A 55,021-nucleotide genomic window follows, 5' to 3' on the forward strand; every position below is an offset into this window, starting at 1 on the left:
ATAGCAAAAGTCATGGAGCAGACGTGTGATCACATGTTTTCAAAGTAAGTTTGTAACTATGCAAATATTCTCTTTTTTGTATTTGTCAGAATGTCATTATAAGTGTAAATGTTTATTGAGGAAACATTGCTGCCTTTTGGATCAGAGTGAAGAAGCCGATCCATCTGAGTTTTGACATTGATGCACTGGACCCGTCAGTGTCACCGGCGACTGGCACACCTGTAGCAGGAGGACTGACCTATAGAGAGGGCATCTACATCACTGAGCACGTCTGCCAAACAGGTCAGAACAGGAGCATGTGTGAGTAGAGAAACAACCAGCATGGGAAGTTTAAATAGCGATACACTTATTGCTAATTTAAGATTGTGAACCAGGTGGAAGAAGCACACACACACACACACACATGTACAATTGAAGTCACTATTATTAGCCCATTAGAAGTCGCAACCCCAGTACTGGGAAACATCTATACACACTCATTCACACACATACACTACGGCCAATTTAGTTTCTTCAGTTCACCTGTACCGCATGTCCAGCGGTGTACTGCAAAAGAGCAGGGGTGGGGGTGGAGGCGATCGCGAACTGAGGAGAGGGGTGGGAGGGGTGGATTGCGATCCCCAAATAAAAACACGGGATCCCCTCATCATGCAGGGACCCCGCCGCGATCCGCTACGCCACTGCGCATGTATTTGGACTGTCGGGGAAACCGGAGCACATGAAGGAAATCCATGCCAACATGGGGAGAACATGCAAACTCCACACAGAAATGCTAACTGGCAAAGACATAAGACATGTCCTCATAAACCTCCTTAACATTGTCATACCAACGTCATTATACAATTTTGTGTAATCATACGTAGGTTAGTGTATGCTCCATCAGGTCATTCAGCCGTTTTTGCTTCTGTCAGCTTTGCCTTTGTTTAAAGGATTGATAAACTATTGCAGGGTGACACAGTGACTCAGTGGTTAGCACTGTCACAGCAAGAAGGTCGGTGGTTCGAGTCCCAGCTGAGCCAGTTGGCGTTTTTGTGTGGAGTTTGCATGTTCTCCCCGTGTTTGCGTGGGTTTCCTCCAGGTGTTCCGGTTTCCCCCACAGTCCAAAGACATGCGATATAGGTGAATTGAATAAGCTACATTGGCTGTATGTGTATGAGAGTTTATGGGTGTATACCAGTACTGGGTTGCAGATAGAAGGGCATCTGTTGTGTAAAACATATTACACATCATCACTAATCTCCCACAGGACATCGCTAGTCTCTAACAGGACATCCCTAGTCTTTAACAGGACATCACTGGTCTGTAACAGGACATAGTCTCTAACAGGACATCACTAGTCTCTATCAGAATTATCAATATTGTCTTACAGGACATTAATATTGTCTCACAGGGCATCACTATTCTCTAACCGGACATAACTTGTCTCTCACAGGACACCACCATCACTAGTCTCTCACAGAACTATACTAGACTCTAACAGGACAGAGTCTCTAACAGGACATCACTAGTCTCTATCAGAATATCAATATTGTCTCACAGGACATCACTAGTCTCCCACAGGACATTAATATTGTCTCACAGGACATCACTAGTCTCTAACAGGACATTAATATTGTCTCACAGGACATCACTAGTCTCCCACAGGACATTAATATCGTCTCACAGGACATCACTAGTCTCCCACAGGACATTAATATTGTCTCACAGGACATCACTAGTCTCTAACAGGACATCAATATTGTCTCACAGGACATCACTAGTCTCCCACAGGACATTAATATTGTCTCACAGGACATCACTAGTCTCCCACAGGACATCACTAGTCTCTAACAGGACATTAATATTGTCTCACAGGACATCACTAGTCTCCCACAGGACATCACTAGTCTCTAACAGGACATTAATATTGTCTCACAGGGCATCACTAGTCTCCCACAAGACATCACTAGTCTCTAACAGGACATTAATATTGTCTCACAGGACATCACTAGTCTCCCACATGACATCACTAGTCTCTAATAGGACATTAATATTGTCGCACAGGACATCACTAAACTCTAACGGGACATTAATATTGTCTCACAGGACATCACTAGTCTCCCAGAGGACATCACTAGTCTCTAACAGGACATTAATATTGTCTCACAGGACATCACTAGTCTCCCAGAGGACATCACTAGTCTCTAATAGGACATTAATATTGTCGCACAGGACATCACTAAACTCTAACGGGACATTAATATTGTCTCACAGGACATCACTAGTCTCTAACAGGACATTATTATTGTCGCACAGGACATCCCTAATCTCTAACAGGACATTAATATTGTCTCACAGGGCATCACTAGTCTCCCACAGGACATCACTAGTCTCCCACAGGACATTAATATTGTCTCACAGGACATCACTAGTCTCTAACAGGACATTAAAATTGTCTCACAGGACATCACTAATCTCCCACAGGACATCACTAGTCTCCCACAGGACATCACTAGTCTCTAATAGGACATTAATATTGTCGCACAGGACATCACTAGTCTCTGACAGGACATTAATATTGTCTCACAGGACATCACTAGTCTCTGACAGGACATTAATATTGTCTCACAGGACATCACTAGTCTCTGACAGGACATTCATATTGTCTCACAGGACATCACTAGTCTCCCACAGGACATCACTAGTCTCCAACAGGACATCACTAGTCTCCAACAGGACATCACTAGTCTCCCACAGGACATCACTAGTCTCCCACAGGACATTAATATTGTCTCACATGACATCACTAGTCTCTCACAGGACATTAATATTGTCTCACAGGACATCACTAGTCTCCCACAAGACATCACTAGTCTCCCACAGGACATTAATATTGTCTCACAGGACATCACTAGTCTCTAACAGGACATTAATATTGTCGCACAGGACATCACTAGTCTCTAACAGGACATTAAAATTGTCTCACAGGACATCACTAATCTCCCACAGGACATCACTAGTCTCCCACAGGACCTCACTAGTCTCTAATAGGACATTAATATTGTCTCACAGGACATCACTAATCTCTGACAGGACATTAATATTGTCTCACTGGACATCACTAGTCTCTGACAGGACATCACTAGTCTCCCACAGGACATCACTAGTCTCTGACAGGACATTAATATTGTCTCACAGGACATCACTAGTCTCCCACAGGACATCACTAGTCTCCCGCAGGACATCACTAGTCTCTGACAGGACATTAATATTGTCGCACAGGACATCACTAGTCTCCCACAGGATATCACTAGTCTCTAACAGGACATCACTAGTCTCCCACAGGACATTAATATTGTCTCACAGGACATCACTAGTCTCCCACAGGACATTAATATTGTCTCACAGGGCATCACTAGTCTCTAACAGGATATTAATATTGTCTCACAGGACATCACTAGTCTCTGACAGGACATTAATATTGTCTCACAGGACATCACTAGTCTCCCACAGGACATTAATATTGTCTCACAGGACATCACTAGTCTCTAACAGGACATTAAAATTGTTTCACAGGACAACACTAGTCTCTAACAGGACGTTAATATTGTCTCACAGGGCATCACTAGTCTCTCACAGGATATTAATATTGTCGCACAGGACATCACTAGTCTCCCACAGGACATCACTAGTCTCTAACAGGACATTACTATTGTCTCACTGGACATCACTAGTCTCTAACAGGATATTAATATTGTCTCACAGGGTCTCACTAGTCTCTAACAGGACATTAATATAGTCGCACAGGACATCACTAGTCTCCCGCAGGACAATAATATTGTCTCACAGGGCATCACTAGTCTCTAACAGGACATCACTAGTCTCCCACAGGACATTAATATTGTCTCACAGGACATCACTAGTCTCCCACAGGACATTAATATTGTCTCACAGGGCATCACTAGTCTCTAACAGGACATCACTAGTCTCCCACAGGACATTAATATTGTCTCACAGGACAACACTAGTCTCTAACAGGACATTAATATTGTCTCACAGGGCATCACTATTCTCTAACAGGACATCACTAGTCTCCCGCAGGACAATAATATTGTCTCACAGGACATCACTAGTCTCTAACAGGACATTAATATTGTCTCACAGGACATCACTAGTCTCTAACAGGACATTAATATTGTCTCACAGGGCATCACTAGTCTCTAACAGGACATCACTAGTCTCCCACAGGACATTAATATTGTCTCACAGGGCATCACTAGTCTCTAACAGGACATCAGTAGTCTCTAACAGGATATTAATATTGTCTCACAGGACATCACTAGTCTCTTACAGGACATTAATATTGTCGCACAGGACATCACTAGTCTCTTACAGGATATTAATATTGTCTCACAGGGCATCACTAGTCTCTAACAGGACATCACTAGTCTCCCACAGGACATTAATATTGTCTCACAGGGCATCACTAGTCTCTAACAGGACATCAGTAGTCTCTAACAGGACATTAATATTGTCGCACAGGACATCACTAGTCTCTTACAGGATATTAATATTGTCTCACAGGACATCACTAGTCTCTTTCAGGATATTAATATTGTCTCACAGGACATCACTAGTCTCTTACAGGACATTAATATTGTCTCACAGGACATCACTAGTCTCTAACAGGACATTAATATTGTCTCACAGGACATCACTAGTCTCTAACAGGACGTTAATATTGTCTCACAGGACATCACTAGTCTCCCACAGGACATTAATATTGTCTCACAGGACATCACTAGTCTCTAACAGGACATTAATATTGTCTCACAGGACATCACTAGTCTCTAACAGGACGTTAATATTGTCTCACAGGACATCACTAGTCTCTAACAGAACATTACTAGACTCTAACTGGACATCACTATTCTCTAACAGGACATCACTAATCTCTATCAGGACACCAATATTGTTGATCATTAATTATTTTTCCCAAATAATTGATACAATTTATACACAAGCTGTCTAAAATGCTCTTATACTCATGTCAGTATAACTTCGGATGTTGGAAACAAATTTACAATCAACAATTTTATATGACCGTTCACCTATAGACTTTGTTGTGTGTTCTTGGCTTCACTGCAGGGCTTCTCTCTGCTGTAGACATGGTGGAAGTGAACCCAAAACTGGGCAAAACAGCTGACGAAATCAAATCAACAGTAAACGCTGCTGTGGATCTGCTGCTGGGCTGCTTTGGACGGGTTCGCGAAGGCTCTCATGACCCAGATTACAAAATGCCAAATCCATAAATCTTTATATTTTAGGCTTTATTGCTCTATTTCTGTCACAATCTTTATTTCTGTTTTTTTAGATAATTTTTGCTATTATATTGACTTTATGTCAGTGTCTAATTCTGAATAATAGAGATGCCATAGAATGAAAATCTGGATAAACCTAGATATAGAATAATAAGAGTTCAGTACATGGAAATGACATACCATGAGCCTCAAACACCATCATTTCCTTGATCTCATTTAAATCAAGTAAGTGTAAAAGTAAGTGTTTGATTGACCTGTTTCACCTTGATTTTACATTAGTATTATTATATTTGCTGTTTATGTGGGACTCTTATTTTGAAATAGAGACAAGCTTGTCTTTTTACAGCCTGTCAGAATGTAAAATATTAGAAAGATATATTATAAGTATGTTTAGCACCACAACGAAGAGGAATAACGTCTGTTTAACTGCATATTTTGTTAATTTAATGTGTATATCATGAAATTTGCCAAGTACTTTATAATGAGGCAAGAGACATTTGTATTTTTGTGATGAGGCAAAATACACTCACCGGCCACTTTATTAGGTACACCTCTCCAACTGCCCGTTAATGCAGATTTCTAATCAGCCAATCACATGGCTGCAACTCAATGCATTTAGGCATGTAGACTTGGTCGAGACGATCTGTTGCAGTTCAAACCGAGCATCAGAATGGGACTAAGTGACTTTGAACATGGCATGGTTGTTGGTGCCAGATGTGCTGGTCTGAGTATTTCAGAAACTGCTGATCTACTGGAATTTTCACGCACAACTATCTCTAGGGTTTGCAGAGAATGGTCTGAAAAAAGAAAATATCCAGTGAGCGGCAGTTCTGCAGTTGCAAATGCTGTTTGTAGATGCCAGAGGTCAGAGGAGAATGGCCAGACTGGTTTGTGCTGATAGAAAGGCAACAGTAACTCAAATATCCGGTTACAACCAAGGTATGCAGAAGAGCATCTCTGAATGCACAACACATCCAACCTTGAGACAGGTGGGCTGCAGCAGCAGAAGACCACGCCGGGTGCCACTCCTGTCAGCTAAGAACAGGAAACTGAGGCTACAATTCAGACGGGCTCACCAAAATTGGACAATAGAAGATTAGAAAAACGTTGCCTGGCCTGATGAGTCTCTTACTGTTGCGACATTCAGATGGTAGGGTCAGAATTTGGTGTCAACAACATGAAAGCATGGATCCATCCTGAATTGTTTCAACAGTTCAGGCTGGTGGTGGTGGTGTAATGATGTGGGGGATATTTTCATGGCACACTTTGGGCCCATTAGTACCAATTGAGCATCATGTCAACATCACAGCGTCCCTGAGTATTGTTGCTGGCCATGTCCATCCCTTTATGACCACAGTGTACCCATCCTCTGATGGCTACTTCCAGCAGGATAACGCACCATGTCATAAAGCGTGAATCATCTCAGACTGGTTTCTTGAACATGACAATGAGTTCACTGTACTCAAATGGCCTCCACAGTCACCATAACTCAATCCAATAGAGCACCTTTGGGATGTGGTGGAACGGGAGATTCACATCATGGTTGTGCAGCCGACAAATCTTCAGCAACTGCGTGATGCTATCATGTCAATATGGACCAAAATCTCTGAGGAATAATTCCAGTACCTTGTTGAATCGATGCCATAAAGGATTAAGGCAGTTCTGAGGGCAAAAGGAGGTCTAACCAGGTACTCGTAGGTGTACCTAATAAAGTGGCCGGTGAGTGTACAAATGTCAGTTCCTGAATAATAGCATTTAATGCACACTTTTGCACCGTGTCATATCACTCAGCTCTTACTGTGATATTTCAACAAGCAATAACCTCATAAAACTGTCATTTGACAAGGCATACATATATGTCATATATGACAACTTGAGTATTATTTTGCACATATGTATTTTAGAGTGTTGTGTGACTAACAGAGAAATGAAAATAATATTCATGACTCCTCCAAATCTTTTCAAAAAGATGAAAATGTTGCACTTTAATTCTAGGGTCAATTTCTATGGTTATAAATGGGACTACCTAATCAGCGTACCTTTCCCAGTGATGGGTTGCAGCTAGAAGGGCATCTGGTGCGTAAAACATATGCTGGATAAGTTGACGGTTCATTCCGCTGTGGCGACCCCAGATTAATAAAGGGACAAAGCCGAAAAGAAAATGAATGAATAATCAATGTACCTTCTAGGTTGAAATGAGAGAACATATTAAACATAATGTATCTAAGCATTCTATGGCACCTTTAAAGCAATAAATGCATATTCACATTGCTTTAAATAAAAAAGAGAATTACAAAGACATTACAAATTATACCACATTAAATTAACGTGGAATGCACAAATCTTTAATGTCTTCAAATGTATTAACATAATCAAAACGTTGCAGAAAAACTCACTTTATCACTAAACTATTACTCTATCCCTGTAGTCTGATTGATACGTTTGTTTATTGTTTTTTATTCTAAAAACATCCACAGGTTATGATGCACATGTATTTTTTAATCTGAAATCTTTACTGACTTTTATAAAGCAGAATAACAAATTGGATGCTAGATGAACATATAGCCTTCTAGACTAAAGCACTTTCAGTTTTGGAAAAATCACATTTATTTAAGTGTGAGTGTCAAATACATCAGGCTTTTAAGGAGCTGTTGTATGTAGTGGCGGTTCTAGTTTAAATGGCACCCTGGGCGAACCACCTCATGTCCAACTATGCCCCCACCCTGAAAAAAAAAACTACAACCATATAGAAACTATGTGGTTGACTTTTTATTACTCCCATTGGATGTAACTGACATTTTATACTAACGTCTGTTATACCTTGACTGTCAGTGACATTCATAGACTTCATGCAACCCAAGCTCATTCTGATTATGTACTGCTATATACATTTCTGAAGAGAAATTTGCAGTTTTGTTTTCGCGAATCCACCAGAGGCCGCTGTGTATGCTTTTTCAGATCACAAATTTCTCTCGTGAGTGCCATTCGCGCCTGCTGTTCTCGCATAAATCCACCAGAGGCTGCTGTCGACTGACTGATTTACTGACTGACCAACTGACCAGTCAGTAAATCAGTCCCACCCTCCCCCTTCCCTAAACCCAATCAATAGTGTTTTAAAAAGCACTAAATGACCCAACCACCCCCTTCCCTAAACCCAATCGCAATGTTTTAATAAGCAATCCAGAAAAAAAAGCCCCCTGATTTTGACCACGTTTTCTGATTTTACCACATTCTCACCCTGTTATTTACTTGTTTATACATTTTTTCACTACACTTGTCAATTCAATTCAATTCAATTCACCTTTATTTGTATAGCGCTTATACAATGTAGATTGTGTCAAAGCAGCTTCACATAAAAGGTCACAGTAAATAGGAACAGTGTAGTTCAGTTTGTAGTGTTTAAGTTCAGTTCAGTTTAGCTCAGTTCAGTGTGGTTTAATAATCACTACTGAGAGTCCAAACACTGAAGAGCAAATCCAACGATGCGCAGCTCTACAGATCCCGAACCATGCAAGCCAGTGGCGACAGCAGAGAGGGAAAAAAAAACTTCACTAAAGGCGGAAGTGAAGAAAAAAAAACCTTGAGAGAAACCAGGCTCAGTTGGGCACGACCATTTTAATTTCTCCGCTGGCCAAACGTTTGTGCAGAGCTGTAGTCTCAGTGGCGGTGTAGTCTCACTTGTGTGTAGAGCAAGTAGTTTGACCCTTTTCTGCCATTTATTAATCCTAATCGTTTCTCCCATAGGCAGCTGAATCAGAAGTTCTAAAACAGTCCCAAAAAAATAAAATACAGAGCTACGTTTTCAGAATGACCCTTTGCTGAATACATGCTTGTCTGCCGTGTGGCTGTTTTTGACTGTTTGGCGCCATCTTGTGACTGAATAACATGTAGGTTTGTGTATGCTCCATTGGGTCCATTCAGTTTTTGTTTTTGTCAGCTTTAACTTTAATTAAAGAATTAATAAACTATTGCAGCTCAGAAAAACGTTTTGGGTATAGTTTTTCCCGTTTTGAGGCCAGTATCTATTTAATAAGTGGGATAAAGTACATCCAGACGGTTGTTTTTGCATAATAAAGCCCTTCCTTCTTATATACTGTAACACCCCTCCGCTGTGCGTCAGACTTTATTCTACAATAACAATCATCTGGGTGTACTTTATCCCTTATTTTACACTGCATTACAGTTTTATAATAATGAATAATGCTATATTCACTATAAAAGCCTGATGTAAGAGATGTGAAACTCAACAACAACACAAATGCAACCTTGTTTTTTTTAAAGATTTTTTTCTGAAGATTTAATAAACTCTCATTTGAAAAACATTTTTTTTCCAGACCATTATTTCTTAGTATGTGAGTCTTTAATAAAAATAAAACATCATTTCACTCTAAATTCACATAAAAAGAAAAGTATATTTAAAATAATAATACATATTTTTAATTCTAATATCTACTAATGATACTGTCTTTGACACCACCTAACGTGATAGTTCAATTTCCTCATTATTTCCTCGCACTTTTATGAATTTCTTTCTTCTGTCGAACACAAAATAATAATAAAGAATGTTGGAATGTCGGCTCCAGTGGTGTAGTGGTTAGTGTGTTGACGCATGCACTCTTTTGCTCACGGTGACCCAAGTTTGATTCCCACCTCTCGGTCCTATGCCGATCCTTCCTCTCTCTGCTCCCCATGCTTTCCTGTCAATACTCTCTACAGTCCTATACAATAAAGGTCAAAACCCCTAAAAAATTATAATAATAAAAATTAATGTTGGAATAAAAGCAGCTGTTGACATTTATAGTAGGAACAAAAATTTTTAAAAATACCATGGAAAAAAAACACCTAACCTTTTTAGTCCTGTCTCTGTAATTCTGTTGCACTGTAGAAGCTCTGTCACGAAAACAAATTCCTCGTATGTGTGAACATACCTGGCAATAAAGCTCTTTCTGATTCTGATTCTGGAAGTCAATGTGTTTTTCCAACATTCTTCAGAAAACCTTGTTTTGTGTTCAAGAAACTGAAACTGGTTTGGAACAAGTGGAGGATGAGTAAACGATGGCCAATATTCAATTTTGGGTGAACTATCAATTTAACAGAAGAGTTTTGATGGTAATTGTAATAAAATCATCACACTTTTTCCATCAAACTAATAGAAAACGGACGTTAAATTGTCCATAGTGTATGTGTATGAATACGTATTGATGTTTCCCAGTGATGGGTTGCAGCTGGAAGGGCATCCGCTGCGTAAAACATATGCTGGATAAGTTGGTGGTTCATTCCGCTGTGGCGACCCCAGATTAATAGAGGGACTAAGCCGAAAATAAAATGAATGAATGAATAACAGAAAGCATTAAAATGTCTACAAGCACTCATGATTGGATTTAAATATGTAACAACATAATAATAACACTTTATTGTCACATTTTAGTATTTATAAAACTTTCTGTGGGCATATTTACGAAAACAAAATCAAGGCAAACATATTTCCAGATGTCATATAAAGAGAGTAGATGCATCACAAGTGAAACGCAGAGAATTATTTAAGAATTTTTTTTTTTTATTCAACTATTTCTGATCATTCTGAGATGTTCTGAGCATTTTCTGTCATTTGTCACTTCGCTTTATCTGTCAGTCAGAATGAGTGTTGGAGATCTGCCGTCACTGCAGTGTTCAATAGCTGAAGGCCTGCTGTAAAGGAGTGTTGTCAGGAAGCCCTGGTGTGCAAACAAAGACAAAAGGCACTAACAGCGGTAATGGCTCGCTCTCTCTCACACATACACACTTGTATATATGGTTTACGAGGACTCTCCATTGGAGTTATGTACTTTATACTGTAAAACTGCTTATTATTTGGTGCCTAAACCCAACCCTCACCAGAAACCTGTCAAAATACAGTTGAATATGATTTTAAGTATTTTGGATTACGAGGACAGAAAGCATGTCTTTGTAAACCATACCCATAGTCATGATATAATTTCATGGTCCCCGTAAATGGGGTGTGAATTACACATTAATGGTCAGGGGAGGAGTTAACATATTTGGTAATGTTAGTTTGTTTAATACATCCTTTTGTGAATCAATATAATATATTTATTTAAATTTCATCTAATTTATTAATAAAACTATTGAAGTTTGCAGTGTTTTGAGGGATATTTAGTATATATTCATACACACATATACATATATATACATATATACATGCATATTTACATACACATACAGTTGAAGTCAGAATTATTAGCCCCCTTTGAATTTTTTTTTTTTTTTTCAATTATTTCCCAAATGATGTTTAACAGAGCAAGGAAACTTTCATAGTACGTCTGATATTTTTTCTTCTGGAGAAAGTCTTGCTTGTTTCATTTCGGCAAGAATAAAAGCAGTTTTAAATTTTAAACCATTTTAGGACAAAATTATTAGCCCCTTTAAGCAATTTTTTTCTCAAACCATCGTTATACAATAACTTGCCTAATTACCCTAACCAGTCTAGTTAACCTAATTAACCTAGTTAATTAGTAAAAAATTAGTAAAAAAGCGATATGGAAGTGTTTTGAAAATGATATAGTAAAATATTATTTACTGTCATCATGGCAAGGATAAAATAAATCAGTTATTAGAAATGAGTTATTCTAATTATTATGTTTATTATTATGTTTAAAAATGTGTTGAAGAAATCTCTCCGTTAAACAGGAATTGGGGACTAATGGGGGGCTAATAATTCTGACTTCAACTGTACATACATATATACATACATATACATATACATATATATATATATATATATATATATATATATATATATATATATATATATATATATATACATATATATATACATATATATATATACATATATATATACATATATATATATATATATACATATATATATATATATATATATATATATACATATATATATATATATATATATATATATATATATACATATATATATATATATATATATATATATATATATATATATATACATATATATATACATATATATATATATATATATATATATATACATATATACATATATATATATATATATATATATATACATATATATATATATATATATATATATATATACATATATATATACATATATATATATACATATATATATATACATATATATATATACATATATATATATACATATATATATATACATATATATATATATATATATATATATATATATACATATATATATATATATATATATTATTTTATACATAATTTTCTCTGATAATTTTCTCACAGTTCTGATAGCCATGCCATATTCTGCAATAACATCACTCGTACAGCCTTTTCACCCTTGTGTATTACTCCGCCCACATAGAGTGACAGCAGATTAATAGACTCACTACAGTTTGACAAATATTGCAGCTGTTGGACAGGCGAGAATGTAGTTGTTTAGATTGCATCTGTGCAGTTTATTTATAAGGACAGTGCCTATTTTAAATATTTATAATTTTGGAAATTCAGCATGTCGGCGGCCATCAGCCTGTCATACTGAGCAAAGCAAAGACGGTTGATGTTCCGCCACAAGATGGCGACAGGGACCGCATAGTTGATCAAATCCTTATTAAACAATTAAGTCAAATTCTAAGTCTATCTCTCTCTAATAATACTGTATTTATACCATAGTAATCTGCTAGTGTTTGCTTTTCCGGCGTTAATTATTGTGATCTCCTGATTGCAACATAGAAATACTAGCTCTAAAGTGACGTTTGTGAATGAGCAACGATTTCTGCTGTTCTGACGTCAGCTGCAGATGTAAATGAATGGCGTAAGAAAGTAGTTCCTCATACAAAAGGGTTTTTAGACTCTCCGTGTTTGATTTTTTTTTTTTTATATACACAATTATGCCATCAAACTATAATAATATTATATTAATATTACAATATGACATGCCTCCCACAGGCCGATATACAGCCATATTACACTGCTACTCATGTAATATTGCTCATATATATAAATTATTTTAATTACTAATATTATTTAAGATACCGATCAGAGAACATTGTCCCACTATTAAAGGACTGAACCCCATACATCTTGTTTTAATGTCCTACATGTGTTAATCGGAGGGGTTAACTCCTCCCAAACCCCCTTGTAATTCCCACCCTGCTCGTAAACCATATATACAAGTACACACAAACATGCTTGCTTTTGTGAACTGTGGGGACATTTCATAGGTTTCCACTGTTTCTATACTTTTCAAACTGTGTCTATCACCCTACCCCTAAACCAAACTCTCTCTCACAGGAAACTGTGTGCACGCTTACTTCCCGAAAAAACATTCCGGTTCATTCTGTATGATTTATGAGCCTTTTGAAAAACAGGGACATGGCCTCATAAGTCACTTTCTCTTTATAATACCGGCGTCATACCCATGTCATTATACATGTGTCCTGATATCACAAAAACACACACATACACACTCCTCACTGAAAATAAGTGTTGCTGCTATGGACAGTGGACATGTAGAGCGGGACTGTCTTCAGAGTCTTAAGTGAATGAGAAAAATGGTGGATGGCGTGGGTCAGTCGGTCTCTTTCAGGCCACAGGGTCTCCTGAATTCCTGACCTCGCTCATGGATCCATTTATTTGACACTAAAGGAAAGAAAAAAAAATAGATAGCATTGGCTAGATTACTAAAACAAGCTACAGTTAGAGCTTAAAGGAGGTCTGCTGAAAGTCTGAGACCCTCACCCCACTTGTTTCCCACTAGTACTGGACAGGCTGCGTGTCTCGTGCTGTAATCTCCTTCTCCACTGGGAAACAGATTATACCAGAACACTGCGGTGCCCTGAACACAGACACAAACAAGACAATTACATCACATTCACCCCTATTTAAAGGGTTGGTGGATAGGATTGGTGTTTTAAAGTCTGAGACTGTAATATTTTAAGTGAACTTAATTTGGCCACTAGAACTTATACATTTTACAAAGATTAATTGTGTTTAATTTATGCAATGAAGACAATAGTGTTATTTTAGATTTCATATTTTTATTTCTGTACCACAATCAGTGATGTAAATTAACAAATTACAAATTTGTTTAATTGAGTTGTTTTCTCAGAAAATGTAATTTACTAGGTAGTTTTAAATATGTGTACTTTTACTTTCCCTTGAGTACGGTTTTAGAGCAGTATTGGTACTTTTACTCCACTACTTTCCTTCAACCTGCAGTCACTACTTTATTATTTCTTGTCTATGGGGATTAGAGAAATCAGTCCTGTGATTCCTGTCCAATCAAATCACACATAGAAGGTAAATCGCTCATAATGAACAGCCTCAAGACATGGGCGATGTTCCAAACTGTTTGGTAGCATTAAAAGTGTCCAAGAAGATGTCCAAAATCTTTACATACATTGACCCAGAGACTGTTTAGATGCATGACACTGATGACAGATGTTTACTGTATGATGACTGAAATGGCCTTAAACACCCAGCAGTCACAAGACGTCAACATGACATCAAATTGATGTTGTACCCCAACGTTGTGGAGATGTTGCATTTTGTTTGGAAATGAAAATCGGGTTGACATCAAAACTTAATGTCAGGCCGACGTCAATGTCCAACATCCAACCTAAAACCAACCAAATATCCACATCTAATGATGTTACAGCTTGACGCTGTGTGGACGTTACCACTATGACGTCTATCAGATGTTGGATTTTGGTTGCCATCCCTGACAAATAAATGTCAGTATTTAATGTCAATATAATGTTGGTTTAAGATGTTGGTTCAACTTTGGATTTTGGTCACTTTCTATGGAATAATTTTTGTGCCAATAAGAATGAACGTAACTTTATAAAACTGAACGTAACTTTCCAAGAAACGATCAAAAATATGCCACTGCAAAAGAAGAAAAACACAATGAAAACAAAAAAATGAACTCAGTCGCACGAATTTAACATGCTCTTTAAATATGCTTCATTCTTTGTTAATGATTTTCAAAGAATTGTTTTCGCGAATCATGGATTTTGAATGCGTTGCCACAGTTTTCACTTACGCTTCGTAAATTTTCGTTTGCTGTTTTGGCACAAACTTCTCGTGGGGGCGGGCATAACAGCGATCTACACTGATTGGCTAATGAGCTTTTGATGGACAGTTGCTCTCTGACCTGGAAGCACAGACGGTGACGTCAGTGGCGCGCATATCGGAAAGTTGTTGCGGTGTGCAATACGTCATGCTTTATGTTAAGTATTAATGTTAGTATTTTACCTACGGTCGTCTATTAGTTTCTAAAGATGACTTTCCGGGAGAGACACGGAGCGGTGCCATCATCTTCCACCTCAGCTTGTCCCTCAGGGCAGCTTGAAGTAAGTTCGTGTTTTATCAATAACAACAATAAAAGTTTTATTCATGTACAGTGTGCAACAGTTATTTTGCGGGTTATTGTTGTTATTCACAAGTTTGCAGTGCACTGCTGTTATGTCATGTAGTTTAATTGTTTTAATTTTAGTTAGATTGCTGTTTTATACAGTTATACTTATTATATGTAAGGACGTGTCATTGTAGTGCAGGTATCAAACTGGTCTTTATATTCTACAGCAAGGCATTAATCTTGGTGCAGATGCTGCATCTGCAGCTGTACATAACATCCTTGAAATTCTTAACCAGTCGCTCGGGAAAATCAGCACAAGGCAGGGTCAGCACTCGAGTCAAACAGTGGACCAAGAGATGGCCAGGTTTCAGTTTTGCAGTCATGACAATAACAAATAGCAACACTTTCTATTTATAATACATTTTAACACTATACATAGAACAGTGGTATTAGTTAGGGGCTATTTTTGAGGTTTTGTTGTGTTCCCAATAAACATATCCATGTTTTTACACAATAAAACAAAAATGTATAACGTTTCTAAACACAACATTTAAACAATAAAAGTGTTAAAAAAAGCCAGAACTGTTGCACACTGTACATGAATAAAACTTTTATTGTTGTTATTGATAAACGTTACTTTAGCAACACGAACTTACTTCAAGCTGCCCTGAGGGACAAGCTGAGGTGGAAGATGATGGCACCGCTCCGTGTCTCTCCCGGGAGGTCATCTTTAGAAACTAAGAGACGACCGTAGGTAAAATACTAACATTAATACTTAACATAAAGCATGACGTATTGCACACCGCAACAACTTTCCGATATGCGCGCCACTGACGTCACCGTCTGTGTTTCCAGGTCAGAGAGCAACTGTCCATCAAAAGCTCATTAGCCAATCAGTGTAGATCGCTGTTAAGCCCGCCCCCACGAGAAGTTTGTGCCAAAACAGCAAACGAAAATTTGCGAAGCGTAAGTGAAAACTGTGGCAACGCATTCAAAATCCATGATTCGCGAAAACAATTCTTTGAAAATCATTAACAAAGAATGAAGCATATTTGAAGAGCATGTTAAATTCGTGCGACTGAGTTCATTTTTTTGTTTTCATTGTATTTTTCTTTTTTTGCAGTGGCATATTTTTGATTGTTTCTTGGAAAGTTACGTTCAGTTTTATAAAATTACGTTCATTCTTTTTGGCACAAAAATTATTCCATAACTTTCTAACACAACCTAAAATCAACCAAATATCAATATCAATTGACATAATTATTGGACATCAAAATAACGTCGTTCTTAAACACTGGCTAGACATTGAATTTTGGTCACTTAACGTCACGACCTGAATGTAACCTAATATTAATGTCTTATGACATCGTGTGCCTGCTGGGCAATAAATAAATGCACTATAGAATGTTACGTTTACACTCACATCCACAAATTACATGTAAATGCATCATCCTTTACAGCGTAATACTCACTACTCTTGAGTACTTTTGAAAGGGCTACTTTTTACACATACTTTGAGTAATATTTACAACAGATACTTTTACTGTACTTGCACTACATTTTTAGGCAAGTAATGGTACTTTTACTTAAGTATGACTTTTCAGTACCACTCTTTCTACCACTGACCGCAATACTGTTAGACTCCACCGAAAACCATTAAGCTCAGTTTATTCAATTTTTATTTTTCTTCTGTTGTTTTCATCTGTGTTTTAATTTCTTTATTTTATTTGGAATTTTTTTTGTATGTTTTATGCAGATGCGCTCTTATTCAAAATCATCCCAACTGATGTAAAAGGATGAAATCTATCCAAAATGGAGTCATCTTGTGAAATTAAATTCATATCACAATAAATATAGCAGAAATACTAAATAATCGCAGTTAAATTTTTATCCAATATTGTACAGCCCTACTGTGAACTGCAGTTCTTGGTTAATTGTAATCCCATCTTGACATTGCAGATCCTGCGATGTGACTAATTCGGATTCGCACATTGCCATATCGATGCTGAAATTATATATGGTGCAGTCCTAAGTTGAACCATATATCAAAGACATCAGAGATTATAAGAAAACAAAACTCTTTAGTGAATTAAATGCAAGTATAAAACATCTTCTGTCAATGAAAATTCAAACAAAGAGCACCTTCAGTGGCTTTACTGCGGCTCCCACTTCTGGAAAGACAGTGGCTCCCCCCGCTGCTACATCACTCATCTGCAACACACCGGATATTTTACATAGAAATCAAACACAAGTGATGACAGCAGCAGATCCTAATATTGACAGGACAGTGATGGAGTTGTACTCACGTAGAAGAGCCAGGTTGCTATGCGATTCCCTGTGCCCAGCTCTTTAAAGGCATCTGGTTCATCTTTCTGGTGGAAAACACTTGTTAAAATGATACATACAACTTGGTGTATTACATCACATATTGTAATGATTGAAGAACTTTATATTTACCCGTCCAAAGTCAAAATGGGGTTCATATTGTCCTCCAACACCATAATTTGCCACCTTAGAAGAGAAAATGTAGAAATGGTATTAAAATTGCAATGCGACATAATTGTCAGTCTCATGTATTAACCCTTGTGTGCTGTTGGGGATGTTCACAACCACTCTTTGGTGACTTTAAGACTTCATTTGGCCACAGCTTTCTCTGTGTTTCAGCAAATGGAATGATTTTTACCAATAAATCTTATTTTGACACATATTTTGAAAAAATCCTATGAAATTTAAAAAAACTCAACTATAGACTCTGGACAAATTCATTACCCTTTCATTATGTTGGTGGCAGTTTTTGCCCCATTGACCTCTATTACAATGACATTTATTAATTGCAAAGCCATGACACCATATTATCATGTATTCTTGATTGTTGGTGATTTTCCCCATTGGGAAGAGGTCAAATTTGTAAATGTTGCTACTGATCATCAGTTGCAGTGCAAAAAACCTTAGTTTCTGGCTTTAATATGGAGTTATATTGAGTATTGTGTGTGTATGCGTGTGTGTGTGTGTGTGTGTGTGCGTGTGTGTGTGTGTGAGAGAAAGAGACCTTTGCACACTTATCTAGATATGTCTGAGAAAATAAAAATAAGCTCCTCAGCTCTTAGAAGACAGTAACTATAGTAAGTGTATTTATGCATGCTCACTATAATTTGAAAAACCAGAAACTGTTTTTTTCCTAGGCCGATGTAAAGGGTTAATGGCACTAACTGATAATCAACAGAAAAAATTACAAATTTGACCTTTTCCCAACAGGGAAAACCACCAACAATCAAAAATGTATGAGTTTTTGGTGTCAATGCTTTACAATTTAAAAATCTGGTTATAATGGAAGTCACGTGGGGGCCAAAAACAGCGACGAACATAACAAAAGGGTAGTCCATTTGAACAATACAGAGGGGTTAATGTGTGAAGCTTACGCTAGTGCGTTTTCATTTTGAAATGGTCTTATAGAATGACGCTCCTTGTCTCGACCGGCGTTTTTATTGTTTTCAGAAATACAATCTCCATTTACACTAATAGCCTAAAACACAAGGTATGTGGTCATTCATGCACACTGGCCATGCAAATATTTTGCTGGCATCTGTACCTACATTTTACCGGTTGTGTAATTGTCATATAAGAGGGGTTTGACGAATCAGGAAATGATAAATAATAGTCCAAAATATATAAGATAAAATGATAAATAATAGTCCAAAATAAATATGATAAAATGATAAATAATAGTCCAAAATAAAAGACCAATCAGAGATTGATTGTGGAAAGACATGCCTCTGTTCTCAAAAGTCTGCATTTCAGTCTGTCAAAAGTAAAAATGTATATATATATATATATATATATATATATATATATATATATATATATATATATATATATATGTGTGTGTGTGTGTGTGTGTGTGTATATATCATAGACTGCAATATATATATATATGTTATATATATATGTGTGTGTGTATATAGAGAATTGATCGACTATTATGCCAATGTTTTGTGTCTAATTTGTAGGTATTGTGGCAAGCAGCCATGTAATAAGCATGATTAAGTACATCCAGGATGGTTATCGATAGCCTGTCTGGCTTTACTCAGCGATAACAACCTCCTGAATTCACTTTTTCCATAACTTAACATCCAGCTGTAGCTGTATCCCTTTTAGCAACAACAATTGGTGACAGTCAGGAAATTTTGCATACAAAAATGCATAGATTCACTACAGGACACCTTTATTCATCCCTTGGAGCCATGTGATGAACGTGTTTATTGTGGATGGATGCACTTTATTAGACTTCTTTGCGACTGTTGAAAAAATACAGCTGCCATCAAAGTTTTTTTTTTTAATTTCGACTAATTCAACTGAAAGTCATATAAACCTCAAATGCCTTTTAAATTTTCCATTTTTGGGTGAATTAACCCTTTAAAGACCTGAGGAAAGTTACCTGTAACTCTTCTGCTGTTTTGACATTGAGGCCTGTGATGTCTTCAATGCGCTGATTGATGCGATCCACAATCGGATGCTCATAGGCCGCCAACCATGCACTGAGAGAAGACAATTAATAACATAACATAAAAACAACAGAAGCATATGTCCAGTGTAAAGCTGCAGCATTAAAGCAGTGTTTAGTATTTGACTGAAGCTTTAGTACTGTTAATATGCAGGCACTCAAGACTTTAGGATTCAACAAGTGGTGTCTGCTTGTGCAAAACCCACCACCGCCAACCATGGCCATCCTTCAAATTAGATTTCTTAGATGATGTAAATCCATAAACTAGTGTGAATCTGTGATTTATTAACAGAAATGAGTCTTTGACTACGTTTACATGGACACGAGTAATCAAATTATTTGGCTCAATCTGACAAAGTATCTTAATAGTTTTAAGTAATTTTGGTTGTTTTATTTGCCATTTTTTTACTTTAATGCAGTTTCACGTTAAATCAGGAACATTTCATTCATGCCCCCATGACAAACTGAGGAATTGAATGAGAGTATAAAAGGACTGGTATTTTACTGGAGTTTGATACCGCACGCAAAATGGAACAAAAAACCCCCTCTGCATTCCGCAATGTGTGTGTGTCTGTGGTCCTTTGCTGACTCGGAAGGTGCAGAGAATAGTGTCAGACAGCCGTGTCTGTATGGAATATCCTGTGGCAAAACACGACTAAAAGTAATAGTGTGATTGAGGTGTTTACATGTCTGTACTGCACTTCAATTATGCGACTAAAATCGGCATGCTTCACATGTCTTAATTCTATTTCTGTTTAGTTCGATTATGACTTTAGTCAGATTAAGGTCATCAAAAACCACTGTTTACATGCTAGACTCTTAATCAGAGTATCGTCTTAAAGGTATTAAAATCGGATTATTGTTGTCCATGTAAACGTACTCATTGTTTGGTTGATCTCATATGAAAGGTAGTTAGGGTTACTTAAACGCTTTCAATAATAACCTGTTGAGTGGAATTCTCTATAATAAGTGGCACCGATGTAGTCCATAGTATCATTTCAGCAGTTAAAGAATGGTCACGTGTTTTCTCAAGTTATAGAAAACCATGTAAAATCTCATTTGTACTTTTTTATGCAGCCACGCTATTTCACAAACCAACAGATGTGTCTGTTTTGCAACTAATAATGCCAGAAAACAAGCAAAATGGAAATTTTTCCTGATTATTAAGCTTAAACGTCATAAAATGATCACAATTTGACATATCAATATAAACCTATTACTACATATAGCATAAGTATAATAATAATAATTAAAAATAATTCCTTATATTTATGTAGCGCTTTTCTGGACACTCAAAGCGCTTTACACATTTTTTGGGGGAATCTCCTCATCCACCACCAGTGTGCAGCATCCAGCTGAATGATGCAGCGGCAGTCATATTGCACCAGACCGCACACCACACACCAGCTGATTGGTTTAGAGGAGACAGAGTGATGAAGCTAATTATGAGATGCACATGGGGATCGTTAGGAGGCCATGATGGTCAGTGGCCAGTGGGCAAATTTGGCCAGGATGCCTGGGTTAAACCCTTACTCTTTTTTGAAAGGCGTCCTGGGATTTTTAACGACCACAGAGAGTCAGGACCTCTGTTTAACGTCTCATCTGAAATACTGTGCTCACTGAGCAGTATAGAGACCCCCTCAATATACTCTGGTGTTAGGACCTGCACAGACTGCAGGTTGAGCGCCCCCTCCTGGTCTAACTAACACCACTTCCGGCTGCAACCTAGCTTTCCCTTGTGGTCTCCCATCTAGGTACTGACGAGGCGCAAGTATAATATACTCATTTAAGAGTTCACACTTAGCTAATGCTTAAATAAGTAACAGCGTATTTAGCATGCTGTCCTGGGAGAGAGCCCTGAGCTCTGAGGATCCATGAGCCTGGGGCTCCCTCCATTTAGACAGGACAGATAGAGGGGAGTCTGAGCTCAGGTAGGTCTCGAGAACTCCCCTGCTATTGGATTTTAGGAAGAAGTTGAGGTGGAAAGGGGGGGGGGGGGTTGTCGAAAAAACGAGGATGACAAAGGTAAGGAAGGTGGACAATTTATATGCATTTTTATATCAGTCTGATTGGTTGGTTAGTGATTGATGATGTGAGACCAGCTGTGGTCAATCATAGCATGTGAACTTCACTTTGTTTCGCCTGTTTGCTCGCTTTAATGTATGCAATTGTTTTTGTATGTGAATTATGTACATTAATCATTATTGCAAGTTTGTAACAGTTTGAGGGCAAGTAAATTCTGTAAGGAATAACAGTTGAATTAGGCGGTGATGCAGTCACAATGTGAAGTGTGGATTATTTTCTAATAAGTCAATGGACAGGAGTCAATTATTTAACTTATACCATTGTTAAAGACATGGTTACACCTAAAGACACTGTTCACATGTTGTATTTCAAGACATTTGTCAGGTTTTTGTCAAACTGGTTTCTTAAAGGGGGTTGTACACCAGATGCACCACTCACAGTTTTCTATGAGGGTGTGCACACCGGTGGCACCATTTGGTGAGTGTTTGCGTTTCTTAGTAATGTATAGACAACCATGTAAAGAGAGGACAGGATGTGGTGTATTTCATCCAAAGCCATTTATTTTTGCTTTGATTTGGTTTTTTAAAAGTTGTAGTCTGTGAAATAATCAAACTCATTTGGTGTAGTGATATGAAACTGGAATTTGTTCAAGACCTGACTGAAACTACTTTAGCCATGCGTTTATTTGAAAATAATTGCACGTCTTAGGCCTCATTCACACTTGAACATGTCTTTGCTTCTAAAAATGCAAATTGCAATGCTTTGGAATAGTTTGAAAAAAGTGCAGCATAAGGCATGGGTGTATCGGTGTCTGATCGCCTGTAAACAGAAACTTGCAACGATTGTCCCACTTCAGAATTCTTCTGAATTCTTCTTCTGATTGGTCTACTGCTTTGGAACTTACAGTGATAACGCAATGATAAATGTAAAAGTTGCAGTGTCTAAAACATTCAGCCCTCAGCTGCGTGACACCTCAAGTAACAATCAAACAAGTCCATCATGTGCTTGCTTACATTAACAATAGAAACAATAGAATAGTAGAGAATTGGAAAGGAAAAACGCTGCATGGACGGCCCCTTGGAATGTTCATCGGCCAATCAGAGTTAAGCTTTGAATAGTTTTGTAAAATTAGACAGAATATAATTTTTTCATTGTTGTTTTTATAAAACTATGACTGTGTTTGGACTGTTTACATCGTAAACATGACATTATGATGAAACTGATTTATCCAGATAAACTACACATTGTTTAACAGATGAAATGATAACTGAGGTGCACAAAGAAGATACTGGGCAAAAATGGAGAAGGGGGAACAGATATGGCCTCTGCCCTTGATCTCTGACCCCTTACCTCTTGGAGACTCTGTACTGGGCGGTGGTGAGTTTGCCAGTTTGAGGGTCATGAACGGTGGCGCGCCTGAGCTATAGAGCCAGCACAAAGGAAAACAAACAAACAAACAGAGGAAATAGAAAAGAGATGTGAAAGTGATGTCACTATAAGCGCTGGACTTGATACCAACTTCAACTGAACTCCACCAACTGTGCACTTGGACGGCATGTGTGGTTTTTATTTCTACATGGCCTGGGTAGAACTGTGTTTATGTACCTCTTGTGTGTAAAGAAACACCGGAAAAGCAGCATTCCCAAGAATGGCATGACAAACAGGGATATCTATTTGTCTGTTAACTGAATATTTATCATGCATTGTTAAAAAATTTGCTAAATTGTTGGCCAGTACAATGGCATGATGCTAGAGAAATTATTTTTGTTCTCACTGAGGCTGCATTTATTTGAATAGAACTACAGTAAAAAGTAGTATTATGAAATACTGTTTTGATCTGAGGGTTTCCTATTTTGATATATTTCAAAGATAATTTAATCTTGTGCTAGCAAAATTGAATTTTCCACATGATCCCTCATAAATCATAGTAATATGCTTGTTTGGTTCTCAAGAAGCATTTTTGAAAATAATTATTATCCATGCTTAAAACTGTTTTGCCTCTTAATATTTGATACACTACTGTTCAAAACTTTTTACTGTTCAAAACGAATGAGAAATTTTATTCATCAAGAACTCAAAAGTGACTGACTGAGATGTTCGTTCGTTTGAGCTTCCTATTAAAAGAATCTCAAATAAACGTATCCTGGTTTCAAATATTATACAGCAAAAACCAAAAAAATCAGTATATTAGAATCATTTCTAAAGGATTATGTGGCACTGACAACTAAAATAATGTTTCAGCTTTGCATCACACATATGACATTTTTTTAATGTACACTGCCTGACAAAAGTCTTGTCTTTGATCCTAGTTGTAAGAGCAACAAATAATAACTTGACTTCTAGGAAAAATGTCAGAAGGTAGAATTTTCAGAAGAATCATCTGTTGAACTGCATCCCAATGATCACAAATACTGCCGAAGACCTATTGGAACCCACATGGACCCAAGATTCCCAAAGAAATCAGTCAAGTTTGGTGATGGAAAAATCATGGTTTGGGTTTACACTCAGAATAGGGGTTTGCGAGAGATCTGCTGAGTGGATGGCAACATCAACAGCATGAAGATAGCGCTCTTTAGCGCTCATACTTCAGCCTCCACATGAAAGTTTCTTAAAGCAAAGAAGGTCATGGTGGGTGCTCCAGGATTGGCCAGCCCAGTCACCAGACATGAACATTATTGAGTATGTCTGGGGTAAGATGAAGGCATTGAAAATGAATCCAAAGAATCTTGATGAACTCTGGGAGTCCTGCAAGAATGCTTTCTTTGTAATTCCAGATGACTTTAATAATAAGTTATTTGATTCATTGCAGAGATGTATGGATGCAGTCCTTCAAACTCATGGGAGTCATACACAATATTAATTCTTTTTCCACTGCACCATGACCTTATATTCTATACTGTACATTATTTCTGTTACGTGACAAAACTTTTGTTTCAGCAAAGTGAGACCTTACTGTCCTAATTAAATAATTATAAATCAAGGCATGATCATATTTTATTTTGGTAAAATTAGCGTAATCTAGAGGCCTTTGCCTTTCATAGAAGCCACTTCTGATACCAAATGATCAACAAGAAGTCAAGTTATTATTTGTTGTTCCTATATTTTAAAAATAAAAAAAAGATAAAACGTCACAATATTACTATTAACGTGTTTTCTATTAAATAAATGCAGTCTTGGTGAGCATACAATACTTGACCAGTCCTGTATATATGTGTGATCCCTTTTGTGTGTTCTCTTGTTAAAGCTGCTTTCCCAGCATGCAGTAGGAAGAACCAGTAAATTGATTAGCAGAGCTACATGCCTACAGGAGCCTTACCTTTTACTGATGCGATACTGTGCAGTCTCTAGGACACCAGTAATGGGGTTGGAGATGGTGGCTCGGCGCAGCTGTTGAGCCAACCGGCCAAGAGTACACAAGTTACACAGCAGTGACCACTAACCAACACACTCTTTCTGCCTGCTATGGTGTCTTAATTACATGACGAGCACCAATAATTCAAAATAATAACAGGTTAGAGGTTGTGGGGAGTTGGAATACTCCAAATATAAGAGGCTCCATTTGTTTTATTTAAAAGTCCTGTGAAGTGCTTTGAAATGTGCATTTTTTTAATATGAAATTTGATGTAATCTCTACTGAAACACGAAAAGAGGGCGAGACCAATAGTAGCCCCTTTATAAAAAAAACAGCCAATAGCGTTTTGTTTTTTATCATAGCTCTGCCAGTGAGAGTGGTTGAGCTCAAGCAGATCAAATGAAAAGCAAATGAAAAGCATCTTGAAGGGGGCGGGGCATGTCAGATACTATACAGCATTTGATTGGTCAGAAGATTTGATGAGAAACTGAAGTATAAGGTGATGTCAAAAAAGTCATTGATCCATTTAGGCGGAAGTGAAAAACTGTAAGCTTTGGATGTTTATATCTTCTAAATGCACATTTTGCCTTTGTTTTGGAGCACACTCGCTTATAGATATCCTTAAGACTAACATACTGATACTAAGAGCTAAAAAACGTAATTTCCAGGCACATTTAACACAAAATTATGTACTACAATAAACTAAAATCAAAGAAGTGATGACATCTGAACCCATATGTGACCCTGGACCACAAAAGCAGTCATTAAGAGTACGATTTCTTGAAATTGAGATTTGTACAATATCAGTTAGTCGAAGAAATAAGCTTTCCACTGGTGTTTGATTTGTTAGGATAGAATAATATTTGAGCGAGATATAACTATTTAAAAATCTGGAATCTGAAGGTTCAAAAATAATCGAAATACTTAGAAAATCCCCTTTAAAACTGTGCAAATAAAAATAATGGAAAGCACATTACTAATCAAAAAGTTTGATATAGAGTTTTGATATATTTACAGTAGGAAATTAACAAAATTTCTTATTGGAACATGATCTTTACTTAAAATAAATAAATATTTCCATTCAACATAAGACTGGTCACATATTTTATGTACACTTCAGACCAGTTAGAATTCATAGATGCTGTAAGTAACATATTGATACTTATAACTGGATTTAGAATCAAATGTTATGGTTTCAACAGCATCCTTTTAGAAATGACTACTCACAAACATTATCATTGTTTTATTATATTTATATTTAACTGATAACAGGTAGTTTATAGATAAACTGTGTCATATCGGATTGTCATGTGATCTCAGTATAGCAGTCACATATACAGGGTTCAAACACATTCTAACTACTAAAATTCCATAACTTTTCCATGATTTTTCCAAGACTTTCAAGTAAATTTTCATGACCTAATGTTTCATGCAATGTCTACATATGTGTGGTAAAAAACAATGCATGTTAATATTTATTACAGCATATCATAAAACATGCAATAATCTATTTAGTTTCAATTTATATTCATTAATTAATTCATTCATTTTCTTTCAAGTCCCTTTATTAATCTGGGGTCGCCACAGCGGAATGAACCGCCAACTTATCCAGCATGTTTTACGCAGCGGATGCCCTTCCAGCTGCAACCCATCAACATCCATACACACTTATTCACACACATACACTACTAACAATTTTAGCTTACTCAATTCACCTATAGCGCATGTGTTTGGACTTGTGGGGGAAACCAGAGCACTCAAGGGAAACCCACGCCAACACAAGGAGAACATGCAAACTCCACACAGAAATGCCAACTGACCCAGCCGAGGCTTGAACCATGACCTCGTTGCTGTTAGATGATATATAAATATATAACTATATAAATTTTATTTAGATAATGCTTACAGGTTTTTATGAACCCTGCATATAAATGTGCAGCATTTTCCCACAGTACACTATGTACATACTACATGGCCAAAAACATGTAGACACACAAACCACATCCATATTCTTGAATTTCACAACAAATAAGGTCAACAGAAGCTGTACTTTAATGATACACAAGAACCAGCCTCATTGGTTTATGCATATTAGACAAGCACTTTGAGCTTTTTTTTTACCATACTTGTGCTCCATATATGTGCATTGATCTTTGTCTATGTGTGAAAAAGCCTTAAGTATCATTTAAAGGGCACCTAGTTTACCCCTTTTTTAGGATGTGACATTAATATTATGGTTCTTCTGAGTGTACCAGGTTCAGTTCAAAACACAATTCAGATTGTTTTATTATAATGTGTTTAAAAGTGTCATTTTGGGGGCGTGTACACAGCTCGCTGTTTTAGGGGTGTGTTCCTTCACTTGAAAATTAGTTTCGACTTCCCGCCCAACTTAACAAGGGGGCGGAGCCAAGAGCTCCCCCGCGTTGTGTATGGCAACAGACAGGCAGACAAAGAGAAGCAACATGAGTGAGAGGACCAGCATTCAGCCGTACATGTACGACCTGGACTCGGACACAAACCAAGCAGAGACTACAAAATCATTTGTGTCTTTGTATAGTTTTACAGCCAACTGTGTGCTGGTTTAATATTCCGAGCTTGTACACCGAGACTAATAACCACGCAGACTGAATTAACTTTGACTGAGTCTATGACTAAAGGGTGTCACACACCGGATGCGCCGCTCAGAGCCGTGACACGGCACACCAGATGCGCTCATTCGCATGTTATTTAAAATGAAACTATTCAGATGGCGCTCTGTGGCGTGGCAGAAATATGAACAGTGTCCTGGGTCATGGCTGGTGGCCGCGGTCAGCTGCCGACTTGTGGCGCCGTTGTGTGTGCCCCGATAGAAACCTCTGTTTAGATTTCTAAAATGCATGGCGCTGCGTGGCATGTCACCGAGCGGCGTTTCTGGTGTGCAACCTGCTTAAAAGCAAGTTCGTTATTTCCAATGGAGGGACGCGCACGTGAGGCAACACACTCGCACTTTCCAGCTGCACCTGGTTAAGATGACAGGGAGTTTTTGTGACCGCGGGAAATGCAAACGGCTGAAGTTTAAGTAAGACGCAATGAAAAGTACACGTTTGCAAACCCACCTAAAGTTACAAACAATGGCGCCGATGAGCAGAGGTGGATAAAGTATCCAAAATCTATACTCAAGTAAAAGTACAAGTAACAATTTTAAAAGTAAATGATGAAAAAAAGTACTCAAGTAAATAGTTACTAGTTACTTTTCATTATTTATATTTATTCATATATATATATAGTTTTTCACAGTATTTTCTATAATATTCTTTCTTCTATTGAAAGTCTTACTGCTAAAATAAAAGCAGTTTTTAATGTTAAGGAATTAGGGAATATTAATATTATTATTCCACTTAAGGAGTATTTGTTTTGATTGTCTCCAGAACAAACCATCGTTAATGATTTGCCTATTACCCTAACCTGCCAAGTGAACTTGGTTAAGCCTTTAAATGTCACTTTAAGCTGAATGCTAGTGTCTTGAAGAATATCTAGTAAGATATTCAGTTCGGTCATCATGGCAAAAATTAAAAGAAATCAGTTATTAGCTATTAATTATTAAAAAAATAGAAATGTGCTGATAAAATCTTTCTGCTAAACAGAAATTGAAGAAAAATATACAGGCGGCTAATAATTCGATATATATCCACACACCATTTTTATGTTAAAAATAATGTTTAAATATTATAATTTTAAAGGTTAAATGTGAACGACTAATATGTGCAGGGCTAATCAGTTATTCCACTAAACAGCAGTTTCTTTAGTTATCCCCTAGTAACCAATAATAATTTTAACACCACATGTTTTTTTCAGGTTGGAGCTGATGTTCATGTATATGTTGCAATGTCAGTTCGATGTAAATTACAGCATGCATCGCATTATCAAACTATTCTTGTTGACGTCTTGATGTGAAAACATAGACTGAATTTGAGACCAAGGGGTGACCTGATCCGATAGACTCAATGCACAGACATCGGGACCATCCTTCTCGTATCGCAGATGGCGACATGGCGGGACAGCAGTATAAACTCATATGTCTTCCTCGACTTCAGCCATCACTCCAACACAGGCGCGCGTGCTCTAACTGAAAGCGGGAGACACATCTCTATAGCAACCAATGCAGTGCATCGCGATATTTGCAAACAATTCATATGAATCATATTTTTTATCATTTGACAGTAATGGAGGAACGCCGCCAAATGTAGCGAAGAGTAAAGATTATTAAATGTAAAATCTAATAATTTACTTGAGTAAGAGTAAAAAACACATTTTTAAATGTACTCAAAAAGTACACATTACCCAACAATTTTACTCAAGTAAATGTAACAAAGTAAATGTAATTCGTTACTACCCACCTCTGCCGATGAGAGCGATCATGTGGTGAATGTTGATCTTGTGTTGAGCCCAATGAGCCTTACATCTAAAAATAGTGTTCCTTTGGTGACATCGCTTTGACTCACACGCTGAAAATGTCGGATGTGAAACAACAAACTGAAAATATGGTCTCAAAACCGCTCCAATTGGTCCACCGTTTTTATATTGTTAAATTAAAAAAAAGGACTGGGTGTGTTTCATATCAGTCCAATATGACGGTCTATACACAATACCTACACACGTCTGTCCAAATAGCTTGAAAAGTAGATTTTTCACCATAGGTGCCCTTTAAATGGTTATGCGTGGCATCCACTCCAGCATTTTGAATATGAATTGTGGATAGCTGCAAGTACACATTTTTTAACTACTTAGTAAAGTACAACTCCTGAGAAAACCAACTCAGTAAGAGTAACTTGAGTATTTGTAATTCCTTCCTTTACACAACTGGCCATATAGAGTGTACATAATAATAAACATGTTAATGTGTGTAAAGGTTTAACTCACCCTTGGTTTGGAGAGCTCCTTGACTTTTTCTATTTCTTGTTCTGTTATTATCTCGTGATAACGGATGATACGTGGACGGTCCCATTCGTCTTCTTGTTTCACTGGCCCGATTGTGTAAAATGGATGTCTGTTACCGTTGAAGTAACGGCAGAACAAATGCCTCTGTCTCCTAGGAGTCTGTAAGGGTGAAATCATATATATGTATCATATATATGTAAAATTAGCCTATTTCCAAAAAAGCTAAGTTTTCCTTTTAATATGCAGACAACCCAACTTCATAAATATACAAAAAATATTAAGCTAAAAAAAAAAAAAAAAAAAGAGTATAGTGGATTCATACAGCAGCATATTACTGGACAGAAGACAGAACAAAACAGGACAGACAGAATGTGCAAACATTTTTTGCTATTTCTGCTGAGAATTTTGTAAAAAATCTGTGGATTTATGCGGAAATTACTCTGGGAGAATTGTAAATAAATCTTAATTTATGAAATAAAAAATGCATAGTTTTTAACTTTTATTATTGATTACAATGCAAAACCATCTAAATCCACTTATCTGGTAAACAAAGCAAGTCTCTCATATAATGTATCTCTACTAAAAGAAAGAAAATGTTACTTTACAAACTGTATTGTAAATAAATCAACTGAACACTTTCATATTAGTCAATAATATTACTGAAATAAATTTAAATACTGAATAAATATAAATTTACACACATTTACACCAGTTAATAAATAGACTCAAAGATGGGCTAAAACTCTGCAGAAAACTGTGGATTTCTGCGCTAAAAAATTCCGTTTGGGCTTACATATTACATATGGTTAACATTTCAGTTAATATTTATAATAATGCATCATTTACAATATTCAGTTATTCACCATTCTGAGTCCTTCTCCTCTACACAGCTTCTCATATTTCCTCTTCTCAGGGAGATATTCCTTCTTCCCATCTGACGTTTCTTGCTCCTTCTTGCTCTCTTCCTTGGTGCTCTGTTCCTTCTCTGCCTTCTTCTGTTTGGCTAGCTGGTAGTCAAAATATTTTAGGTTCCCAAGAGCTCGCTGGTGCTCCGGATCTATACAGCAGAGATAAATATTTGAAAAGCTTTGTAATAGTTAGGACAACTGATGAGTCTAAAATAAGCATTCATGAAATTTTTTAGAGCTATGTGATTGTGTGCAATTGTGCATAAATATTATAGGCTACTACCATGGCCTGTTTACGAACATATTGGGCCCTGGGGCAAACCCGAATGCCCTGTTCAAAAGTAGCTTTTTTTTGCTATTACTATTATTATTATCATTATTATTATTAATTTGCTTATTTATATTATTATATAAGGATGGCGCAGTGGGTAGTGATGTCACCTCACAGCAAGAAGTTCGCTGGTTCGAGCCTCGGCTAGGTCAGTTGGCATTTCTGTGTGGAGTTTGTGGACAGTCTTAAATAGAGCAGACTTACCCACAGTAAGCAGTCTCTTGGTATATTCCAGTGCTCTCTCCAGCTCCCCCTGTTGGTAGACGGAGTAACTGAGGTAGTCCAGAACAGTGGCTATCTCAACGTTGGATTCTTCTCCTTCATCAAGCTGCTTGAGCGCCTGGGCCATCCACAGCTCTGTGTGATAGTAGTCTGCGTCAGAGTAGGCGATTTTTCCCAGCTCAAAACAGTCCTCTACCGTTAGGGTGCTTTTAAATGGTAAACCTGTATTAACACCTGCAAAAAAAAAAGTTAATTCAAAAAAGTTAATAACTGATTACATCATCAAAATTTTATTGACATTACTTTTTTGTTTACTATATCTGAAAAGTAATTTAATTACTCAAATTACCTATACTTGATACGTTACTATTACTCGATTATGACTCGATACGATACTCGATACTATTTCAAATCCCTATGAATCTAAATGCATAAACTGAAAATAAATGTTTTTAATTAATTACATTTGAGCCAAATGAATATTTACATTTGAGCAGAACTTAACATTTAAACAATAATAAATTATATAAATTTTAAATATTAGAATTATTCTCCAAAATATATTTGTATTTTGTTACGCTGCTTCTCTGAAATTATTAATCCAGAACTGTTGAAGATATTTATAGTACTTAAGGCAAGAACATCATAAGTAACTAACTAAATTACATAAAAACTAAAAAGTAATCCCTTTGTTTTTTTTACTTGAGGAAAAGTAGTCTAATTACAGTAACTGGTTTAACCTATGTAATTAACCCAATTAACCCAACTTATTAACCCAGTAACGAATTACACCCAACACTGGCCATCAGATACAACTGCAAAAAAAGGCACGTCTGAAAATGGTTGGAAAGAGGCAAAAAAAAATACAAGTCACTCTTACCAGGCAGGTCTCCAGAAGAGATGGTCTGTGTGTCCAGTTTATATGTGTCCTGCAGTCGGAGGAGGGCTTTTGCTGCACCATTCTGGTCTTCATCATTGGGGAAGTACTGGCGCTGAATGGTCAGGTTTGAGATAAAGCCTAAAAGAAAATGTTTTTAGCTTTTTATAAGAAAAAACATATCTTTAAGAAGAAAATCTAGTAGCACTGTTAGATTAGTTAAGTTGGACACATATCTCAGTATGTCCTGTAGGTCTCTTTTTACTCTTCACATAGATTCACACATTCTACTAACTTTCAGTGTGGTACAGCTATAATTTCACATAAAATATGCACTAAAACGATCAAAATCCTACATACATGCCTCAAATTAAAGGGATAGCTAACCCACAATTCTATCATTTAATTTTTTTCCGCTATCGTGACGTACAAAATGTAGGGTGGTGCTTAATTTCAATCTTTGAGAATCAATTAGATTGTTGAAAGACGGTCTTTGCTATCAATTCTGAAAAATGGACAAAGTCAGAGCGGAAATGAGACACCCACTGATACCTCCGCCACAAAGGAATTCCATGTGACCAGGAAAGGATGAAAGTCGTTTCGAAGGGGAGGGAAAGTTATGGTATTTGATTAAAGGGGTGGTCCACTGTGATATCATATTTTAAACTTTAGTTCATGTGTAATGAAGATGTGTGAACATAAACAACATCTCTGAATGTACTATGTTCAAAGTTCAATGCTCAAAGTTCAATGCAAAGGGAGACATTGGTTTTTACAAGAACGAAGTTTGGGGACTACAAAAGTAGCCCTTCAGGTTACGCGCATACACCCTGCACAGCAAAGTGACGTGGCCAGAGGCGCTGTGATGTAATAGCAGAGAAAGCTTAAATGGCATCCAAACACAGCTATTACCACAAAGCCTCTTCTGTTTCTGTATTTGTGCTTCCAAAGGACACGGTACAAAGAGAGAAGTGCTTACAGTTTAATTTTAATTATGTTCCAGAGAATTATAATAAAGATATATCTCTAGCATTTGACAAAGGAGAGCTTCCAAAATTTCTCCCAGTTCAGTGCTGGATCTGGCTAAAACTCCTTAAAGAAGGAGCAGCTCCAACCATAATAGACAAAGCTGTGGATTGTGAGCCACAACCTGTAAGTGTTTTTATTTGTTAAAATTGATCTATAACATGCATAGTTTCTAGCGTTAACGGTATGTTGTAGCAATGACGTAAACTAGGATGTAAACAATGGGACAAATGTTGTTTGCCACAATTAACAATTTAGCTACAAATTCATATTTATCCATCAAACTGCTGTAAACACACACAATCGTCACCAGCGCTGCAGTGTCACTCAGTGCGGCCACTTTCACTGCGTTCTACATCTCAAATAACAATTAGTAAAACATATGTGAACGTTTCATATTTCTTATGCATGCTTATAACCCGAATATTTATGAAAGACACTTGTCAGATTTTAGAGAGCAGGCATGAGTCGTGACGCTTCCTGGTGATGTGGAGCCAATCCGCGATTTACAGCACATTATGTTAGCTGACATAATGTGCAATCAGAGCCTCTTGAGGGCGGAACTAGGAAATATGACAGTCATTTTCATGTTAGCTGAGTAGCTATATATAATCAAAGTAAGATATTTTGCAAGAGATTTTTACAAAATATGCTCAGATACATCGTTTATAACAAGAACTACTATATATAAAAATAAAAAGATTGCTTAAACTAAAATATATTTTAATATGGTACTTTTACTGTCACATTTAATTTATTCCTTGAAGTGAAATGTGCATTTTTTATTCAATGTTTGCCATGATCACAACATAAAGACAGGTGAGATATATAATAGCCCAGCCCAAAACCGCCAATAGCATTTTGTTTTATCACAGCTCTGCAAGTGAGAGTGGTTGAGCTCAAGAGCATCAAATAAAAAGCAAACGAGAAGCGTTTTGAAGGGGGCGGGACATGTCAGAAACTAGAGAGCATGTGATTGGCCAGAAGATTTGATGAAAAACTGAATTACGAGGTAATGAAAAAAAAATCATTGATCTATTTAGGCGGAACTGATAAACTGCAAGTTTTGGATGTTTATATCTTCTAAATGCACATTTTGTCACTGTTTTGGAGCACACTAGCTTACAGATATCCTTAAGACTAACATATTCATACTAACATCTAAAAGATTTTATTACTAAAAGAGTGAGAACAGACAATACAAACTAAAACAGACCACCTCAGACGGCAACCTAAGTAGACCACCAACAAACCACATGAGACAATGCTAGAACTTATTTAGATGTCTAAATCCTCCATTAGTAGCTTAATGTGATGCAAGGCTATTAATGCCATGTTATTGGAGTTGTTACAATGTTTTAATATCTGAATGTTTCATGAAATATTTGAGAGAACAGTTAACCAATCTTATACCAATGAAATTTGGTATATTAAAATAACATAAGGTGCATCAGTTATCAGTAAATATTGACCAAATAGATGTAAATGAATTACAGTGATACTAACCATCAGACATGTCCTTGAGCACTAGATCTTCCACTTCACCCCATTCTGTGTTTAGTCTCTTCATGAGTTTAAAGGCATTGACAGGATGCCCCAAAAAGCCCTCTGGGTCCTGGACGGCTGTGGCTGTTAAAGCATCGAGCTTCTCTGCCCACCTGACAATGCCAATCATTGTGTCAAACTTCAACTCAACAATATATAGCTTATACACAGTAAGATGTTCATCTAGGGTTTCAAAAAAATAAATGTCCAAATTAATATTAATAACAATAGTTAAGTGTATTTTTCACAATCTTAAAGAGGAAATGTGTAGAATGGTTGATATCAAATATTTAAATTATGCTACAATACTTGTATATTTTTACTGAATATATAATATATATATATATATATATTGAATATTTAAATATTCATCATATCAATATATTTATTTGATTGATGCATCACTATTGCACTGATTACATTTTCTTGCATTAAAAACATTTTTATAATCAGAATTAAAACAAAAAAACAAAAAGTAAACAAATCTTTATATGTATTTAGTTGTGTTAAAAATGGATAACATCTAGAAAAAATAGAAAAAAGGAAAATAACAACTATAAACTGGCTTAAGTGGGTTAAGATGGGTTAACTTTATGTAACAAATATCAATAACTAAAACAAAGAACTGGATTGAAAAAATTATTCTGAGCTGAAATCGAAAAATCTGGATGCACTTGGCTGAAAACCAAAAGTGAAACTTTAAAAAGCTTTGTAATAACTACTTATTTTATTAAATATTGTGAAGAATTTTAAATTTAACTCAATAGCTTAAAGTAAACTGATTTTAAAAAGCACTAGCCAATAAAATAAACTCATTTCATTGACAGAAAAAAGGTTATTGACAGTAAACTAGTCGACAGACATCATTTTACCAACTTTGCCATGACTTTTGAATGCAGCTACACAGAAATGTCCTGTTGACGCATTATTAAGTCTTTGCATTTTTGGTGAGTATGTAGGGTTAATGCATAGATAAGTACGTATACATAAGGTCAATCATGTGTGCAAGCTTCACATTGCGCTTTGCTGCAGCAACAAACCACAGGGCATTGAAATTAATGGATTTCATAGCGCAGCGCTTTCCGCGTCAGGTCAGAGAGCTGCTTCAAACTGCGCAGTGACTACATTTTTTATTCTCAGCTTATATTTTCTGCCATTTTTTCAATATTGGCAAATGATTGCCCATATTTGATCAAATTTAGTGCATCATTAAAAACACATAACTTTAAAAAGCTAAACATCAATGTTTGTATAAAGAAAACTATTTTGTTTTAGTTATTTGATTTATTAAAACATACTACAACGGAAATTACTGAATTACAGACATTTAAAAAATACTATTTAAAAGATTTTACAAAAAACTACATAGACATTTATTCATTAAATTAATATAAATATACATACATATACAATATACAGTTGAAATTAGAATTAGTTATTAGCCCCTCTGTATATATTTTTTCCTCAATTTCTGTTCAACGGAAAGAACATTTACACACATTTCTAAACATAATAGTTCTAATAACTAATTTCCAATAACTGATTTCTTTTATCTTTGCCATGATGACAGTACATGATATTTTACTAGATATTTTTCAAGATACTAGTAGTCATCTTAAAGTGGCATTTAAATGCTTAACTAGGTTAATTAGGCAAATCATTGTATAATCATGGTTTGTTCTGTAGACAATAAAAAAATATATTGCTTAAGGGGGCTTATAACACTGACCTTAAAATGTTTTTTTATATATAAAAAAATTACAAATATATACATTATCGGAAATACTGTAAAAAAGTCCATGCCCTGTTAAAAATCATTTGGGAAATATTTGCAAATGAAAAAAAAAATAATTTGAGGGTGAATAATTTTGAATTCAACTGTATATAAACTATAAATAAAAATTAATTAAAAATATTAGTAAACCCTAAATAGTATCTGAACAAAACACACATGGTTAAACCCCATAGATATCACTATTGGCCATTTTGACAATGATTATGATCAAATGAAATCTAAAACAGCAAAGCGTTCCGGAGATGTCTATAATTAACAATTTACAATGCAAATTTAAACATGAGTTCTACTTGTTAATACCGCAATAATAAATGTTACTCACTGTTTGACTTGCTCTAGTTTGCTCTCCTCTGCTTTAATGTAGTCTTTCAATGATGTCACCAGGTCTTTTTCTGTGAACAGCAGATCTGTCATGTGACCTGAACACAACATGAGCATCACTGATTAGTGAATAATCTGTGTAGTTCTCCTGCGTTTTCTGATCTGATGTTAAACCAGTGAAAAATGCTCATCAGCACAAGGGTTTAGAGCAGGGGTTTCAAACTGCAAGCCCTCAGGCCTTTTACGCCTCATCCTATTCCTCCCACCGGCCCACAACTGACGTCAAAAATATAACAAGATTCGGCCCGCCAAAACATATATTTATGAACCACTATCCTTGTTGTGCTATTTAATGTATTTTTTGTTGGTCAGTGATCTACAAAATAAACAAGAATATTTGAGGTGAAGTTCAAAACAAGGTCTGCTTATATGTTTCAGCACACAAACTGACAAACAGGGGTGCGTTTCCCAAACAACGACGTAACTTGTGGCTGAACTATCACAGTACGATGCATCGTTAAGGAAAAGAACGATGTAGTGACGAATGATTCCCCAAACCCGTAGTTTCTCTGTCGCAGATCCATCGTTTAAACCATGTTAGTTATAAGGTAAAACGCCCATAATGCTGCTCTAAACGGGGTGGAGTAACAACTTCTTTAGAGAAGAACCCCATAATTTCTTTGTGCAAATGATATTGTTATACATGCATACGCTTATAAATAAATCCAAAAATAGTTTTGGTAAAAACTTGCACTCGTTTTCCATATTAATTGAAATATATGTAAATGACACATATAGGGCCTGTGTTTCCTTTATAAATATTATTGAGAACATTCCATATTCTATTCTAAAACATAAAATCACTTACAAAAGCTAACACATATTCAAATATCATATATAAATCATTTAAATAAATAAATAATGAAGCTTTTTATTATCAAATGAAACTTTATATTTATTATTTACTAGGAAATGAAAAAAATCGTACTTTAATAATAATATTAATGATGATGACGATTATTATTATTATTATTATTAAGTAGGATATTGTTTATTTTATTTAATTTTTTTGAAAAGTCTACTTTTACAATTTGACACATGTAAACCACTGCAGAAATGTTCTAGTCAACAAGTCCATGTCATATACAGCACAGATACTTCATAAATAACCTACTATAAATGAAAAGCAAACTATGTTTCTAAATACAGCTCCAGAGGTGTAGTTGCAAGCATAGTTTGCGACGCAGTTTGCGAATGTTCGTTGGAACGATGGATTTGGGAAACACCAAATGAACAACTTGCGACCTTAGTTGGCTAGCGATGGTTTTCGGAAATGCATCCCTGGTCTGTTAAATAAAATATTAGTGTAATTAAAATCACAAAGAAATATCCACAGTTTCAGAGTAGCCTATATTAGGCTAAATAATTTTCTGTTAATGACAATCCATATTGAGCTCGTCACTTTTATTAATTTAATCAATTACTTTGACCACAATGAACCAGGCTTTATTTGCAGCACTTGAAGTATTCTTAAAGGGCACCTATGGTGAAAAACTTTTCAAGCTGTTTGGACAGACATATGTGCATGTATGGTGTATAGACCATCATATTGGGGTGATATAAAACACCCAGTCCTTTTTTTTTCAATTTAGCAACATAAAAACGGTGGACCAATTGGAGCGGTTTTCAGATCGACCGCAACTTTACGTAGGAGTGCGGTTCCCCCCGCCCACCGAATTGATTGACAGCTGTGTGTATTAACATGTCCCGGTAGTCACGTGTATAATCATATCAACAAGACCAGACGTGCGCAAAGCAACCGGGAATAAAAGGTCTGTTCAGTTTGCAAGGATCATCAATCATCATCAAATGTGATCAAGAGTAAGTTTCACATGCCAAAAATGTTTTAAAACAGTGCACGTGTGTAATGAATTACAGCGATTCACTTCAGCTTTACTTCATCAGCACAGCCGCTTGTCAGAACAATTATGAAGGAAGACGCATCAATCCCGGTTTGTGGACGTTAAATCCGGTTTATATTGTACATTATCATAACAGATATCCATACAGCAGTGGAGATTAACCTGTAGCCTGTCACATTTGCGTGCAAAAAGAGTGCAAAGCTAAACGGGCGCTCTGTCTGTGTGTGTGTGTCTGCTGCGGTGTGTGTGTGTGCCTGTGTATCTGTGTGTGCGTGTGCGCGCGTGAACTTTGTGTGACTCATCGATGCAACTGCACAACAAATACTCATTGGTAAAGTTCTTACTGTAGTATTTCTCAAACGCTACGTGAGATCTGCTTCCTTTAAGTCTGTCTGTTGTCTGACGCAGCCGAGGGAGGAGATTAAGGCACGCAGAAAGGCACGTAGAAACGGGCGGGGAGGACTAGCCTTAAAGGAGCAGTACACCAAAACCGCCACCCAGTGCAAAAATGGATAAATAGGTATTTAATAAAAGGTATGATAAAAAATCTGATGGGTGTTTTGAGCTGAAACTTTACAGACACATTCTGGAGACGCAAAACACTTATATTAAATCTGAAAAAAGGGCTACCCTAGGTGCCCTTTAAAGAATAAACTCAGTTTCAAGAATGAGAGAAAAGAAACATTGTGAGAATAAGTTTACTGAACGGCGCACGTTGCGTCTGCGCAGCCGTTTGCATGAATGAAGCGCTTGATACATCACTGAGACACAGCGCGCAGCCCTCCGGTATCTGCAGACACTTCCAAAATAGCAGCACAAAGGGAAAAAAATCAGTGCGTTGAGGGTCTGTCCAATGTATTATTTAGCCTTTTCTATTTTAAGGTTTCAGGTAGGCCTATTGTGTGTGAAGAGCAGGTAATAACCCTCTACTCCAGTGTTGCGAATGCGATCATCTGGTCTAACAGACACAGCGCAACATGATTTAGAAACAGCAATAAACTCAATGTTGCAGGTCAAAATGAACCCATTTAATGCAAACCTAAATGTATTTCTCCACTGATTATTTAAACTAACAGGAACAAATAGTCTTGGAGAGAGTTTCTCGTGTTGTCATGAACGAGACACGTAGTTTGAATTGTAAATGAATGGGGAATGATTGACAGGCGCAGCGGAGGGAAGCACTGAACTGAACACGGATTTAATCACGTGAATATTCATCTGTGCTTCACATTAAACTATAGAATGGCTTCAGAACATTTGAGATATAGCCTACATGGAAACCTTCTAGTGCCTTATAATAGGGTACCTTCGTGGCTACCTCGGCTGCGTCAGACAACAGACAGACTTAGAGAAAGAAGATCTCACGTAGCATGCACACAGACACGCACACACCGCAGCAGACACACACACAGACAGAGCGCGTTTAGCTTTGCACTCTTTTTGCACGCATATGTGACAGGATACAGGTTAATATCCACTGCTGTATGAATATCTGTTATGATAATGTACAAAATAAAGCTGATTTAACGTCCACAAACTGGGATTGAAGCGTCTTCCTTTATAATTGTTCTGACACGGCTGTGCTGATGAAGTAAAGCTGAAGTAAATCGCTGTACTTCATTACACACGTGCACTGTTTTAAAACATTTTAAACTTGTGCAACTCACTCTTGATCACATTTGATGATGATCCTAGTGAACTGAACAGACCTTTCATTCCCGGTTGCTTTGCGTACATCTGGTCTTGTTGATATGATTATACACGTGACTACCGGGGCATGTTAATACTCACAGCTGTCAATCAATTTGGTGGGCGGGGGGACCGCACTCCTACGTAAAGTTGCGGTAGATCTGAAAACTGCTCCAATTGGTCCACCGTTTTTATGTTGTTAAATTTGAAAAAAAAGGACTGGGTGTGTTTATTTCACCCCAATATTACAGTTTATACACTATACTTACACACATGTCTGTCCAAACAGCTTTAAAAGTAGATTTTTCACCATAGGTGCTCTTTAAACGTTAAAATATATGTCCGTAAGTGCTCTATTTTTACTAAAGCTCTATTTTTCTAAATATTCAAGGGTCGTTTGATTATAATAAATTTTCATACCACTTGTATTTTGTTGAACAAATGCTTCTTCATGGCTTACGCGTTATGCTGGTGGTGTAATAAATTTTGCTAATATTTGATTCAAATAGTCTAATTTAATAGATTTTCCTCATGTGTTTATTAAGATTTGCATAAAAACTATGTAGTAACATTGTACTCCTGCTTGAATTTAACTTGTTAAAGTACAAGTAATTATGTACATACTTTTCCCCTCTTTGTTGTAGTATTGCAAAAAAAAAGGATATTGAGAAGAACAATTGGCAGTAAAGTCAATAAAATTACCCAAACTGCTTTCTGCTGTTCTTACGCTATTGGGACAATACAATTGGTTGGGACAGAATAATAATTATTATATCTATCATTTGTAGTATTTTTATAGCTATTTAAACTACCCCTTCAATATGTACAACAAGAAACAAAAAGCTAGAGTTTTAACTGCATATCTCTATGGAAGAATGACCGAGTCTAAGGTTCGGCCATACACACAACAACCACAGATATAGTTTAGCAGCTGATGTGTGACCCGATAAACGTGCTGATTTGCATTATCACTGGTGGCAGGTAATGCTTGAAATATAAACGTCATGTCTGTTATTCTAAGACGCATCAATTATGTCAGGTTTCCGCTTTTTTTCTTGTGCTTGAATGTTAAAACGGCCCTCCTATGAATTGTCATTCACTAAAATGGCCTCCGCCAATTTGAGTTTGAGACCCCTGGTTTAGAGGATTACTGTACTGTATGTTCCCTCTTAGACCCTGTCAGCAGTAACATTTCAAACTTTGATAATTAATTTAAAAAAAGCTTGCATACCAATGGAGGTGAAGAAGTCGCTGTGGGCAGAGGATGACTTTAATAGAGAGATGAGTAAAAAACAGCACACACTCCAAACTCCCATCATCACAATTTTGCACACACAACCTGAAAGAGATCAAAAAATGAAAAACAGTTACATCATGGCTTTTTGAAATGCTTGGTTCTGTTATTGTGTCACTTGATGGCACAATTATTATTATTATTCTATGCACTGTAAAAAAGTTGACTCAACATAAAAATTAAGGCAACTTGCTGCAGAGCTTTTTTTAGTTGACTCCACTTAAATCAAGTCAAGTGCAGTCCTTAGGTTAAAAGTTGAGTCAACTGTGCAGCAAGTTGCCTTTCAATCTTAAGCTGAGTTAACTTTTCTGCTGAACTATATATTTGACCTTTGTAAATAAATGATAAAATAAAATAATGTGTATTGTGTTTGTTACTGGGTTACTATTGTTTGGTTTGTTTGAAATGTTCTATACAGCTTTACAGTATCAGCCTATAATATATGATTATAATGAGGAAGAATTAGTTTGTTATTTGGTTGGTTATCTAGTGTATGCAGAGAAAACAAATATCGAGGTCTGAAGAGACTTTTAACCAGCTTAACAAAAAATGTTTCTGAACCAAATCACCTATAACCCAGAGATTAAAGTGATAGTTCACCAAAAATTAACCTTTATGAGTTTTTACTAAGAAGACATTCTGAGAAAAGCTGAAAACCTGTAACCATTGACTTCTATAATAGGAAAAACAAATACTATGGAAGTCAATGTTTACAGGTTTCCAGGGGTCTGTCCTTCGTCTGTGGATTACTCAATTAGCTGGATTTGGTTATTGATGATTTGACACAATCCAGGATCGTTTTGTTCTTTAAAACTCATCCGAGAGTTATTGTCATAGCAACAGTTCTGGTAGCTCAAACCTGCCCAGGAGCAGGCTTATTTCATAAACAAAATTAGATCGGGTCTTTTCAAGCAAAGGTAATACTGAAAGAATATACCAAATGCTGATATTTTCTTACATTAGTAGTAGTATAAAATTGAAAATAGTAAATAGTTTAAAAAAAAAAGTATGCATATAGATATATATATATATATATATATATATATATATATATATATATATATATATATATATATATATATATATATATATATATATATATACAATATATATACAAGTAATACAAATTTAAAAAAACATAAATAAAACGTATGCAATCTTCACTATACCAAATAAACGTACAAAGACTACCAAGGGGTATATACAAACAAGTACTATTTTAAGGTATCAGCTTTAGTACAATTTGTGTATGATAATAAACATGCACAATATCATTTATATTCAACTATCATATATTTTCAACTTTAAATGGAATAATAATAATTTATGCAGTCATGCACATGTTTTTACAGCTAACATGACAGTGATTTGATGCTTCGCAAAAGTTGCAGACACCTTTACTGATATCAAAATGCTTTGTTTCATGCAAAATGAATTTGAACAGCCATTAATTAAGAACCTTGAACAGACCTATAATAAAGAAAATCCACTTTAAATGTAAAACTAAATAAATTGCTAAATACTTTTGACACATGAAAGTGTAAAGCCTGCAGCCCACAACAAAGGTGTAAAGTTATTGTGTATTATATTTAACAAACCATTTACTATGAATTTTATGTAATTTTGCTCACATGGATATTAATCAGATGATGTCATTACACTGCTTTGCCATCAGCCAATGGTTGCATTGCTGATCACGATTTTAAGGAATGATAGATCTGTCCTACATAACACACACTTGATCTTAGATTAGTTCATCCAGACATTTTAATCTGAATCGCGAACTTGTTTGAAGAACCAAATGAGCCAGAGATCAGTTATAAAGAGATACAGGATCTGTCAAATCATCTTAGATCATTTAAGCGAGATACGAAGAACGGACCCCAGCTTACTTTGTGTTCAACACAATAAAGAATCTCAAACTGATTTGGAACAAGTAGAGGATGATAAAATGTTCACTTTGGGGTGAACAATCCCTTTAACACAACATCTTTTTTGTTGAATAAAATGAACTTCTAGTCATCTCAACTTATACTTATAAGTCAAACCAACTTAAAATATTAAGTTAAACTTTGTTGACGTCTTTTTGTCATATAATTTTTTTCTACAGTGAATATGTTTTCAAAACAAACTTTTTAGGAAGTATGAACTAAGGTTGCATGTTTTACTGGTAATATAGTAGTATTGTGATACTATGGCTCCAAAATACTGGCGGTGCAACTGTACTTTGTAAATGGCAATATCGTCATTAACGATCTATCTACAACAGATAATGTTGCATGTGGAAAAGTCACTAAAATGCTCACACGTTTGTGCAACAATAGACTATTTTATTTGAATAGTCTGTGGAGCCCTTTAAGATTGCAAAACTGTGCAGAAATCATGGCTTTTATGGTAGCCTTTTGCACGATTTCTGACACTTTAGTTCGAACGCACATCTGAATCTGTTCATTTCTGTTCCTGTTAATATGATTCCTGTTAATATAAGTAGCTACAACAACTGAAACAGTTTCTTAAAAAGAGTCACAAATTGAAATTTTGAATTGCTTAAAATTCTTACCTAATAAGACTTAAAAAAACAACAACAGATGAACAGCCCAAAAGTGCAACAAGAAACACTGAAACAATTTTTGACCACTTCATATAGCCAGATTTTGTACAAAAAGAGCATTTTTGTTACAAATTTTATTCGGTATAATCTTTTTTTAAATGTATTTCTTGTTGGTCAGTTATCGGCTTGTTATGTGTGACGTCACGCGAAATGGCTTCCGGGTCCAAGCCCTATATCAAACTGTATCCGCTTGTGAAGTGTGATGTCACGCGAAGCGGCTTCTGGTTTCAAGTGCTATAGAAAACTGTATGGGGAGACTCATCAAATACTAATAATAAATGCTTACAAAGCGATGTAATACTTTCAAAAATCATGATCGCAATACAGTTGAAGTCAGAATTATTAGAATTTTTTTTTTTTCTTTTTTAAATATTTCCCAAATTATGTTTAACAGAGCAAGGAAATTTTCACAGTATGTCTGATAATATTTTTCCTTCTGGAGAAAATCTTATTTGTTTCATTTCCGCTAGAATAAAAGCAGTTTTTAATTTTTTAAAATACATTTTAAGGTCAAAATTATTAGCCTCTTTAAGCTATATATTTTTTCAGATTGTCTATAGAACAAACCATCGTTATACAATAACTTGCCTAATTACCCTAATCTGCCTAGTTAACCTAATTAACCTAGTTAAGCCTTTAAATGTCACTTTAAGCTGTAAAGAAGTATCTTAAAAAATATCTAGTCAAACTTTATTTACTGTCATCATGGCAAAGATAAAAGAAATCAGTTATTAGAGATTATCTCCGTTAAACAGAAATTGTGGAAAAAAATTAACAGGGGGGGCTAATAATTCAGGGGTGCTAATAATTCTGACCTCAACTGTATATCCATGCCTAATATCCGATGGCCAGAAAGTGATTAATTAAAAAAATTTGGTAAAAATTTGGTATTTGTGATGCAGTCAAGAGACTGTTGTGTACACCATGATTTTATATAAAATTAACTTTAATGTGCGATATGACTAAAAAGTGGCCATAAACGAATATTTTCTCAATTCAAATGAGTAGCGGCTTGGACCCGAAAAACAGTATTTCATACGTAACGACTTAACAAGCAGATCTACAAAATAAACAAAAAGAACTAATGCATTAGAAGTGAATTGATGTGCAAATACCTTTTTCAATAATAAGGGAATTATGAATTTAATTCAAGTAGACCTATAATAACATATAAAATATAGTACTTCTGACAATTTTCCTTATTTCATAAATTTAAGGTATGAGCTACAGTATGGCAATACTACTTGGTATCACGATACTTCAGCTGGTAAAGTATCGTAGCGTAAATTAATAGTATCATGACAACCCTAGTATGGGCAAGAATAAATATATACAATTATTTCAATTAAATGCATATCTAGATTAGAATCAGTGAAACCTTTGTCAGGTCAATTAAACATTTGACAAAACAAAATAGAAAGTAGAAAGAAATCAGAATAGTAACTCCACCATTAAAAAGGAATCATTTACAGCTCGAATAACTGATTCCCACAAAACGCACTGAAGAAGAGTGCTAAAAGTTTATTTAAACCCCATCACAATAATAAGTACATTACACCTAAATGTGGAATCAGTAAAAAGCTATGAAATCAAATATACACACAGCTAAAAACACACAACATACCAGCAAATGGGTAAATCAGGAACTGACCACAAAATCTACTGAGTTCAGCACATCGTTTTCACAATACAGGAAGTCTGTAACCCATATGCATGTTGCTCAAGCATTCGTTAAAGGGAGAGTTCATAAATGTATGCTATTCCAAACATGCACGCATTACTTTACTATGCAGAAAATAAAAGACTATACTGTGAAGAACACTGGGAACCAAACAACTTCCAATGTGTACAAATTAAAGACTTAAAAAAAACAAAAAGACAAAAAAAGTCTTAACATATCATTATTTGACGTTGAACAGAAAAACGGGAAGACATAAGGGTGAGTAAATGACTGAACTTTTATTTTTTGGGTGAACTAAAGCCTAGTTAACAGAATAATAAACAGCTGTTGTTTATATTTCTGCAGATATTACTCAGCAGTGTGGCATATAAGAACATGAGACATGACAAGTTGTTCTGTGCCAGACAGGCTGTCCGCTCAAAACCCCACTGGCACTGTGAAAGAAGAACGGGCTGCCATCAGCATTCAGTTAGGCTGAAAATTCTGTTTATAAATAGTGCAGAACAACCAAGCAGATTGCATGCACAAACTTCTTTCTTCCCATAATAGTTTGCAATTTTTACTTTCGTAAAGATGCTGAATCATGTTGCAATTTGCAGACTGACTGTCTATTATAATGACTGTCCAATAGTTGAAATAAATAAACAGTGTGCAAAATGACTATTAGTGCATTGCAAACTGCAGTGCATTGATAAAAGTATGTGAAATGTTGATAACTGTGCTAAACAAAATATGTGCAAAAATAAGAGGCCATTTGTAAACTGATTTACTAGGATTAACTAGGTAGGTGTATGTGTTTGACTAAAATATCGATATTTTACTGTAAAAAATGTTGAGTCACACAATTGCTTCAAAATTTACTAACACAAATCAATTAAGTTAACTTGATTGTTTTTGCAAATATAGGTGGATTTAACATAAAACAATTAAGTTGTCCAAAAAAAACTTAAGAATTGTGTTGTTTAAACTCATTTTAAATAAGTAATTTTAATTTTTTGCAGCATTTTTACCTCAGAAAATATCTATTGTTTCCATTTATTGTGACTGAAAATCAGGGTTGTTCCATCAATATTGTTTTATCATAAATGCGTGCCCTATACTGACACTGAGGAGAAGAAACTGTTGAATAAAGTTATTTTTGTTTTATGTGCGCACAACAGTATTCTCCTAGCTTCATAATATTCAGATTGAACCACTAAGGGCATATGGTCTGTTTTGAGGATTTTTTAAAATATTTTTTCTATACAATCTTGAACGACTTGAACATGGCTGTCTATGGAGGATGAGGGAGCTCTCCGATGTCATCTATAATATCTTAATTAGTGTGAATGGCATGGGACAGTAACCGGTTTCAAGGTTTACCATGGTTTGAAAAAAGTCAAGGTTTTAAAACCGCCAAAATATTGTTATACCATTCCTAAGGTGTATATTCTGCCCCTTTGTGTTTTCTTCTGCATTAAGAGTATTATAATTAAAATGTTCTTAGTAATATGCCCTGTAAAATGTGTCATTGAATTAGAAGGCAGTGGCTCTGTAATTGACCTTTTGATGAACACTGTCATCTTGTTGTCACATAGCGAAAAATAGCAAGTAACTGTTAATAGGAAAACAGAATAGCCATTTTGTACAAGCACTTGCAGTGTGCTGAGTCTCTGCTTATTGTTTGGTATTCTGTCCTTGATAAGGCATGATCTGTAAGTTCAATGTGAATTAGATTGCATATGCATATATTAGAGTTTGGTTAGCAATATTATAACCTTTTGTGTTACTGTCCGGTAGATTTGTTAGTGAAGTAATTTGAGCTACTGTTATATTATTATATTATTATATTATTGCTGTCATATTATTTTCACTATTAGTTGATTTTATCACTTTGATTTGATTGTTGACATGCAAAATTAGGAATATAGTCATATTCATGTATGTACAAGGGATGTATATTCATGTTTGGATGTATATTCATGTATGGATGTATATTCATGTCATTATTGTTTCAGTTACAGTTTTACAAGAAAAATAAGGAAGAAATATTACAAGTGGTACATCAGTAAAGGTTCGAAGAATATACACTGTCTCACGAGTGCTTACTAAAGCCATTTATGTTTAGCTCGCTGCATAGGAAAAATTTTGGCAGAAGGGCTGTAACCCAGGGCAGAAGAGTATATGTAGGGTTTTTTTTTTTTTACATGTTTTTTAAAACTTTTTTTTTAGGGCAACAGTATATTCAACAGAAAAGGAAACTCCACATGAAAAGCTACTGGTCCAAAATATTTTAAATGTTTCTTAAAATAAAATATATTGTGTTCAATGGGGGAAAACGCTGTTGTTTTTTTACGCAGACATTTAAAATGAGCAGTAATCACAATACTGTGATATCGCGAAACTGTGATATTTTTATCTAAGGTTACCATACCATCAGAATCTTATATCGGTCCATGCCTACTGATGACATGAGGTTGTGTAATTAACAACAGTAATTTATTATTTGCATTAACCCTTTTAAAACCTTGTTTTAAATTGCGTTTACAAAAAAATTACAGAAACATGTGAAAACATGGCATATTTTGATCAAATTACTTTAAAATCATAGTTCAATGTTTTAGTAATATATATATATATGTCATTTTTGGTCCCACTTTATATTAAGTGGCCTTAATGTACTATGTACTTTAATATGTTTAATTAAATCATTTGGTACAATGGACTTATTATGTTTTTAAATTGTTCTTATATAATAAAATCTATAAATAGTAATCTTTTATATCTGCATGTGATTACATCTTTAATAAATTAAATTCTGCACTTACATTTATAATTACACTGCTGACCACCCCTACATGCTTTTTCAAACTACTTATTTAAAATGAGTTGAAACAACACAATTTTTAGGTTTCTGGGGGGGCAACCCAATTTTTTTTACAGTGCACTTGTACCCATACCACCAAAGATGTCCCTTACCTTACATGGGTATCCCACTTCAGTAGCACGATGAGTGTTCTCCAATACATTATAAACACAATAAGTACATTGTACTTGTTTTTTATGCAAGTACCTGGTAGTTAAGGTACTTAACTAATAAAGTAATAAAGTGGGACCTAATTTTTTGTTGTTCTGCAAACTACTGATGACATTTCTTATAAATGTACAATTAAAATGTATCACTTGGTCAATGTGCTCAAAACTAGTCAAAATTTTGACCAAAACAGCTGCCGGGAGGTATTACAAATATGTGCGCCAAATAAACTGACTGATATAAACCATTTAGCATCATGTATAAGCTTTGTACATTTAAACACAGCCTCAACTAATATGGATCTTCACATATGTAGTGTGACAACCATACAAATTGTGGCTGTGTATTTAAGACCTGTTCATTATGCTTCAGGAGCTCACATTATTCACTTAATTTACACATTCAAAATTCGGCATGGGCCGGTATAAGATTCTGACGGTATGATAACCTTGGATAAAAAATATCTTGGTTTCACGGTATCACGGTATTGTGCTCACTGCTCTAAAATATATTCTTTTTAAATGTCTGGGTAAAAAACTAAAACTTTTTTCCCCTTTGAAAACAATAAATTCTATTTTCTTTTTAAGATTTATGATATTTTGGAGCTGTAAACACGTCAGGCTACATAATTCAAATGAATCATTGACTTCTGCAGTCTTCATTTGTTTAAAAAACACATTTCTTTACAATTTAAAGTGGCATCTTTGGATATTTTTTCTGCTGGAGATACTGCAGTCCTAAAAAATAAAAAAATAAAAATGTAAATAAAAAATCTTACACATCTTACACATTTTCCAAACCACAGTATACCTTGAAAACGGTTAACGTCTCATGCCTATTCAAAATTTATTCATTCATTTTTCTTCAGCTTAGTTCCTTATTCATCAGGGGTCGCCACAGCAGAATGAACCACCAACTTTTACAAAGCGGATGCCCTTCCAGCTGTAACCCAGTACTGGAAAACACCCATACACACTCATTCACACACATACACTATGGGCAATTTAATTTGTTCAATTCACATATAGTGCATATCTTTGGACAGTGGGGGAAACCGGAGCACCCAGAGGAAACCCACGCAAACACAGAGATAACATACAAACTGCACACAGTAATGCCAACTGACAAAGCCGGGACTCAAACCAGCGACCTTCTTGCAGTGAGGAGATTGTGCTACCCACCAGTTTTCCCTACTTTATCCTAAATTATTAGCTAAGACAAAACAGCTGTTTCCGTGTATATTTGAAACAAAAGAATCTGCGCTGACCTAAACATTATTTAAACCTTCTAGTGTCAAAAAAGCTACACAGCACACAAAAAACATACTAATGCAGTACTCAGCTTTTTCTAAACACTCGACCATCTGTTTGAGGCTTAACAGCTGCTAAAACAAGCAGTACAAGAATTTACAAAAAAAAAAACACACACAAAGACCTGAAACCAGTAGCACATTTCCAGATTCTTACTGTGAAACAAGTGCCTGGTAAAACATGTTCTGCTTTATCCCAACTCAGAAAGACAAGAATGTAATCAGAACATGTGACTTGACTAAACTGTTGAGAAACTAGTATTAACTTGCACTGAAAGCTGCAGTGAACATGCTAAAAAAGAAATAGCCTGGGGTTAAGTCAAGAAAGGTTACTAGATGCGGTCACCCACAACTAGGGCTGCACAATATAATGTTTCAGCATTAATATCACAATGTGATCATTTGCAGTAGTCACATCGCCGGATATGCAATTTAGAGTTGGTATTATAACTTATCATTTGCAAGTGTTTTGATGCCTGTGATTGTATAATGATTTTAAAAGCATTCAGATATAAGAAATTGTACAATTTGTGACCTTAACTACGATTAATTTTATTGGATTATTTTTATCATTCAGTCACTATACTTGAACACTGTTAAAATACTTTATTTCAATTGTATCTGTTTCTTGATTGTATTTATAGATTGTTATGAATAAAAATACTCACAACATATGCAAATACAGAAATGCTCTGTAAGTAGCACAGTCCACAAGATTCACTCCCACTGCAGAATCATCTTAATCGATCTAATATTATAAATTCTTTCCAAATAGAGATTATTAAGTCCTCTGGTGAAATTGTTTTTCAAATATCGTGCAGCCATACTCACAACACACTGATAGTTATCCCTCTTCCTAACTTTTTTTTATGTTTGAAATAATTTTTGAAGCTATATAATAAACGACTAAAAAAGTTTCATTATCTAATTTAGCATTACTCATCAATTGAAGACATTTGTCAGCTATTTTAATTTCTCATTTCTTTCATTTTAATGTCAAAGTGCAGTTGTTAAAGTTAGTAGCATTTTGAGGAAAACTATATTACAATTTTGTAAACGATTATACTGATTATGAAAATTCCTTTTATAAGCAGTGTTGGGGTAAGTTACTTTACTTTTGAAAGTAATGCATTACAATATTGAGTTACTCCCCAAAAAATTAACTAGTTGCATTACCTAGTTATGTTTTATGGTAAGTAATGCGTTACGTTACTTTTGACTTACATTTGGCTGAGGCCTGATCTCTTTCAGAACTTGCAATTTTTTTCTTCTTTTTTAAATAGAGGAGCTCTACAAATAACATCACACTGTATAACCTTCATTTACCTTAAAAAAATAATAATAAATTAATGTAGGATAATGTAATCTTCGTAAAACTTTCTGACTCTAGAGCTCAACGTGCTATACATAGAGACTGATGACAGTTTAAAGCGATGCGTTTGCTACTTTTGTGTCCTATTAGTGAAGTAAAATTACTTTCCACTCAGATAATCCTCTTTTACTTATCTTCCATGTTCAAAATAAAGAGAACATTTCTATCACAAATATGTAAGGCTCTGCCTCTTCATTTCTGTCTGTTCCTGCATTCTCTGCGTGAGGGATCATTTTAATTCAGCAATTAATTTTTTAAAAGCAAAGTAGCTAAACTAAAATGTAACTCGCATTACATGTTTAAAAAAAATTGACTCAAATATTACTACTTAATTTTTAGAAGTAATACGTTACTTTACTCGTTACTTAGAAAAGTAATATTACGTAACTCGCGTTACTCGTAATGCGTTACCCCCAACACTGTTGACAAGTATATATTTTATCCGGTAAGCTTAAATGTGCTGCTTCATATATGTATTAACTAAGTTACTAGTCAAATTATTATTTAATACAATTTTAGTTTCCACTTTTAATTAAACAGAAATGCGTTTTCGGTGTATATTCATAGATACTTGTTGGTTTTTAAGCGTACAATGGTAATATCATGTTATATGCTACCATGCTATACAACAGGAGTCATTTTCTCTAGGTGTACTTCTTTAAACATGATAGTCTGCTCTTACGTTAACATATTTACTTTACTGTTATTATTATTAGAGGAGACTATTATTGTTGTAATGTTTTACAGTAGACGGGACATTTGTAAACTGATGTAGATTGAGTGCCACGTCCTTTCCCCTCCCCCTTCAAAACCCAAACATTTTACTAACTTTACTATGCTAACTTCAACTAACATTATTCGAATAGCTCATGTTGTTGTAAACCTAGTCTACTTTCATTGCTGCAAATATACTTAGCATCTTCATATTTACCCATTAAATCTCTCTTTTATCATGAAAAATATAGTCTCGTTATTTAAACATACAATTATCGCGTTAAATGAACGTTATCCTGTAATTTTAGTTGTAAACACTATTGAATAAACCAGTACACTTGGCTTTAATATTACTGTTATTCGTGTTACAAACAACTCTTTGATATCCAGTGTATACTGTAGGAATCTCTAGGTTAGCGTTACTGTACAAATGATGGCTCTGATTTTATAACCGCAGTTTATTGTTTTTAAAAACAGAAAGCAAGACGGGTTTTTCAACGACTATGCTGTCTCAAGTCTACGAGGGATTAAAAACATACATAAATAAATGTTTTGGGAACCGGCATTTTTACAAGAAACATCAAAGCAACGAGCCTCGGAAAAACTATGGAAATATGCAGGGAAATTTCTAGAGTGTCTTGGGATTGTGCCTGTGATCTTATGAGCATGCGATCATTTCTAAATATGTTTACTTCAGAATAATAAGCACGTCAACTTACTGTAGCTCCTTGAATAAGTCGATCAAGCAAAATCGATAAATGCTGTTCGGTTAGCTCCCGTCCCTCTTTCACTCCTCAGCGGTCGGTCGGTTCGCTGTGAAAGATCCGCGCAGATGAACTGGAGGAAAATCCACTGAAGACAAATGATTGAGTGCAGCGCCATCTGTAGTTATTACTCAGCAACTACAGCACATATATAGCGTTTATTTGTTTAATTGAAAAAAAAGTACTGTTAATTTTATTTAATGTATATTTTTGTTCAATAATTTATTTGTTTGTTTATTTGTTTTAATAACATTTTAGATAATCTATTTGAGTTTTGCTTAAGTATATGTTATGTGAATTATTTTATTGTTTTTCTTATCATTTTTGTTGTTTGTTTAGTTTATATTACTTTATTCATTCATTTTCCTTCGGCTTAGTCCCTTTATTCATCTTCGGTCGCCACAGCGGAAGGAACTACCAACTTATCCAGCATATGTTTTACGCAGCTGATGCCCTTCCAGTTGCAACACAGTACTGGGAAACACCCATGCACTCTCATTCACACACATAAACTATGGCCAATTTAGTTTATTCAGTTCACCTTTACTGCATGTTTTTGGACTGTGGGGGAAACTGGAGCGCCCGGAGGAAACCCACACCAACATGGGGAGAACATCCACACTCCGTATAAAAATACCAACTGACCTAGCTGGGGCTCAAACCAGCGACCTTCTTGCTGTGAGCCAACAGTGCAACCTCTGAGCCACCATGTCGCCTATTTTACTTTATTTAAATATTTAATTTTAGTTTTTAACATTTATTTTCAAGAAAATTCCACATATATTACTAGTAATCACTTTTATATAGCATAATAAGGATTTTTAATTAAATAATTTGTTTCTTTCCATTTAATACTATACTAGATCATCATAAATATACATTTACATATTTTAAAACTTTAGGTAACAAAGGTAAAATAGCAAAACTCATACATCACTAAAACAAATATATATGATGAAAAGTGAATAAAATGTTACTGATATATTGAAATACTGTGGTACTGATACCTTCATCTACATACAGACTGGTTTCTTGAACATTACAATGAGTTCACTGTACTCAAATGGCCTCCACAGTCACCAGAACTCAATCCAATAGACCACCTTTGGGATGTGGTGGAAAGGGAAATTCGCATCATGGATGTGCAGCCAACAAATCTGCAGCAACTGCGGGATGCTATC

General features: G+C 35.6%; 2 protein-coding genes across 4 annotated transcripts in view; one reads left to right on the forward strand and one right to left on the reverse strand.

Moving 5' to 3' along the window:
* Positions 1–5,428, forward strand: part of arg1 (arginase 1) — a 17,588-nt gene extending 12,160 nt beyond the window's left edge. Inside the window, exons 6-8 of the mRNA XM_056469612.1 lie at positions 1–44; positions 146–282; positions 5,128–5,428. The exon at positions 1–44 is cut by the window's left edge and continues 61 nt beyond it. Of these exons, the coding sequence (XP_056325587.1) occupies positions 1–44; positions 146–282; positions 5,128–5,291 (345 nt within the window). The 3' untranslated portion in view covers positions 5,292–5,428. The remainder of the gene's footprint in view (positions 45–145; positions 283–5,127) is intronic.
* Positions 5,429–12,532: 7,104 nt separating this feature from the next.
* p4ha1a (prolyl 4-hydroxylase, alpha polypeptide I a) lies at positions 12,533–53,917 on the reverse strand. 3 transcript variants are annotated; one of them, XM_056469454.1, is made up of 16 exons: positions 53,796–53,917; positions 42,314–42,421; positions 37,473–37,569; positions 35,317–35,468; positions 32,788–32,925; positions 31,890–32,141; positions 31,310–31,503; positions 30,429–30,605; positions 25,494–25,564; positions 23,528–23,593; positions 20,087–20,186; positions 18,109–18,162; positions 17,958–18,023; positions 17,794–17,862; positions 14,031–14,127; positions 12,533–13,931 (listed from the first exon to the last, which is right to left on the reverse strand). In XM_056469454.1, exons 2-16 carry the CDS (start codon positions 42,399–42,401, stop codon positions 13,861–13,863), a joined length of 1,692 nt encoding a protein of 563 aa, XP_056325429.1. In that variant the 5' UTR covers positions 42,402–42,421; positions 53,796–53,917; the 3' UTR covers positions 12,533–13,860. The 3 variants fall into 3 exon arrangements, with proteins under 3 accessions (XP_056325429.1, XP_056325428.1, XP_056325427.1); XM_056469453.1 differs by lacking the exon at positions 25,494–25,564 and having other exon boundaries at positions 23,528–23,598; XM_056469452.1 differs by lacking the exon at positions 23,528–23,593.
* Between the last annotated feature and the right edge of the window lie 1,104 nt (positions 53,918–55,021).

The sequence above is a fragment of the Danio aesculapii genome, chromosome 12, assembly GCF_903798145.1.
Source record: "Danio aesculapii chromosome 12, fDanAes4.1, whole genome shotgun sequence".
NCBI lineage: Eukaryota > Metazoa > Chordata > Actinopteri > Cypriniformes > Danionidae > Danio > Danio aesculapii.

Excerpts from the sequence above, each read along its gene's own strand:
- p4ha1a (XM_056469454.1), bottom strand. The coding sequence starts at position 42,401 with ATGATGGGAGTTTGGAGTGTGTGCTGTTTTTTACTCATCTCTCTATTA. Across the intron at positions 23,594-25,493 it reads CAGTATCGCATCAGTAAAAG|GCGCGCCACCGTTCATGACC; the intron begins GTAAGGCTCCTG and ends TCTATAGCTCAG. Across the intron at positions 20,187-23,527 it reads CAGTACAGAGTCTCCAAGAG|TGCATGGTTGGCGGCCTATG; the intron begins GTAAGGGGTCAG and ends GTCTTCTCTCAG.